This window comes from Stigmatopora nigra, chromosome 9, assembly GCF_051989575.1.
Source record: "Stigmatopora nigra isolate UIUO_SnigA chromosome 9, RoL_Snig_1.1, whole genome shotgun sequence".
In the NCBI taxonomy this organism is placed as follows: Eukaryota; Metazoa; Chordata; class Actinopteri; order Syngnathiformes; family Syngnathidae; genus Stigmatopora; species Stigmatopora nigra.
Genome location: NC_135516.1, coordinates 2,552,548 through 2,624,636, shown reverse-complemented (window position 1 = coordinate 2,624,636; position 72,089 = coordinate 2,552,548). Strand labels below are relative to the sequence as shown.

The 72,089-nt window shown below is 40.0% G+C and overlaps 3 protein-coding genes across 4 annotated transcripts in view; all 3 read left to right on the top strand.

Annotated features, from left to right (window-relative positions):
- Nucleotides 1–11,009, top strand: part of LOC144201907 (uncharacterized) — a 13,888-nt gene extending 2,879 nt beyond the window's left edge. For both annotated transcript variants that reach the window (XM_077724740.1, XM_077724741.1), the window contains exons 3-7: nt 3,508–3,600; nt 3,687–3,782; nt 5,310–5,420; nt 6,945–7,074; nt 8,921–11,009. In XM_077724740.1, coding sequence (XP_077580866.1) covers nt 3,508–3,600; nt 3,687–3,782; nt 5,310–5,420; nt 6,945–7,074; nt 8,921–10,782 — 2,292 coding nt within the window. In that variant the 3' untranslated portion in view covers nt 10,783–11,009. The remainder of the gene's footprint in view (nt 1–3,507; nt 3,601–3,686; nt 3,783–5,309; nt 5,421–6,944; nt 7,075–8,920) is intronic.
- Nucleotides 11,010–15,581: 4,572 nt separating this feature from the next.
- col6a1 (collagen, type VI, alpha 1) lies at nt 15,582–46,020 on the top strand. Its single transcript, XM_077724270.1, has 35 exons — nt 15,582–15,917; nt 16,918–17,047; nt 17,131–17,331; nt 18,981–19,140; nt 20,131–20,244; nt 20,331–20,351; nt 20,610–20,630; nt 20,727–20,771; nt 21,314–21,367; nt 21,478–21,522; nt 21,725–21,751; nt 21,859–21,885; nt 21,984–22,028; nt 23,607–23,660; nt 24,841–24,903; nt 24,983–25,045; nt 25,123–25,176; nt 25,254–25,289; nt 25,363–25,425; nt 26,962–27,024; nt 28,645–28,707; nt 31,173–31,235; nt 31,328–31,378; nt 31,458–31,493; nt 31,614–31,676; nt 33,055–33,120; nt 36,234–36,269; nt 36,586–36,622; nt 39,334–39,342; nt 41,067–41,200; nt 41,514–41,620; nt 42,423–42,609; nt 42,686–42,857; nt 43,935–43,964; nt 44,432–46,020. The coding sequence occupies exons 1-35, from the start codon at nt 15,833–15,835 to the stop codon at nt 45,034–45,036; spliced, it is 3,030 nt and encodes a 1,009-aa protein (XP_077580396.1). The 5' UTR covers nt 15,582–15,832; the 3' UTR covers nt 45,037–46,020.
- A 13,350-nt stretch (nt 46,021–59,370) lies between these two features.
- col6a2 (collagen, type VI, alpha 2) overlaps nt 59,371–72,089 on the top strand; it is a 21,494-nt gene continuing 8,775 nt past the window's right edge. The window contains exons 1-13 of the mRNA XM_077724140.1: nt 59,371–59,535; nt 67,113–67,198; nt 67,377–67,477; nt 68,387–68,530; nt 70,458–70,820; nt 70,915–70,935; nt 71,006–71,071; nt 71,163–71,261; nt 71,355–71,381; nt 71,469–71,495; nt 71,605–71,649; nt 71,763–71,816; nt 71,886–71,948. Of these exons, the coding sequence (XP_077580266.1) occupies nt 67,123–67,198; nt 67,377–67,477; nt 68,387–68,530; nt 70,458–70,820; nt 70,915–70,935; nt 71,006–71,071; nt 71,163–71,261; nt 71,355–71,381; nt 71,469–71,495; nt 71,605–71,649; nt 71,763–71,816; nt 71,886–71,948 (1,086 nt within the window). The 5' untranslated portion in view covers nt 59,371–59,535; nt 67,113–67,122. The remainder of the gene's footprint in view (nt 59,536–67,112; nt 67,199–67,376; nt 67,478–68,386; nt 68,531–70,457; nt 70,821–70,914; nt 70,936–71,005; nt 71,072–71,162; nt 71,262–71,354; nt 71,382–71,468; nt 71,496–71,604; nt 71,650–71,762; nt 71,817–71,885; nt 71,949–72,089) is intronic.

The following is a 72,089-nucleotide window of genomic DNA, read 5'->3' as shown; positions in this document are numbered from 1 at the left end:
GCTGTAGATCTGGGCGGGATTCTGCAGTTTAAACAGTATTTGGCCTCAAAAAATATTTTCAAGCTTTCTTTTCTCTTCCATGATTTAGTCCATGAATACATTAATTCACCAATGCCAAACCACAAATGATGTATCCACTAGGTTCTTTTGTTTTTTTTCCAATTCAGTTCATTCATTCATTTTCCATAACATTTATTCTCACCAGTAGTGATGGGTAGATGGGGTTGTATAGGGCATCGTGTATCTTTTCAATACAGTGAAATGCTGCATTGACACTGTTGCTGAATACTGACACCCGGTGGACATGGAAGTCAATCTGCAGGAAACAGTCTATGGACTCAACTGATACTGATTTATTGACCTATTGTATCCAATACATTTACATATTTGCATTCACATTTTCTTGTTCCATTTACGTAATTTAATTTTAAAAAAATCATATATTCTCCCCAGCGTGTCCGAGGTCTTACCCGTTTCCTCCTCCCAGTGAGAGATGCCCTCGATACCTCCCGAAGGAGACTGTCAGGGGGCATCCTGATCAGCCAACTGATTTGGCTCCTCTCGATCCGAAGGAGAAGCGGCTCTAATCCGAGCCCCTCACGGATGACCGAGCTTCTCATCTTATCTCTAATGGCGAGCCCGGACATCCTGCAAAGGAAACTAATTTCAGCCACTTGTATCTAGGATCTCGTCCTTTCGGTCAGGACCCACCTGTCGTGACCATAGATGAGGATGGGAATGTAGATCGACCGGTAAATGGAGAGCCTCGACGGATTGGTGTAGAGTCTGCATCACCACAGACGCCACCCCGATCCTTTCTTCCCGATACTTAAACTCCTCCACCTGGGGGAGAACCTCATCCCTGACCCGGAGAGGACATGACACCTTTTTCTGAATGAGGACCATGGTCTCAGTTTTGGAGGACCAGAATCTGAAACTGGTCATAGAGTAACAGGGGTTCCGGAACCCCATACACCTGGGATACCCCCCAAACCACGTAACGTAACCTGGGCCTTGCAATTCTGAAAAAACATCCACCTTCACCAAGGTTCTCTGCCCTCTAGTTCGCTGAGCAAGTTCTATTTTCCAACGAGTGCCACAGCCCAAGGTCGAATGGGGCTTGCAAATGACGGTCATTGTTCGCTGCCCGCCAATTTTCTTTTCTCTGTGCTGATTTGAGTCCCATCTTCTGCCATTTTCTGTGATCATCCTCACCACCGTTGTATTAGTCGTAAAGTTTACATAGATGTTCTCATGGTGCGTGGGTCTGCAGTCGTGTGTTGAGAGTGAGTAAAGTAGTGAACTCAGCACACAGCCTCGGTGTGGGCAAAAGAGAGGTGGTGACCCAGCTTCACGTACTCAGGTTGGTTTACCAAAAGGTTATTACTCCAGGATGTGTTCTTGTGCAATTCAATAACGTTTTATGAAATTCAGTTCTTATATTATTACATTTTTTACACAAATACACATTCACTTTTACTGCAAATGAATATCGGCTATCGGCTTTCTCTAACTACTAACTATCGCTATTGGTCCTGAAAATCCCATAATGGTCGATCACTACACGTAGCTAGAGTCAATTTAAAAAAATTCAACCACCCTACAAGGCATGTTTTGGGTATGCGGAAGGAAACGAGTACCTGGAGAAAATCCATGCGAGCTCGGGGAGAACATCCCAAAAAGTTATTTTTCCACCCAAAATGTTGTGTGAGGCAGGTTTGCCATGACACACACCGACACGTTTGACTGAGCAGTGCAAAGATTAAGTTGCTCCCCCAGATAATCTTAAAAGAACTGAACGTTATCTATATTAATGCTTATGACGCATGGTATATGGATGTGTGTGTGTGTGTGTGTGTGGTTATGTTAGGATTCTCTTGCTGTGTTTGTCCAAACTGTGCATCGTAGAGAGTTGAATTTTATGGTGACCAGAAATAGCCAATCACTCCTAATAAACGAGTGATTGGATTTCTTTACTTTTTCTAAGTGTGTAAACTCCAGGTTTGAGCATTTGCTAGGATTATCGACAAGTATGCGTGACCTGAAATTTGTTAACTTCCTGCTCTTTTGTGGTAGTTTTAAGTATTACACTCTTCGGGTGTCGGATCTTATTAGACAGGTGATTGAATTTTGTCACCTTCTCTGTGTAAACTCGACTTTTATTTGTTACCGCTGAAAGCAAAGTTATGTATGACTCGTTTTTACATTATGTGCCCTAAACGCGCCACGTAGCTGATTTGTCCACCAGTGAGTTTCTAGGTACCGCTCGTAACACTTTTTTCCTTTTTGTGTCGTGACAGGAGTTCTAAAACATCCACCCAAACATAAATCACGCTTTATCCATTCTCTAATCCTTATAAACTGTGATATACGGATGGATGTGTGTGTGCACCTAGAAACTTGCTGGCTGAAATTATTCCCAAAATTACGTTTGTAAATTATGTTGAAAGGCGTCCTACCTTACAACTAAATTTGGTCAGCGTTTCTAGCACGTGTTTCGCCATGTCTGCCCGTCGTGAAAGGAAAAAAAAAAGTGCTTCGGGCAGCAGGGATAGATAAATCATGCTTTATTAGGACTATAGTAGAATAGATAAAGGGTGATTCGTGGATGGGTGGGTGTTTTAAGTCAACATTCTCGCGCTACGTTTGTCCAAACCGTACATCGTAGAGGGTTGAATTTTTTTATGGTGGCCAGAAACGGCTGTCGGATCCCATTAAACGAGTGATTTAATGTCCTTACCTTCTAAGTGGGTAAACTCAAGCTTTGAGCATTTACAAGGATTATCAATGAGTAACCCTGACCAGAAATATGTTAATTTGATGCTTTCTTGTGGTAGTTTTAAGCATTACATGCTGCATACCGTTTTCAGTGCACACTGCAGTGCTTCCGCTTAGTAATTTCCGCTTGAAGTTATTTGCATGAACTGTGAAACAGCACCGCTATTGTGAGTTTTTATTTTCATCACATTTTCACTTTGGTTTTTACAATGTTTTAACAAAAATAACACCCAAACATTGCTTAAAGAGGTTATATTTGTCATCCTTTCTTTTGAAATTGACCGCCAGTGTTCCTTACTTTTTCCTAAAAAGCATACTCCTGCGTCTGTGTACTTGTAAATAATTGAATACAAGTTTGCGGTGCTATGTGAACAACTGAAACTTTCCTTTCTCACCTAACCCATTTTTCAAAAGATTTTTTTTATAGCACAACAAGTCTTTTGGTTTTAAACAAGTGTCTTGCTTGTTTTTAATTAATATGCATCTTGAATTGTGGGCTTTAAATTAATGCAGCAAAGAACTGCTGCTTTGGTTCAGCAACTGCACCAACTAGTTATAAGTTGCCACAAGTCAAATGAAAGTATACCATGGGTTACATGAGCTAAAGGTTTGGAATTGTTAGGAATGTTTTAAAGATACTTAAACTTATGTTTCCAGTTGTGGAAGCACGTGGTAAACATTTTTGCTAAAATGTATAACATGATATAATGTTACATTTCCACCCAATAGACCACTCTTGAATTGTTGCGTTCTGAGCAACCAGATGATCTCAAAGCTGTTGAAACTCACCTCAACAGGATCCGATCGTCTTGCATTGAGGAGGTGGGTGTTGACGGTTTTGTTTCCAGGTATATCACATTGAAAGCAAACTTCCTTTACTTACTACCATGCCTCCTTCTGCATTCTAGACAAATGATCCTGTCATTGAGGCACCAGAGGCCAACTTTATGAAGCTCGTACAAGGCCTTATTGAAGATACTGATGGCCGAGAACATTTCCTCAAGGTAGAGTGAATTCCATACATGTTGCAGGAATTTATACACATTGGCCAATTTTGTTAGATGGTTACAATTTTTTGGAGCACGTCACAATGATGGATGACACAAATATCTCAAATGTGTCTGCTGATACTTAAAATATCATTCTAAATTGGGAGTTTATCAATTGTAGTTCATGAAAACAGATGCAATAAAAAGCATTACATCCAAATATCTGCAACACGTAAAATAACATTAAAATAAGAGATACTAAATACGTAGTACATAAAGTATCTGAGAGAGGAAGGGAGAGACAATAACAGGGTTTGTTGCTGTGTTGCATCCTCTTGCCCGCTGTTGCCTACACCATAAAATCTTTTTGTTCATGTTTCTCGGTAAATGGATCATATGTTAAATAATAATTGAACTTTTTATTAATATTTTTTCCAGAAAATTCTATTTCATTTCAAATATCAGTCATTCAGATTACATATTTTGGCTTTAGTCCTCTTATTTTGAGGATCTAGCTATCCATAATTGTTTTTGTTTCTCACAAAAAACTTTTTTTTTGTTTCATTTCCTGTCTCTTAGAAATGGAAACAAATACATTCATCTTTAAGATCAAAGCTTTTTCACCCATTTGTGAAAATGACGTGATAAATTAAAGATTTTTCTTTATTAATTATTGGTTGTTCAGATCAGCAATTTCAGTCAAATATATCATGTAGAGATAGGGGTTCTGATTTAAATTGGACTGTTCATGCTGGGAAACCATCAAACATGATTGAAGTTGAGATGCTTTGTAAAGAAGAATGGTCAAAAATACCTTCAACCAGAATCCAGACCCTCATTGCAAGCTATAGGAAGCATTTAGATACTGTTATTTCTGCAAAAGCTCGATCTACCAAACATTGATGATTTTTTTCTGTTGGGGTCTCCTTATTTATGCACCTGCCTACTTTTGTTTGCAAGTGTTGCATTGACTCACATATAAGCCACATTTGTCAGACAAAAGAATGACTGACATGCACAAAACGATTTTGCATTTACAAAGACTGGCATATTAACTTCCTTATGATATTGACCCTGATAATGTGCTTTTGATTCAACAGCATCTCGGAAATACGACGTGCAATGATTATCCCTTCAAAGTAACACACTTGTACTCCCTATTAAAACCATGATTATGGAGGTGAAAATTGTGAATCAGGCGGTGGCTTATACTTGATATATTGTTAAATTCAACAATCTTAAAGCAATTTTAAGGGTGCGGGCAATCCACGGGGTTGGCTTCTATGCGAGTAAATTCGGTAGTTATTGCAGACTTTCTGTGAATTCTCTGAACTTCAATTCAGTTCTCAAATATCACTGTTTGCCTGCTATATGACATATTTAATTAAAATTGCTGACCCAAAAACCAATGATTTATAAAGGAAAATATTTAAAATTGTCAGGGGTGCCCAAACTTTTTTATACGACTTTATTTGTTTAATCCACATATAGTTCAATCTTTTTCCAAGTGTCATGGTGAGAACAATTCCTTTCATCCCACAGAATACTTTTCCAGTAGAGTATGGCCCTGACTTTGACACAGCACTAGAGACGCTCGTTTGTGAATTCTTCACCCGACTCGAGGAGCTGCTTCCAGTGCCAGATTTCAAACAGGTCTGCCATCAAGATGACAGAAGTAAAAAAAATCAACATTTCATACTGGTTATTTCATACATGGCTTCATGCTGTGTTCTCACCAAAGTTAAATCGCTGTGCCTTTCTTGTGCTATGCTCGTTGCCAAAATTAACTAGGTGCCCAAACAGGACTTACGCTGTCAAAAATCAAACTCCAGAAGCTAAACAACCTCTGGTTCACTTATTGTAGAAATAAGTACTATAACGGCTTTTCCCACCTCATAATATGACAACTTTAGTCTCACCGTATTACGACAAAAGCAGTTTTGCGTTCACACTGACCTCGCGTTACCAAAACTCCCAGCCCCTGAAACCAAAAACTTTCCAGTGTAAGAATAAGCAATGTAACAACCTTAATCTTGTAATGTTGTTTTTTCTCGTAACATTTTGAATTTAATCTTGTGATATCACAACAAAAGTATTTGTTCTTGCAGTAAAATGTTTATTTTCTAATATTTTGAACGGAAAATTATATTGTTTTACCTCATACCTGGCAATATGATTTGTATCATGATTCATACATTAATTATCTGAAATGGCTCAGATTAATCCTAATACTAAGTTTTAAGGCAATTAGAGTAATTTTTGGGAGAGAGGAGAAATCACGAGTGCTCAAATTAAAAGAACATTTTCCAATACGTAAATTTAAAGAAAATATAAAAACACAACATTGTCTTTTACTTTTTACATTGCACAATAGAAAGGGGAAAATGGCATTTTTTATTGGTTTCCCTTTACTTTTCAATGTAGGTATTCGTTATAAAAGAGGCAGGGAAGAGGAGTGGGAGTGAAAGTGGGAGTTAGAGAGGGAGTGAGAGCGTGAGAGTAAGGGTGTGAAAGAGGCGAGTGTCAGAGTGAGAGGGTCTGTGAGGTCTTCACCCCATATCAAGTCTGATTGCGAGAAATAGACTATGAAAGACTGCTCATTATGGCCAACAAGCTCTCAAGTGGGGAAAACAGACTTAAAAAATAAAAACTCCGGATAACAAAATTGTCAGAAACACAAAGTTTAAAAAATAATTGAAAAAAGAACCATCAAAATAAGATGGCAGGTAAAATTATTAGCTTAAGCATTCTGGGTATATGAACACCTTTAAAAAATTACATTTTTAGACTTAATTCTTCTAATATTGTGACTTAAATCTCGTAATTTTATGATTTTTGGCTATTTTTCTCGTGCTTGGCTTTTTGTTGTCTGAATATCTTGGCGCTGTTCCATATCCAGCATCTGAAGTTCCCTAAATGAGGATACATATTTTCTTAATTTCTTTATCGTTGCTGTAATCTGCTGCAAAAATATCTTGTGGTTAAGAAAATTCATCACGCAACATAGCGGAGCGAAGTCTATTCGATCACAACTGCAAAATTGCATTGTGCTAAACGTGGCTGGTCTGAACATGACGCAGCGTTCATACTAGCCAAATTTTGTTCTGTTTGCTCTGTAATGACTAGTATTATATGAAACATTATTGTTATTAAACTATTTTATTTTTTATTTTTTAGACTGCTTCTTGGCTCAGTGCTGCCCCCTCGGTCCTTGAGGAGTACATACAGTGTGTCTCAACTGGGGAAGACATCAAATTTCTCCTCCAAAACAAAGAGTGTCATGGAAAATTGGGCAAAAATACTGTTGGTATGATCTCTGTTCATTGTCAGTAAACTTTAAAAGGTGCTATGAAATGGTGATCGTCGAAAAAATGAAAATGAATTCCCTAATTTATAATAATGATAATTTTACATATAGAAAATTAATATGGCATTCAAATGTAGTTAGTTTTTTTTAATTTACCATTTCATAGTTTTATTCCAAGTTTTTATTTTCCCTAAATTAATTTTTGTTCTAATGACAAAATGATCGGGGGAAAAAATTAGAAGAAAAATATCTTTACTGTAAAAATCTGTAGGCTCATGCGTGCAATTGGTTATTTATTCGAATTTTGGTTAGCTCATACTACACGATAATGGCGGCCGTAGGTAGCGTGCTGAATGCTCGCAATTCAAAAGTAAATAAACATCACTAAACATCATCTTCTTTCTCACACGCTTAACAGTGTACAGTGTTCCCTCGGTCATCGCGGTTAATGGGGACCGGGACCACCCGTGGTAAGTGAATTTCCGCGGAGTAGGGATCCCCCTTCAAAAATGCTTAATTTGAATTTAATTCCATTTTTTTTACCCCCCTGTATACAGTACACCATATATAATATGGGTAGAAAGAGTGAAATTCATGTTATAACAAAAAACACTGTAAAATATGTTGTCTCAATGTAATATATATATATATTTATTTTAATTCAAAAAAAAATCTGCGAAGCTCTGAGTCCGCGTTAGCGGAAGCGCGAAGTAGCGAGGGAACACTGTATATTGCAAACCACAAACTCAACCGTCCTCTACAACAACCAGCATACCTTGAAACACAAGGGAGAAATAATCACAAAAGTGATTTGTTGTTGCTTTCTCAATGCAGCTTTACTGATATGAGAAAATCTCCCGTGGTTCAAGCTATGTGCATCAAGGCATCAATAATCGAATAACGATATACATCCAACCCACCCTGGTGGTATGGGAGTCAAGGCATCAATAATTGAATATTGATATACATCCAATCCAAACTAGTTGCAACTCCCCACGATAATATCGTAAATAAATTAAACACTTAGCATTTTACAATCACATATAGGCAATCATTTATGAGACGATGAATTGGCCACAAACATTTGTTACTGCGACAGGCCTCTTCATAGTTATTCCACACAAAACAATCCATCAGGCAACATCTACTTTTTATCAGCATTTCTGGTTGTGGCATCACAAGCAGAAAAGATAATCATGTTGATGGAATGAGAGGTCACACAGCAACAAGAGAATGCAAAAACTATGGAGAGCCTAGCAGAAATTTGCAAAGCATTCTGGGAGTGACATCTTCTGTTGAGAGATTTTTCTAGTGGGTCGAGCCAAGGCCACTGAAAAAGGAAGCGTAAATCGGATCAAAATTTCCTTATTAGGTATTTTCTGTCACCTTTTTGGATGGTCTTTGATCATTTTATGATCACTCCCTGCAGTATTTCATAGCACCTTTTAAGATTCTGTACATACAGTGGTGGTCAAAAGTTAACATACACATGTAATGAGCATAGTGTTGGTTCTCTTGAATTTCCATTTAATTCTAAGTCATCAGCTGTAGTCACTCATGATCACTCACAATAAGAGGCTTTGAAGCTCATGTCATTGACCAACTTTTTAAGTCTCCAAATTTGCTCATTCATTTGCTGTATTTATATTTTTGTATTTGGTCACATTTTCAGTTTAGATTGTTTTTTGTTACTAAGAAATAAATGTTTCAATCATTCTATCAGAGAAAAAATATTTGTAGAAAAAACTGGAAACTCAAGACAGCCAATGGCGTTTTCTTTACTACAAGTGTATGTAAACTTTTGACAACCATTGTACAAAGTTTAATTTTTTTTTCCTTCCTCCAGCTCCTTTTCAGTCAGATGATCTTCTTATCCCGTCCCTTTCTCTACCACCCTCGTTGGAAGTGGCAATCGCGTCCCACGCAAGTGCTTGTGATGATGACCACAATGTTCCTCAGATAGTCATGTTTGATGAAGAACTGTCCACAAATCCTTCCACATCGAACAACTTCCCAGACTCCCCGAAAAGACCTGATGTCTCCTCATCTTGTCACAGACAGCTAGTGACGCACAAATGCTCTGAATGTGGCAAATGCTTTAAACATCACTCCGTCCTGGTGGAGCATCAGCGAGTCCACAGCGGCCTGCAACCTTACAACTGCTCCGAATGCGGGAGAGCTTTTCGAACGGCCACGCTGCTGGCGGGCCACAGGCTACGGAAATGCAAAAACGCTGCATACCTGTGCATAAAATGCGGTAACAGCTTTCCGTCATCACTGGACAAATTCCGACACCACTGCCCAAAACAAGGACGTAGCTATAATTGCGAGCACTGCAAAAAGACATTCCAAAAGTCCAGCAGCCTCAAAGAACACCTCCTCACACATGTCCGGAGCCGTCTTTTCAAGTGCAGTCACTGCGGCGCTGGTTTTTCCGGCATCGGCGATTTAAAGTATCATCAGCAGGTTGATCACGAGAAGCCTTACCAATGTAAACAATGTGGAAAAAGCTTCATCTCCTCAAAGTGTCTTTTGAAACATCAACAACGCCACAATGAGGTCAGCGAGTTGGAAACCACTAAATTGCTGAATGGAGGTAAACACAGGAAATGTGGCGCCACTCATCGGGTTTCATCTTTGCCCTCAAGGAAAATGACTGTCAAATCGGCCTACACCCGGGGACGGGTTACTCACAACTGTCCGCTCTGCGGAAGGAGTTTCAAGTATCGCTTTGAGTTTCTAGAACACCAGAGATTCCACACCGCTGTCAAGCCATACAAATGCTCACAGTGTGGCAAAGCTTTCCGCACGGAAGCTCACTTGTCTGGCCACAGGAAGAGGAAATGCAAGAACGCTGCCCACATTTGCACCAAGTGTGGCTGTCAATTTAGATCCGTGCACGAATGCGTTCGACACCAGTGTGTCCAGCTTCTGACGAAATATGAGTGTTCTCACTGTGGAAAGACCTTCAAGATGGCCCATCTACTAAGGAACCATCAGATGAATGAACATCAGCTTCCATACAGCCCCAACCATCGCTTCAGATGCCGATACTGCGACGAAACGTTCCCTGGGATCAGTGAGCTTAAGTATCATCAACGGGTTGACCATGAGAAACCGTACCAGTGCCAGGAGTGCGGCAAATGCTTTTTGTCCGAAAAGTGCTTGTCCAATCACGAGTTGCGTCATAACGACGAGAGGCCGGAGAGCTGCCCGGTCTGTGGCCGCGGCTTCCGCAACCGCTATGACCTGAAGCAGCACATGCGGACTCATACAGGGGAGCGACCCTACCAATGTATGCATTGTTCACAGTGCTTCTCTACAGCCGGAGGCCTACGGAGTCACACTCGAGTCCACACCGGCGAGAAGCCTCACGTGTGCCCGGATTGTGGCAAAGCTTTCTCCCAGATGGGCGCGATGCGCACCCACCGGCTCACTCACACTGGTGAAAGGCCATTCAAGTGCACGGTGTGCGGCAAAGGCTTCACAATGGCGCACAAGGTGACGGTGCACATGCGTGTCCACACTGGAGAACGCCCTTATGTGTGCTCTCAGTGCGGGAAGGCCTTCTCTGATGGTAGCGTACTTAAGCAGCACATGCTCAACCACTCAGGGGTTCGGCCTTTCCACTGCCAGATCTGTCCCAAGACTTACACCTGCCTCAACCACCTGAGGCGACACCTCAAAAGTCACTCCAACATGAACTGACTGATTCTGACAGGGAAAAAGCAAAACTTTCTTAAAGTAAATTCTTTTAAATTTGCACAAATTGTGATGCCACCGTTAGTGTTTTACCCAAGAATGCCTATAATTTTTCTGGGACACTCAATTCCAGGTCTATATTTGGGGGAGTTTTTGGATATTGTGGGAGAACTGTAATGAAAGGTAAAACTGTATTGTTTAAAGACTTCAAATTAAAATGACTCAAGTCACAATTGGGTGGGAATTTTTCTTATTTTTTGTGAGAATAAATTGCACAGGACTATGTCACTCTAGTCAAAATTGCACAATGGTGTCGGTGACGTTTTTTTTTTTTTTTGGTTTAGACCAAAATATACATTTTACATTTTAACGATAGTAATAAAATCGAGAACAGCAGGCTAAATAGGTGTCATTCACTGTAACATTTTAAGTGGCTTATATTCTGAATCGCAGCCTACACTAGAGGGCAGTAGCTATGTTTTGATAATTACATTGCCGATTTACATCAGCTGGAATCGAGATGATTTCAAGATGTTTATCCTTGATTGACTTCCTTATTTTTAAATCTTCACTGATGGAAAAGTCTGTGATCGCTTGGTGCAATATCATAAGTTCATCTGCCCCATTTCCTGTTATTCCATTTTGGCATATAACAGAGTCTTGATTTGACTCCGGCTTCCTGTAGTTCCATCTGTGGCATCTGCCAGTAGATTAAACTGAAGATAATCAATCACTTGTCACCATTATTGCGTCGAATTGCATGAAAATGCGGCTTTCAAAGGAATTGTATCTGCCACTATTAATCTCTTACATATGTTTTTTATGGGGAAACTGACGTTACCATTTTCCCCCGCCTATTTCTTTCATTCATATGTTCCACATAATACTAGTTACTTTTAAGTCATTATCTCATAATTTTCTAACTTAACTACTGTTTATAATATAAGTTGTACTGCGTTTAGCCTACTTCATTTTCTTGTACCATAGTCCTAGGTGTTCTAGTTCTGTCTGGTTAATATCGGCTTCTTGAGGAAACTCTTTCTCCACTAAATACAATATTCCGAAGCTCCATTCGTTTGTTTTAAAATTTTGGCCTACACGTTTTTTGTTCTGGACATCTAAGGGAGCCTCTTGTCCATAGTTCGCTTAGAGTAATGGTGATAACATAAGTGATGCCATTGTGTAATCTTAAAACTGTCTGCCTTCCTTGTAGTTGTAGATCCCATTTTATCTTTGAGCTCCATTTACGTAATAACTTTTAATGTCTTTAAAGACAATTTACTGGTATAAGAGAAACGCTGCATGGAGTCACTCTGGAATACAGGCATCACATTTTATACATTATGCCATGAAACTAAGCTGATTTATTGTGAGGACTGGCTCGTAAACACTGATCATTACCAGATGTCCTTGCATCTGCTCACTGGGAGCAACTGTGTGTCTCTAAGAAAAGTGAGCTCAGTGGAAAAAATGAGTCCACGACACTCCCACCATGCATATATGTCCACAGGAACTATGAAACATCAAGTTAACTCTTCCAAGTTTTCTACTCTTGAGGAATGCTTGTTCTGAAAGTATCATGATCGGCCTCGGGTGTGTAACGAGGGCAGAACACCGGATGCGTGAAGCAGTGAGAGGTGAAGGAACTTCACTTAACTTAGACTTTTAATACTAAAACTAGGACAATATTATCAAAATCAGAACTAAACGGGGAGGACGCACTCTGATGAAGAGGCAAAACATGACTTACTTGGAAGGGGAAACACAAGTTACACAATTCAATATTCCCATGCCCAGAAATACCGTAAAACAGGGTTTAAATACACACGCAAAGGCTGATTACCAATCACGCACAGCTACCTGTGAAGTTGCTTAAAAAAGGAGTCTTAATAATATGTGCATTTCTAGAGAACATCCTGTCTATAATCTCTGTCTTAATATTATGCTTTTCCATGACGCCTATAATCTCTTCTCAACACGTCTCAGTGTTCAACTGTTGTACTTTTCCATGATGTTTATAATCTCAACTACCGTACTTTTCCATGACATCATGCTGAAACTTAATAAAAGCAACATTCACCTTGGGAAGATAAGAGAGTTCCACGGAGCCGAGCGCGAGTTATCATCTCACGCCTCTAACCTCTCTTCCGCCGGCCGGTTGCTTTAAAATATAACACAGTGTCTGCCTCGTTTTTTCCTTTGTGCATGGTTGGTAATTATGTTGATCTGTAACTTCAGACCCAACACTACCTAAAATAGAAAGGGAACCACGGAGGTACACAAGCCGAAAAGCGCGCACACACACCTCCACCTAAAACATCCAGGGTGCCGTTATGTCTTCCAACTAGGCTGCTAAAATTAACCGATTAATTAATTGACGGCTTTTCCGATTGGGCTGATCGATAGATCATTTTTGGACATTTCAATTGGTAAAAATGTTCTCATTGAGGCTTTTAATGACAAATATTCTCAGTGTATTTTTGCAATTGTTTTAATCAGAAATATTAAATCTATCTGCTTTTTATTTACAAAGGAAAACGAGTGATTATTGCGTTTTTCAAATTCACATTTTAGTTAGATATGTTAGATTTTTTTTAAATTCCCAGTTAATCATTTTGTTATAGATCGAAAACAATTTGAGCTTTTTTTCTTAGTAGGGGAAAACATTTTAATCATTTGTTTATTTAAAAAATAAGCAATAGATTTGTGAATTTTGCTAAAATATTTTTACATAATTATTTTTACATTTCAAAAAATGTTGTTTGAACTAAAAACAATACAAATAAAAAAAAATACAATTTTGGTTGTAAAAATTGCAATTATTGATTTAAAAGGGGGAAAAACAGGAAATATTCCCAATTCATCAATAATCTTCATTTGAATTTGATCACAACACAGAAAGTCGACACTCTTTATTTAGTTTCTCAGGCCCCACAAAATGATGTGGTGGGCCAGATTTGGCCCCTGGGCCACCACTTTGGTTCTTGTCCGCGGAGAGGGGACGGCGAAGTGGCCGAGCGACTCACCCAAAACAGACAATTTCGCAGGATGTCTTGACTGAGGAGCAAGAAGGCTGATTGCCACCCTCGGCCTCCTAAAGACGTGACAATAAGCAGTCATTCCAGAATTGAAGAACTTTTGCAATGTTATGTAAACCTTTGACCACAACTGTATATACATAGAGTAGATATGGGATAGTATCTGTTCCAATCACTCTATCAGAGAAAAATCTGAGTTGCAGAAATAACTGCAAACTCAAAAGAACCATGACCTTATGTTCTTCACAATTGTATGTAAACTTTTGACCATAACTGTATATATGTGTATAAGTCAAAAAAAATTCTTGTGTTCTTCTGTATTCTCACCCTTTTGCTACGGTGAGAGTGAAATTTCCCAATCACGGGATGAATAAAGTTATCCAATCTAAATTTGTGCTTTTATTGACTTTTTACTCAGGAGTAAAGGTATGTAACAGTATATCCAGAATCTTGCTATGTCCTGACAAATGGAGTAAACTTTTGGTAATAAATCAAAAAATGAAAATCTTATCTGATCACATGCATGAAGGTACACTGAAGTGAGACATTCAATCAAGGCATTTTGTGAAAATATGTAACATAGAGAGAAGACATGTTTTTTTTTCCAGCTAATAATTTGGAAAACAAAATTATCATGCCCTGTCTCGATACACTACATTTTTCTTCTCCAAAATTATGAAGGTTATGGTAAAATGTTTGCATCTGGTGTATGTTGTGGGAGACAAGTTCAATGTTTAATAAAATTATTGAAACAAATGTTCCCACAATTACAAGAAAGCAGTGAAACATTTTAAATGTATACAATATTATAACTTAATGTGAGATTCAATTTTATTATTTGTGGGGGTGCAAAACAGAAAAACAAGTTTTTCCTTTTGGTTTTATTTTCGTTGAGGATTATCAATTTCATGCAAAGTTAAACAAAAAATATTCCTAATGCATTCACATTATTAGTCGGCCCGGTGGATGAGAGGTTAGCGCAACATCCTCACAGTGGGGGACCTGGGTTCGAATTCAGGTATGTCCATCTGTATTAGTTTGCTTGTTCTCCCGGGGCCTGCGTGGGTTTTCTATGGGTTCTCCGGTGTCCTCCCACATTCCAAAGGCATGCATGGTAGGCTGATTGGACACTTTAAATTGCTCCTAAGGTATAAGTGTGAGCATGAAAGGTTGATTGTCTCCTTGTGCCCTGCGATTGGCTGGCCACCAATTCAGGCTGCCCCCCACCTCTGGCCGAAATTCAGCTGGGATAGGCTCCAGGACCCCCTGAAACCCGAATAAGGTTAAAACGGTTCAGAAAATTAGATCAGATGAGTGAGACTATGGCCTCCAATCCTGGAATGACCCACATAGTGCACTAGATGGCACTGTGATTCTTACTTCTGCACTGATAAAGGGGGCCACGAATTCCTTCCTCCCTTTCTCTTTGAATGTTCATTCTGTAACTGGCCTGGAAAAATGAACCAGATGTATATATACAACTCTTTAAAAAAATTGAAAAATAAAATAAACCCTATTTGGTTGCCCATCCACCCATTTTTCTCCCGCTTTTCCCCATGCAGAATATAAATTCTGAATAATAATGACGTATTCACTGAATTTGTTAATTCCCAAACACTGGGTGGAAATCTTTCTCAATCAGAAAACAAGTAGGCAATCGTTGGCTTGCCCCTGTTTTTCTCTGTTTGTCCCTTTCAAAGAAGCAGGCGTCTATTGGATTGCTGTGTGATAAAGTTTAGCCTACATGCATCCTCGCCAGATGTAACTCCTCACGCACGGAAAATAGGCGCGTGCATGCCCCTCCTTCCGCGTCGTGCGCGTCGTCCTCATCTGAGCGCTCTGGTTCTTGCCTGGACCGACGGCGCAGGGGCGGCGAATCACTAAAAGTATTACCAAATTTAGCCATATAATAACCAGTTTTTGGAGGTTCGGGTCGCCTCTGCGTTTGTTTTTATAGGGGTTTTTTTTTGTGTGAGTATTTTGCTTTTACTTTTTGGCTTTATTTTTGCTGTTAAACCATGGAGACGTTGAGAGGTCTCCTTGTTCTGCTGTGTGTCCTCCTTGCGAGAGCGCAAACGCAGATTCAAAGACCCAAGTCTGCGGGTAAGTTTCAGATTCGAACTTAACTTGATTAACTGTTTCTGTTGAAGACGGTATATAATATTTAAAGTGTTTTCTATATCTTTCAATATGACGAGGATTGTGCATGCCTCTATAAAGCAAGGGTAGGGAACCTATGGCTCTGTGGCTTTTAATGGGTCCAAATGGCTTTGAGCTAAAATCTGGAAAACCGGTGTTGAGAGAGCTGATTCCCGAACGCGCTAAATAGGAACGTCACCTCTGGCATTGATTTTTATTTCATCATAGTCTTCTGCATCCATTCTCTCGTTGATACTAATTGAACTTATTGATATTCATTGATTAGGAACAGCATAGCAATGTTGTCAAAATAATTCTGAAACTTTTTGTACTTTAAAAGTGGTAAAATTATAAAAGAAAATTGTACATTTGCATGTATTTTGACTTTTAAATTGTGAGTATGGCTCTCAAGGGAACACATTTGAAAATAGGAATCGTTTATGACTTTCAAAAAGGTTCCCGACCCATGCTCTAAGTCTAAGGTGTCATTTTCTGCAAGTGATGGTCCAGATATTGTCGCATGTAAGAATTATGACAAAAGAAAATCAACAGCAAAGGCAAATTTCTACAGAGCGTATGGAATTGAAAATTCAACTGAACTTGTGACATGTAGGCCCAAAGTCCTACAGCCTCTAAATGAAATGTGATAATTAAATGACCAATAATGGTCATACGGAAAAAAGATGGCTTTCCATAATTGTTCATGGAGTTCCACAACCTCAGCACTCAATACTGAGAGGCTTGTTGGAATCTGTTTGCAATCCCCCAAGTAAAACATGATGAAAACTTGCAGTGGTCCATCAAAGGCCTCTAACACAGATTGGATAAATACTTCTGCAGGATGCATTTTGAATCTTTGTCTGAAATACTGAGTTTACAACTGGGATGTATGGTGTTCAAAAAAACATTACCTATCATTGCCTGTTTTTATTTATTTTATTTTATTTTTTTATTGTATGAACAGAATGCCCTGTTGACCTTTTCTTTGTGCTGGATACGTCTGAGAGTGTGGCCCTCAGACAGAAACCTCCCAACTTTTACATTGACCAGATCAAAGAATTCACCAAGCGCTTCATAGATGAACTTCAGGAGTTGTAAGCACACATAGGTTCACTTCGGCTGGCATTTGATGGCTTGTTGACCTAGAACCTCGCCTATATCTTTACTCCCCCTATAGGCGTCATCGTTGTGACCGCTACCTGACATGGAACTCGGGAGCGCTGCACTACAGTGATGATGTCATCCTGGTTCGCGAGCTGAGTGACATGAAAACAGATCGCCAGGCCCTGAAGAATGATATTGACACCATCAAATACATTGGCAAAGGGACCTACACCGACTGCGCTATAAAGAGGGGTCTTGCTGAGCTGCTCGTAGCGTAATAATAATCATATATTAATATTTATGAATTAACTTATTGTGGCTGCCTGCCATTGATGTTCATTTGCTCTCACGCCGCCGAGTCCAAATTGATAATAAAAGTAATTCAAACTCACTGCAGAGGGATTAAAAGAGCCACATGATTGGACATCAATGGCACTGAACGAATTAAGGTTGGGCCTCGTGTGGTGTGAGGCTCAATCGAAAACTTTAATAGCATAACTGTTTGATTACACTGGTCAACAAGAAATCTTACGCCACAGAAAAAAGAATCATCTCCCAATGCTTCAGGTGTGCTTAACTCAAACCTACTTTAAAATCATAACAGTTGGAATAATCAATTCTATTATAGATAAACAAAAGAAAATTACTACTTAGTACACTACTCTTCGTAATGTAACAATTGATGTTTCATCACAAGATGCTTAATAAGTTTTTGTGCCTGTAGTGGTTTTTCATTTAGCAAGATTTATGCTACTACACGTGTCAAAGTGGCGGCCCGCGGGCCAAATCTGGCCCGTCGCATCATTTTGTGCGGCCCGAGAAAGGAAAAAATGAGTTTCTACTTTAGGATCAAATTCAAATGATGATAGATGTACATTACATCTCCTGATTTTCCCCTTTTTAAAATCACTCATTGCAATTTTTCAATCCATTTTTTCTTTTGTGTTTTTAGTTCAAAAAGCATTTTGTAAAATCTAAAAATAAATATACAAATATTTTCCGTTTTCCACTTTGAAAAAATATCTTGTTTCCATTTGAAATTTAAAAAAAACACGATTAAAAGAAATTTTCGAATATTAAGAAAAAAATCTCAATTAAACATTGCTTTAGATCTATAAAAACGGACTATTTAGGGCTTTGATCCAGTTCTTTTAATCCAATTTTAAAAAATGAAAAAAATCAAGATATTAGATATAAAATGGTCCAGCTCACATAAAATGGAGTTGACGTTAATGCGGCCCGCAAACCAACCCGAGTTTGACACCCCTGGGCTACCAGGTTTAAGTGAAATTTGCCACAGTTTGATTTTTTAAAAATGTTAAATTTTACTTGTATTTTGTGCTTACATCCGATATGTAAGCATTTAAAATACTTTTTATGATTATGCTTTGAATGAGGTCGTGAATGTTCAACTTTCAGTGCCATTGAAACCATTTTAAGAACGGCAGCTCACTAGTTAACATTTGACATTAGCAAAATCTTACCTTAAGAGAAAATTTATATATGCTTGTTTATTTTGGTGACATTTAAGAAAGGAGTGTCACCGGAAATCCTGACTCCTTAGTCCCAAAATTATTTTTTCATCTTTGGGAAGAGAAAGAACCACATTCGTACTGATATGCTCCTGGGGTACCGAATGTCCCATTTAGGTGTTTTATAGGTGCATTACTCCACCATTTTGGATGTCTGCTTGTTGATTCTTTTCACTTTTTCTGTAAAGTTTCATAGCAGTTGCCATCTCAAAATCGTCACATTAATTAATGTAGTATCCAATAGTTTGTCGGATTATTCTCACTTAATAACGGTCTTTAGGACATGGTTGGTCGATTGTCCTTTAGCAAGTACAATTTGTGAAAGGCAATTGAAAATTTTAGCCGATGAAGCCATTTACAGTGATTTGCATATGCATGTTTCTACACACAGGGGTTCCCACTACCATGAGAACAAATACATTGTAGTGGTGACTGATGGCCACCCCATTACTGGGTACAAGGAGCCTTGTGGCGGAGTACAGGAAGCCGCAAACGAAGCAAGGCTGCATGGTGTCAAAGTGTTCGCTGTCGCCATCTCACCTGATCAGGAGGTATACATACCTTTTTTCTATTCAATATTCACTTTGCTAAATTGCTTATCAGATTACGTAAATACAATACATGAACGTAAATACAATACATGAACCCAGTGTACATGAACACAGCTTTGGTCTTTTTTTCACTACAATGAAGACATTATTAACTCTTATTTTTTCCACGTTATTAAAGAGTTGGTTCTCAGAGAAATGACTTAAGAAGTGCGGTGTACTAGTGTTTAATTCTCATACCTCTGTGTGGAATTTGCATGTTCTCCCGCTGTCTGTGTAATAATTTGTGAATATTAGGTTAATTGATAATTATTGATCATAGTACTGTATGTGTAGATGTGATTGCCATTGGTTGTTTGTCTTTATTTGCCCTTTGTCTTACTGGACACCAGTCTAGGATACATGCCACTTCTGCTCAAAGTCAGAACTTGTCTACACACCAAATAAAAACAAGTGGTAGACCATTTCATTGAAAGGCAGCCACCTTGCCAAAATTAAATTTAAAACGTTTGTTTTTTTTTTATTGTTTTTTTTAACAATGCAGTACTAGTGATGCCCCAATGCGGATTTTTTCACTTCCGATCATTTTTTTTTTCAAAGTATGTTTTGCCGATACCGATCCCTGGGCAGGATTTTTTATCCAGTAAAAACATGGGGCAAGGAATATTTATACGTAAAATTAAAAAATGAACAAATTGATTTGAGTGACCAATTTAAAGAAAACAACTTTGAAATGTTCAGATTCATAATGCTAAACAATGTAACTAATACGAAAGGATTTTTCATCCAAACGCTCAAAAAGTATCGATGTGAGTGTAAGAATGAGTAACTTTTTTAATATTATCAATGAATATTTAATTTAAACTCAATAACAATTATTACTTATCTAAAGTACTTGATGTGAATTATTTATGAGTAACAATGACAACAAAAATAGTCCAACCTCATTAGATGGGTGTTTGTAACAGTTGTAAGTAATGCTTGTCTTAATAGGATACCAGGCTTTCCATCATCGCCACAGACCAGAATTACAGGCAGAACTTCACTGCAGCAGATGATTCCAGAGGCACCAAGATCGGAACTATTCGAACCATCATACATATGATTGTACGTGTTAACTTCTCTTACTTGTCTCTTTATTAATCTTCACAATGCTGTTTTTAAACCTGACACATTTTGCTCTCTGTTTTCAGACAAACGAAACCAAGGATGTGGTAGGTATAATAATATGTATAGTATTTCAAACTCAAGTTCAATGATTCAACATATTTCGCTGCCAGGGTCACATTGCATCGACTTGATCAGTAAAATGTTTGAACACACTTTCTCATGCTATTGAAAGATAAAGTGTTTGCCAATTTTAGAACTATAGCACTGCAAATGCTTGCTGTATCAATTTATAGTTGTATGCTATTTAGTATATATACTTTTTAAAAACGTTCTAAACCTGATTTATATTTCTTTCTTTCCAGTGCTGTTCATTTGACTGCAATGTAAGTGCTCAATGTTTCTCGTTTTTAGCAATTCTTAGAGAAAATCTAATAAAATTACACTGCTGAGTGATCACTGGTCATCTTGCTTTTCTGCAGGCGCAAGGTGGCCCGAAAGGACCCGATGGAGAAACTGGTAGTATGGTATGATAATAAAAGCTTTTGCTGTTGAATTTTCTTTGTGAAAAAAAGTTAATTTGACTCAATAACTCATTCATCCCCATTAATACCCAATGACACACAATCCATTTTAAACTGGAACGGCTGGCATTAAATGATCATGCTGTGAGCTGCCTACCCCTTCCAGACCAAAAGGAATGGATTTCTATTGTTGTCCTGGTGCCTTTAAAACATTAGGAAACTTGGTGATGCCTTTCCTTAGTTTCACATTTGTCTGTAATCCTTACAAAGTGTGATTTAATGATGGATGCGTGGGTTTGTGTGTTTGGGTATGTTAGGATTTTCTCGCTACGTTTGTCCAAACTGCAACGTAGAGAGTTGAAATGTTTTATGGTGATAAGAAACAACTGTCAGATCATGGTTGAATTTCTTCACCTTTTCTAAGTGTGTAAACTCATTCTTTTTTTGTTAAAGCTGAAAGCAAAGTTGTTGTATGAATCGTAGTTTTTACATGATGTCCCCAAATGCACTGCGTGGCTGATTGGTCGTATATTTTCTATATATAGGGAGAAATAGGTAGACCAGGAATGCCAGGAGAGAAAGGAGATATTGGTGCCATGGTAGGTAATTTTTGACACTAAATCTTCTACTACATTGAGATTTTACATCTTCCCTGAATCAATTAATAGCAAGAAATCTTCACAATCACCACTTTGCCACTCTGTTACAGGGGAGTGTTGGAGATCCCGGTCCTGTTGGATACAGTGGAATGAAGGTAAAAACGCCACCAAATTCTACTCACAATATGGTGTTATAGTGGAATTCAGTGCAGATTTTTGGCCTTGCCAATCTCTTATTGTATTCTGTAGATGTCATTTACATGTTTGTAAGCGTGACATTAAATACATTTACAAAAAAAAAAAATGTCATCAACCTTCAAATTGATGGCCTTATAAAGTGTGTGTTGCTTTTTGCAGGGAGACCGAGGTGGGAGAGGATTGAAGGTAAAAGTCACCCAAATGCAAAAAGAGGAATATTCTTGTAGAATTACCATGCAGCACGATGTTTGGGAATAATACAGTAACTGGCCAATGCCAAATGTTTTGCGCAGGGAGAAAGAGGACATAAAGGCTACAAGGTGAGTTTAATTTTGATGTCTGACATTATGCATTCATTTGTAGTTGAGTTTCTCTGATCATGCCATTTCCATGTTCTTTGTCTGTGCCTCCTTGACAGGGAGAAAAAGGCCTAAGCGGGAACGATGGCACTGATGGACGCAAAGTAAGTTACAAACAGTTGCAACCTGTTCTAAACCTAAAATAATGTTTAATTGTCCAGTAAAATTGATTACAATTAAAACTCATTGCTGCCTATTGTACATTCCAGATCAAAGTAGCTGGAATGTTTTAATATTATTCTTATTGTTATTGTTAGCATTATTATAATTATCTTTATGATCGTCATTATAAGTATCGTTGTCGTTGTCATTATCATTATTAATGTTATTATTATTACAATTCTCATGATTATTATTATTGTTAGCATTATTATCATTATCTTTATGATCGTCATTATAATTATCGCTGTCATTATCATTATTAATATTATTATTATTATTATCATTCTCATGATTATTGTTATTGTTATTTTATTATTATCATCATCATTATTATTATCTTTATTATTATTGTTGTCATTCTTCTTCTTATTATTATTGTTATCATTCTTCTTCTTCTTATTATTGTTATTTTTATTATTATTATTTTATATTAAATGCCTGTTGTTGCTCATTTGCATCATACATAAAATTATTGTATCTGGACTATGAGTAAAATCATCTCATCCCATTTTCGGAACCGATTTATCCTCACTACGGTCACGTGGGGTGCTGGAGCCTACTCCAGTTGATTTCGGGCCAGAGGCAGAGGATGCCCTGAATCGGTGGCCAGCCGATCGCAGGGTAGAAGGAGACGGACAGCGGTGCACATTCACGCCCATACCTTGGGGCAATTTTAGAGTGTCCAATCAGCCTACTATGCATGTTTTTTGGAATGTGGGAGGAAATAGGAGTACCCGGATGAAACCCATGCAGGTCTGGGGAGAACATGCAAACTGCACACAGGTGGGCGTGACCTGGATTTAAACTCAGGAGCCCAGAGCTGTGATGCTGACACGCTAACCACTCGTTCCGCCAGACTAGTCACTTATTATATTATTTATAGTTAGGATGAGCCTACAACCTATAATTCCTCCCAGAACCCAATACAGGCAAAGTTGGCTAGTTGAATACTCTGATTTGGCCCTGGGTATGAGTGTGAGCGTGAATGGTTGTCTGTCTCACTGTGCCATGCGATTGGCTGCCCACAGATTCAAAGTGTCCCCCGCTCTTAATCCAAAAATGGTCAATACTAAAGTGACAAATAAACGGGGGAGCATGCGCACTGACAAAGAAAAAAAAACATGACTTATCTCAAGGGGAGTATTACCTCATTTACCTTGTGTGTCCCTTTGAGGTAAGTCATGTTTTTGCCTTTTTGTCAGTGTGCATGGTCTCCCGTTTATTTGTCACGTTTGTATTGACCATTTTTGCATTAAAATCCTGAGTTGTGCAAATCCTGAGTTGTCCTGCCTCTCATCTTGGGTTCTGTCCTTGCTGCAAAACTCGAGGCAGAGTGCCCTACGGCTGGCTGACTGGCTACCAGTCTAGAATGTAGTCTGCCTTTTGCCCGAAGTCAGCTGGGTTAGGCTCCTGCAACCTCTGCAACCCTTTATAGGATGCATGGTATGGAAGATGAATGAATGATTTAGTCATTATGTTTGTTGCACTGTATCGTCACTGTTTTTTCTTTCACTTCCAAGGGTGAAGCTGGTTTCCCCGGTCTTCCTGGGTGTAAAGGATCTCCTGGCTCAGATGTGAGTTCAAAATTTTAGTCAGTCCTATGACAGACATATGTGTACCATATTATATTATCAAACATTATCAAATGAATTTAGGATTAACTTTAAGCACACTCAATACTACCAATAGAAAGAAATGCAATTCATTGGTATGTCTTGTCTTGGTATGGCAGAAAAATGTATCAAGGTTTTATCAAAACAACAAACAAAAAAGAACAAACAACAAAAAACGATTAAATTAAGAAATTTACCAAATGTCCTTATAACATTATGACCACTGCTACTTGTACTGTGAATGTAATATTTTCTTCTGTATTTGAAAGTTTACAGTTTAAACGCTCATCAGATTTGTGATATATATATATATATATATATATATGTATATATATATATATATATATATATATATATATATATATATATATATATATATATATATATATATATATATATATATATATATATATATATATATATATATATATATATATATATATATATATATATATATATATATATATATATATATATATATATATATATATATATATATATATATATATATATATATATATATATATATATATATATATATATATATATATATATATATATCTTCTCCCCTAAAAAGTGATAAATCTTAGGTGTCAAATTGCAAATAGCTGTACATTGGAGTGAGCAGTGTCCCTTAAAAAAGCTTAAACAAGATTGTTTCCTCCGATAAAAGTATTGCCTATGAATTTAAATCGCCTTCATCCACGTGGCACTGGCCTTGTATACTATGCATATATCAACAATCGCTTTATATGGGAATTTTCTCCTTGTCTTTTTTTAGCACCGGTTCAAGGTCTGCACAAAATCTCAAGTGCACACAGTATTTATTTATTCTAATTTATTTTAATCATCCATGTTAGGTTTATGGAACCAAACATGATAACTACTCCAATCTGGCTGTGTATCAGGCGTATTATTTAGAAATTAGCCGTTAAATAGTACAATTTTGCAATATTCCTTTAGCGGCCTTGACTAATATCAGATTTCAAATCTGGAGGGCCTATGGCTGGCTCTTTAATCATTAGAAGGTTTACATTCTTGCTGTCACATTGTTTAAATGAGGCTAAGTAGACATACTGTTCATAAAAAAACATTTCAAAACCTGTTGAGGTTTCAGCTGTAGTTGTGTTTTTTCTTCCAGGGTCTTCAGGGTGAATCTGGGCCGAAGGGGGACCCTGGTCCTTATGGGCCAAAAGGAGAAAAAGTAGGACAATATATTGAAAATGATGTGATTCATGCTTTGAAAAAATGTTGTGTACTAAGTCTTCTTCTGTTTATTCAAGGGAGATAGTGGAAGAGAGGGAGAGCCAGGAAGACCTGGAAACTACGGGCCTTTAGGTCCAAAGGTAAACCAGCAGATAGAGACCTTAAAAAAATATACTAAGGTCGTGCAATGTTCTGACAATAACGGGTCTTTTGGCAGGGTGATCGGGGACCCCGTGGTTCTAATGGGGACAAAGGAGAGCGAGGTGACGACGTAAGGAAAAGCCATGAATTCCCTGGAAACTTTGGTTCCAAAATGCTTCGTGCTCATCCTTTGTTTTTTTGTTTCAGGGTGCACCTGGACCAGACGGACCTCGTGGCAGCATAGTAATTCATGTTAATTATGATCACTTTCAGGTTCTTTGGATACTCTTACATTATTGTTGGTTTTGTCTTGTAGGGAACAGTTGGAGAGAAGGGTGAACAAGGTTCCCGTGGAAATAGAGGAACAAGAGGAGAGCCAGTAAGTTAAGATGATGACATGTAAGGGTTGAAATGTAAAATGTGAAAGTGGGGCTTCTCATCCACATAGAGGAGAAAAAAAACTTTTATTAGTCCCACATTACACTCTTTACAAAGCGTGTAAAAAAGGATTATAGGCCAGATGCGAAACTACATGTTTGCAAAAATGATGTCAGACCTTTTCAGGTTCAACAATTAGGCATTTGGTGCCATGCTCATGAGCGAGTAACTGCCTACAAAAACTCCTCCCGAGGGTATAAATTAGATCTGATCTGGTGTCAAATACACCCCTTAAATCCCAGAATTCCTCTTTTTAATTTCATTATCAATTTACCTATATTGTAGTAGCCTAAACAAGAATGAATACAACAGTACTGTTCTTGGTTCTATTTTACTTTCGGTTAATTACTTATGTCGTTTTAGTTTTTTGTCTGGCACAAGCCTTCTTATTAAAACAATTATTTGATTTAAAATCTAAAAATGATATATTTTTTTTACCCTTCAGGTCACCTTTTTTTCTAATTACTTCATTATTTCATTGTACAGTAATACCTTGACATACATGTGCCCCAACATAAAAGAAATTTGAGATACGAGGAACATTCTGAGCAAATACTTGCCTTGATATACGAGCGTACGAGACAGCCAGGTGGCCGAATCCGCGAGTAGCTGCTTACGATAACAGCGCACCGTCTTTCTCGCCGCATCTCCCCCGCGTAAAGAAATCTAGGAGCACTGGCCGTACAGGTTGCATTTTTTTTTACCAGTGATAGCGTGACCAAGTCGATAATCTGCAAAAAAGACAGCAGAATCTATATGGCCTTGAAAGCAAAAAGCAACTGAAAATGACAGACGCCCTTCAAAGCCAGTTGTGACTAGTTCGATAATATATATTTTTTAAAAATAGTCTTCCCTCGATTTTCGCAAATTCCAATACGGTTTGTTACTTTGTGAGCAGGTTGTGAATTAGAACCAATAAAAACATGTTTTTCCATTGTAATATCCTATTTTGGGGTGTTTTTTTTCAAAGGGTAGGAACAAATGAATTGGTATTTAGTTCATTTTTATTGGAAAAGTTGATTTGAGATACGACTAAATCGACAAATGAGCTCGGTTCCGAAACGCATCAAGCTCGTATTTCAAGGTATTACTGTATGTCAATATTTGAACTTTAAACTATAGTTAAAATGTTAAGTGTTTTTCCTATTTTTGAAGAAAACTAAAGCCTCAGTTAATATAAATGTAGTTGTCCAGGATTTTCACATTTTTGTTTTAAAAGAAAAAATGATTAATAACAGTGATTTGAGCTCTCTATTTTAATGTGAATTTAATGTAGTGAACAAAGACGTATTGTTAAAAAAATATTTCATTGTGTTAATGTTCTGGTTTGGGATCCAGATGTTCCAGGCTCACTGAAGTCTCATTTCAATTGAATATATTTGTTCATGTACTTTATATCTTGAAGCATGCTGTTTTAATGTGCATTTTATGAGCTGTTGCATTTTTTTATTTGTATTTTTGCTCATTTCCTTGTTAGGGAGAACCAGGACCTCGTGGAGAGCAAGGACGAGAGGGCTCAGCTGGCCCCAACGGAGACCCTGTAAGTTCAGCGCTCCTTCAAATAGAATCATACATACAGTGGCACATTGGTTTTTGTCAGATGTTTTACCTAGCAACTCTATGAAACACTCAGAACTCAGTTTAATAGGTTTTCATTTCCAATCAGAAAAAAATGCATGTTTACAGAAAATCCACATTGAGTGGGTGTAGACGGGATAACACATTTTAACATCATTGAGCCTGGCTCTAGCCCCAGTGTACTGCCGAATCATGCAGATGCGTTCTTTTCCCTAATTGAGTGTTCAACCCCTCTTGGGAATGTCTACACTCATTCTTTCCCTTCTGACTCAGTTCTTCTCTTAAACTCTTTCAGCCAAAGCCTCAGTGTGGTCCTTAATAAGGCTCTAGGCAATGTATCAAAAAAATACTCTAAATGGTTACTTGCGCTGGCCTCCGTGATGTCAGCCTTTTCAAAGGATCCTTTGTGTGCCTCTTCTTTCCTGATCAGTAGTAAAGTGAGCATAATAAACTATTGTACAAAATAGGGAAAACCATTATCATCTTGTGCTGCTATTTCAATTAGTCACAATGTTCACGCACTGTAGCAAATTGCATAAGATGATTAAACATTTTTGATTTATGAATCTTTCAAACGCTGATGCTCTTGAAATTAATCACTTATAAAGTAGTTTACAGTAAGATTATTTTAATTTATAATTATTTCTAATGTCCAAATAGAAGAACACAATCAGAGAGTCATAAGAAAACTAAAACAAAACTATATTTAGTCACACCCACCTTTATATAAACCACTTTGTCTTAGGTAGAGTTGGGCATAAATTATTAGACAGCTGTAATCAACAGAGTATTAAAAATCAATTAAAATGAATTTTCCTCTCTAAAAGCTTCATTGGTTTAGATAACAACATACATCCTCGCATTTTCATTTGCATCATATTTAGTGTTTTTTTTTCTCTTAACAACCAAATCCTATCCTTAAATAAATCACTGCTGTTGTCCATTTTGGATTATCTATACCTAAAAACAAATAAATAATTCTACATAATAAACTGAGTACAATCTGAAATATTGGCTAGATAGCATTTCCCATGTTCCAGCTGGAAGCAGCTGCTGTTGTTAGCACTCCAAGTGAACAAGACTTCTTGAAAATTTGGTATTTCCTACTCATGCTCGTGGGTCAAAATGACCATCACTTACGAAAAAGTTTTGATTTAAACATGGGAAGCAATTCATTCGTATCGTAATAAGTTTAACGGTGGTGCTAGATTTTATCCCAACCAACCACGGGCAACACCTTGAGCAGGGCACAAGGAAACGAACAACCATTCATACTTATGAAGAATTTAGACTGTTCAACCAGCCTAGCATGCACATAGGAACGAGGATTGAAACTTGATCTCAGAACTGTGAAGCTATCACACCGCCTACATTTCTCTAATATGAATGTAAAATGTAGGTTAATCAATAAAATGAACCAGATGTAGTGTTTGTTTATTTTATTACTTTCTGAAGCATGTCGTATTGCTTAGGCTTCAGTTGTGCTAAAACATTAAATGCCCCCTAACAAACTATTCCAGAGGGACAAATGTTGAGTGTTCTCTTAAAGACTAAAGATGATTAACATTTTGATCTTCTGTAGGGTGAGGCTGGCAGGGATGGTTCTCCCGGATACAGAGGAGATGAAGGCCCCCCTGGACCAGAGGTATTCACACATACATTATTGCATACATTTTATGTTAAAGTGTAAAAATACTTGCAGCTACCCTATTTAAAAAAACAGCTATGGTTTGACATATTTATAGTATTAAAAATTGGAAACCTTCACGTGGTCTCTCCTGAGAGGCTGCTCGCCGCGGCCTGCGAATTCCAACAAATACCACTCAGAGCTGCCAACAAGGAACGTGGCACCCTACGTTTTTCATCCAGCCGGAGACATTTGACTGCCCCTCACCTCCGACTACCCCCCGGATGAAATAATCCGCGTTCCAGTGGCAACTCTAGCGCTATCTGAGGGCAATCCTCAGGCGCTTGTAGTGCAACAACAACAACAACAACAACAACAACAACCTTCACACATTTGAAGTGATGAATGTGTCCTGAATGTCGTGTCGTGCTGACTCAAGTTTAGAATCCTGATGGCTATGGGAAAAAAACTTGCCCTTAAGTATATTTGTCCGTGCTTTGTGAGACCTGTAGCATCTGCCAGAGGGCACCTGGTGGAACAAGTTGTCACCAGGTTGATATTGGTTCCTGACAATGTTCCTGTCGACCTTCCAGGTGGCGCTAGGTCCGGTCAGGAACATTTTAACGCAGGCCTGTTAGGGGTGGGGCAATTATTAAACCTGTATAATATCTTTCCAATCAAATGTTATCTCTGGGAGTTAGTAACAGTCTAGTGAATTTGGCATGTTTCCAAAATCATATATCATTATAATTAACCCTGCCCAAAGGCTAGCCCTTATTGGTAAAACTCACCATTTTGATAACTTTAGATCTCCCATGTCTCATGAACACACCCACTAATTTTGAGGCCCATTGGGGAAAGTCCCGAAGACAAATTCGCTATTTGGTTTGGGACTTGGGTGCCAGGACTTGAGCAGTTTGGAGCAAAGTATCAACTCGCTAAATTCCGTAGCTCTCCATTAAGAAAAATGGCATAAAATGCAGTTTTTAAAATTAGAGGGGGCGCAGTTGAGCAATTTTGATTACGATTTTCTCCAAACACCACCCTTTGTTAATTTTTCACAGACATCTAGTGATCTGCCAAATTTGGTCAACATTTGAGTATGTTAAGTGCTCCAAATAGGCGACATTGAATTGAATTGAATCATTTTATTTATTCATTCATCTTCCATAATGACCATCCTTGAAAAGGTTGCGAGGGTTGCTCCTAACCCAGCTTTCTTTGGGGGAAAGGCAGATAGATGGATAATCAATCATAAATAATAGATAAAAAAGGTAAAAAGATAAGTAATAGTCAATATAGATAAGTAGTCACATGACTAAGTGATCACATAAATAAGAAGGTAAAAAGTTACTTAAGTGGTTATCAGTAAGTCTTGATTAGGTCCTCCTAGATACAGAATTCAAGTTGAGTATGGTGATGGCCCTAGGGAATAAACTGTCCTTGAGTCCGTTTGTCATGGCTCTTATGGCCCTTTTTTTCTCGATATTTTTTTTCCGACAGTTTTCGACTGTCCACTTTAGGGCAGCAGGTTGAAGAGTGGAAGCCTATTGTCTATTCGGATACTCTCTGCCTTTCCTAGGCACTGAGATTTGTAGATGCTGGACAGAGTTGGTAGTCGGCAGTTGATGATCTTTTTCGGTGTGTTGATCACCCTCTGCTGTCATTTTCTGTCTGCTTCTGTGCTGCGTGAGTGCCACACTGGCACAGCTTAGATCATGTTCTCAATGGCTGACCGGTAGAAGGTCACCAGCAGGTTGGTTTTTATTTGCACTTTCCTGAGTATTCTTAGGAAATGTAGCCTTGGCTATGCCTTCTTGACGTGTGCTGTGGCTTTTGCCGGACAAGTGAGATAAGCAGAGATGTGGACCTCACGAATTTGAAAGGCTCCACTTGCTCCACACATTCGGCGTTGATATACAGGGAGGGCGGAGCGGCATTGTTCTGTCGGAAGTCCAGGATGAGTTCTCTGGTTTTGGAGACGTCCAGTCCCAAGTTGTTGAGAGTACACCACTCGCTGAGTTTAAGGACCTCATCTCTGTAGGCCGTCACATTCTCCCTTGTGATCATCCTCACCCCCGTTATATCGTCCGTAAATTTCACAATGATATTCTTAGGGTGTTTGGGTCTGCAGTCATGTGTATAGTATGAGTAGAGTGGTAGACTCCACACACAGCCTTGGGGCGGGCCGGTGCTGAGCGTTCAGGTGGATGAGAGGTGGCAACCCTGCTTCACATACTGGGGTCAGTTGACCAGAAAGTCTTGAAAGTCTCTCACAAACAAGAATACCAGTGAGATTATGCAGTGTGGACAATTCAAAGTTATTGTCTAATTATACAGTAAAACCATTGTACTACATTGACCTTTTCACAGAGTGTTCTCTCAAACACAGGGAACCAGTGTTACACCATCTGTCTGCTTTCAATTAGCATGTATGTCATATTTCATATGTTTCGGATCCTCTCATTCCTTGTTCTTCCTAGGGACCCAAAGGCCCAAGAGGAATCAAAGGATCTGCTGGAGACAGGGGACCAATGGGAGCCAGAGTGAGTGACAACGATTGAGAGGAGTTGCTGATATCTGCCTTTAATCAACATTTATATATGATAGACAATCTGTAAATTATGTACATCCTCAGGGTGAAGACGGTGTGGCAGGAAACGGTACTGCAGGTTGCCCAGGCTTCCAGGTGTGTATTTATCACAGTTCAAACTGTTTATGCTGTATTGGCTTTCCATTTATAGCATTTCAACACATCTGTTTCTCAGGGTTACCCAGGCCCTCGTGGAGATGCGGGTGAATCTGTAAGTTTCCATAGATTTACTTTAAATTAAGTGTCAAGTTTAGTAATACATTTAGTCAGAATGTAAATGAGGAAGTTTACCTGTTATTCCACTTGTAATGGTATTTCTTGGAAACATTAGGGTGGCAAGGGAACCCCTGGACCCAAAGGAGATGATGGAGAAGCTGGTGATCCAGGCCTAGATGTAAGTCCAATATGTCTACTATTGGGATTTGCCATTTGAATTTTCTGTCAAAATGCTGTGAGTCACACAGTGTGACTTAAATATATGGTTTATTCAAACATTTTATTATTTATGCCTCAATTTTGTCTCTTTTGCTTTGATAAAGTCAGGTCTGTGGTCTTTTGATTCACGTCTTTCAATGTTCTGTGCTGTAAGAGACTCAAACACGTTCCTGTCTTTGTTTGTCCATCCATCTTGCACATTCAATCTCCTTCTGGATTACAGTTGGAAATAATTCCTAATGCAGAACTGAACGTTGTGTGTGAATGTGTGCCATTGGGGAAGGGAACTTTGAGCGAATGCAGCTGTGTTTTTGTCGTCGTCAAGGATACCAGGAAATGAGAATGGAGGATGAAACTACATTACTCTTTGCGTGGGTGTGCGTGTGTGTGTATGTGCATGTGTGTGTGTATCTGCATATAGCTATGAGTCAGTGAGAGAGAGCGCGAATGTCCATACAGACGTACTTTAAGAGTTTAAGCCTTAACACATTAACCACCGGTTAAATTTTTACTTATTTCCAAAATAAGTGTCTTATAACATAAACGTTTCTGCATTTTTTTTTTTTTCAGAGCTCACAGGCACTTTGTCACACTGAAAAGCACATCATTTTGTAATGTTAGGCATTTACACTCTGAGATCAGTTTTAACTTCAAAATTCAGATTTGGCATTTGCATCAAAAACTGTTTAAACGCATGATTCCTTTATGCTTTCTATCTGCATAAACACCACAAATCTGGTAGATTTATTTAATTAAAGAAAATAAGCATACTTGGGCAAACAGATTTATGTAAGTGACAGCACTGGGTTTAAGTTTGATTTATTTAACAAAGGGACAATACATATTAATGAACATATACATGTAAGATTATTACCAAAAGCTAATTTAATTGTTAGTCCCTTGTGCAGGTTGAAAATAAAATCAATAAGCCAATACAGGACAAAAGACTAAAAAGGAGCATAGAAATGATGAGACATGAGACATTCACATGTAGCACAGGTCTGGTCTAGGCAGCGTTGTGATCACACTGTTGTTCATCCAGCAGCCATGCTTTAAGATGATTGGCAAAGGGGTTCAGAGACGGGAGTTCACATATGGTTATTAGTATTGAGTTCCAGGTATGTCAGGCACAAACAGAGGTGGTTACTGAGCTGTTGGAATTTCATTCATTCATGCATCCTCGAAAAGGTTGCTGGATTCTAAACCCAGCTGACTTTGGGCGAAAGGCACACATGTTTTTAATTGTTCAAACCTACCACCTATGTTCACAAAGTAACAAATACCCCTGAAAACTAATTTAGAATAATTTTAATGTTGTTGTTTTTTATCTTTAACAGAACAATCAACCTGGACCTCCAGGAGCTAAAGGATCCAAAGGTCACAGAGGACCTGAAGGAAGACCGGTAAGCATGCTACAGGCTGATATTTGACTGTGCAAGCTGAGGAAATGAATGATTTGTTGTCTACCCACACGTAATAGATCCTTCCTTATTAGTCCTTAAACAGGGAGTTTTCTGATAAGGACAAAAGTACTTAACCTGACACGCCAGATTGATTGGTCGATTAAGTGTCTACTACGAATAGATTACTTGTATCAATCCAGATAAGATCAAATTAAGCCCTGATTCATGGGAAGAATCTTCAAAAATGATACACCTGTTGATTGGACAAAGGCCCTTCGTCACTCAAGTTTATTAACCATTTACACTCGCAAATATAAACATTCTTGTCCAAAAACCTCCATATGATGTTCTTTGCTGCTCCTTATAGGACAAAATTAAGTCAATTTCAGAGAAATTCGTTAACAAATAAAGTATTTATTTATTTATTTATTTATTTCTCATGAAGGTGAATGTCCTTATGCAGAAAAAAGACAAATTAATGCATTATTTTATTTTTTCATGATAAAACAACAAATAACAAAGGTTGTACTTCCTCACAAGTGACTGACAAAGTAAATATGCTAGGGCATTCCACATTACATTCTGAATGCAGAAAGTTTGTCATCCTAATGTTCCATTGTCAGAACGATGCCAGAGTAACCGTCAAAATCAAAGCCAAACAAGGTATTGTATCGACATTCCTCTTGGGCTTTTATGTAGGATTGCCCATAACAGCGTGTTGATTCAAAATACAGCTTTACATGGAAGCAGTCCATGATACTAAAAGAAAAAAAACAGCATGTTCCAAACAGTGCTCTGACGTTTGGTTGCCGGTCTTTTGGTCCCTCTTGGTCGCCGGTCAAATGGTGAGAGTTTACTGTTGAAACCAGCTCTCAAAATTATTTTCATGAGAGAGTTTAATGTCTAAGTACTGTTTAATTTCTACAAGAGAGAGCTTAATGTCTGAGTGCTGTTTAATAACTAAGTACTGTTGATAACAGTAGATATTTAGATATTAAACTCTCACATGAATATAATTTTGAGAGCTGGTTTCAACAGTACTTAGATATTAAACATTACTTAGATATTAAACAGTACTTACATATTAAACAGTACTTAGATATTAAATAGTACTTAGATATTAAACAGTACTTAGATATTAAAGTACTTAGATATTAAACAGTACTTAGATATTAAACAGTACTTAGATATGAAACAGTACTTAGATATTAAACAGTACTTAGATATTAAACTTTCTCTCTTAGATATTAAACTCTTTCTCATGACTATAATTTTGAGAGCTGGTTTCACCAGTAAACTCTCTGTCACCATTTGACCGGCGACCAAAAGACCGGCAACCAAACGTCCGGTCACAGTTCCAAACATTGCAAGTAGAATGAAGGAAATTGAATTTTTTAGGGGTGCACCAAAATGCAAGTCTTAATTATGATAAATATGAACTTAAGTTTTTTGTCCTGTATTATGCTCTTTATGTACCAATGTTGTATTTATTGTTGTTGAAGTAACATTCACGAAGAAACATGCTACATGTAAATACCATCAATAAGATTAGATTCTAACTTAACCTTAATATTACGATAAAACCCATACTTCTCAAAGATTACAAGGCAGAAACACATTTTCTGTCTTTTTTATCCCAATGTCATTAATTTAATAAAGAGTAATGTTGTAATTAACAGATTTTCCATGCATTAAGTGCAATGATGCAATTTCCCAGCAGGAAACAATTAGAATGTTGCAAGGCAGACAGGAAACACTTAAGTCTGGTTCTACTTTGTTGTTTGAGGCCCTGTTTGATTTTTTTTTCCCCTGGTGGCCGTTTTTTGTTTTAGCAGCAGATAAACTTTGTAGGTAGAACACACAAAAAGTGACCAAAAAATCTCATTTGAATGTAACATTTAGAGCCAATGTAGTAGTTATAAGAATTCTTATCAGCTGCAGTGTTTTCTTTGCTGTCTTGCTTGTTTCCATTGACACCGAGTGAAGAAGCTAAGCACAGCTCCTCTAACCACTAACATAACTCAAAGCCACATACTTTGAATCATTTTGAATCGAGAAGAATTGCACGAATCTGCAACCCTCCCACAAGTGAACAATATGGAAAACCAAAAGTATATATATATATATATATATATATATATATATATATATATATATATATATATATATATATATATATATATATATATATATATATATATATATATATATATATATATATATATATATATATATATATATATATATATATATATATATATATATATATATATATATATATATATATATATATATATATATATATATATATATATATATATATATATATATATATATATATATATATATATATATATATATATATATATATATATATATATATATATATATATATATATATATATATATATATATATATATATATATATATATATATATATATATATATATATATATATATATATATATATATATATATATATATATATATATATATATATATATATATATATATATATATATATATATATATATATATATATATATATATATATATATATATATATATATATATATATATATATATATATATATATATATATATATATATATATATATATATAGATGCCCTTCCAAAAATAAAGTAAAACCTTCAGTTTCCAAACACTTACTTTTTATGCATTACAAACGTCTGACTTTTGTGTCTTGAACACACAACCCAGACTCAGCATCATGTGTTCATGTCTGTCTGAGATCTTGAGAACACATGCATCCAAGACACTTTTGAGAAAGGAAGGGGAAAAACGGTTTAAACCCAATTTTTCGTTTGTTAAAACAAAGCAGATGTTTTGTTTCTGCAACTACATGAGAGAAAAAGCTGTCATGGTGATGAACGATTGGAGGGTTCACATGCTGCTGAAGCATATCCCAAAAGTATACTTGCCTGTGAGTGGGGGTGGAAAAATTCCGATAGGAATTTCAATCTTAGATGAACAAGAACTATACATATTTTGCTAATTGTTTTTATTATAGTTGTATTTGTTTAATTACATCTATTTGGCAAATTATCCTGTCCCCATACCCAAATTCATTATTGTATCTCTTTCTTTTAGGGACCTCTTGGGCCTCCTGGACCAGCTGGAACTGATGTAAGTCATGAATATGTTCCCTCCCATTTATTAGCCACAAGACAGAAGACTTTGACAAAATTCCCCAATTACTGTTTAGAGTTTCACATTTGAATATAATACTCTATGTTCAGACGGTAAACAAACATTCATTGCCCGGAAAACCAAATCTCACAGCCTTTCACCCAAAGATTCTCTTTGTAAAATATTGTCATTATGTTTTCCTTTTTTTATCCCCTGTTTTGATTGAAATAGTTTGTGGAGCGAGTTAAAATGCTATATAACGTAGCGGAGAGCAATGCTATAAAGTAACTTGCACTCCACCCCCTCTCCTCAGGAATGTGAAATTCTGGATATCATCATGAAGCTCTGCTGTAAGTTATACTTGCCCACTTTTTACGCACATACACATACGGTTTACACACAGATACGAAAAGGAAACCCTGTTTTTGAACCCTTCTTTCCGTCAATGTCATTTTAGGGATGTCCCTGCTCTGATCTCATGATAGGAAAGTGGGCCCCAACTTATAGTTTTTAAAGGATGGAAATCACGTGAAAAAGTTTGGGTTTAAAAAATTGACGTATTATTTTGTTATTAATTATTTTAATTAGGACTACAATCATCAAAATCATCATGATTTATAAGGATAATGTCAGGAAAAAAAATAACATACCAACGTACAGTTGTGGTCAAAGGTTTACATACTCTTGATGTCCTGGCTCTCTTGAGTTTCCAGTTATTTCTACAACTCAGATTTTTCTCTGATAGAGTGATTAGAACAGATACTTCTTTGTCACAAGAAGCATTCATGAAGTTTGGGTCTATTATGACTTTATTATGGGTTAACAGAAAAAGTGATCAAATCTGCTGGGTCAAAAATATACATCCAACAACATAAATTAGCAATTTTGGTGACTTAGAAAGTTGTGTCAGTGAAATTGGCTTCATAGCATGCTCTCTTAACTTCTTGTGAGTGATTATGAGTGACTATAGCTGGTGACTTCTCTCAGGCCATTTAAATAGTACTCATTAGATGCAAACACCCACAAACGCTACAATGGGAAGGTGAAAGGGGCTCAGCATGGATCTGAAAAAGCAAATCCTTGACTTGAACAAGTCAGGAAAGTCACTTGGAGCCAACAAGGTCCCAAGAGCAACAGTGCAAACAATTGGATTGGATAACTTTGTTCCATCCCATATTTGGAAAATTACATTGTGGCAGTAGCAAGAGGGTGATTAGACAGAACAGCAAAGCAAAAGCACAAGGTACAAAGCAAATCAAAGTAAATGGAATCATCTAAACATTAAGACATAAAAGCAGCAAAAACACAAAACGAGCAAGAGTGAACGGAGCAACCGCGGCTGCCGCTTAAACAGCGCCATTTTGGTTACGGTAACTAAATCGGACTCAAAAAGACGTGGTAAAGTTGGACAAAACAGTTTGTAAGTATAAAGTGCATGGCACAGTTTTGTCACTGGCACGATCAGGAAGAAAACACAAGCTATCACCTCCTGCTGAAGCAGATCTGCCAAGAATTAGAAGCTGCTGGAACACAGGTGTCAGTGTCCACAGTAAAGCTTGTTTTACATCTCCATAGACTGAGGCTGCTGTGCAATAAGGAAGCCCTTGCTCCAAAAGCGGCACCTTAAGGCTCGACTGAAGTTTGCTGCTGATCACATGGACAAAGATAAGACCTTCTGGAGGAAAGTTCTGTGGTCAGACGAAACAAAAATTGAGCTGTTTGGCCACAATACCCAGCAATATGTTTGGAGGAGGCCTTTAACCCCAAGTACACCATGCCTACCGTCAAGCACGGTGGTGGTAGTATAATGCTCTGGGGCTGTTTCGCTACCAATGGAACTGGTGCTTTACAGAGAGTAAATAGGAGAATGAAGAAGGATTACCTTCAAATTCTTCAAGATAACCTGTGGGATCTAATCCATATACATTCAATAACTTTGGATCAGAGGAAGCACACAGAGTCAGTCATGATGAGATTTACCAGACTTCAGCTGAAGGAGGGGGTCAGAGTAGCCAGCGCTGGGAGATGTGTCCATCCTCAGCCTGACCAGTTCGAATCCCTTGCTACCCCCAACAGATGAGCTAGTTTTATTAACAAAGGATCATTTGACCTAGGTACAAACTTTAGGCGGGAAAAGTGAACAAAGAAATGGACGTGTCATGGTATATGACGTGCCCCTAACTCATAGGTGTCATGGTGGAAATTTCCACAAAGCTATGCAAAATTCTATCCTACTGACTTGACTGAATAAAAGTATAAAGAATACATTTTATACTCCTCATAACCTAAAGTTATAAGCCCGAAAATTGGGTCTTGGGTGCAGTTGGGTGTTCCAACAGGACAATGGCCCCAAACACACATCAAAAGTGGTAATGGAATGGCTAAATCAGGCTAGAATTGAGATTTTCAAATGGCCTTGCCCAAGTCCCAACTTAAACCCCATTGAGAACTTGTGGACAACGTTGAAGAAACAAGTCCATGTCAGAAAGCCATCAAATTTAACCTGCTGTATGTATATTTTTGACTCATCAAATTTGATCACTTTTTTCTGTTCACCCATAATAAAGTCATTAAAGAACCAAACTTCATGAATTTTATGACAAAGAAGTATCTGTTCCAATCACACTATCAGAGAAAAATCAGAGTTGTAGAAATATCTGGAAACTCAAGAGAGCCATGACATTATGTTCTTCACAAGTTTATGTAATCTTTTGACCACAACTGTAGCTAGAAACAACTTAAGCAGAAATAAACACTCTTGGAGAACGTTAAGATAGCTGCCACAGGAAGCTAACAGTAAATAGTATCATGCAAGGTTGATTATCTTTGGCGTTTGATATTCTACATTTCACTGTGCTTTTTTTTAGCTCATTAATCGGTTCTCGGTATTGGCAGATCCTCAAAATCAGGTGTCTTGGACTCAAGTGAAAATTATGTGCTCAGTACATCCCCACATATTGGGCTAACATGCAATCAGACCCGAAACGCTTATGTTATTCTTCACACTTAATTAACAAACTTCTTATTTGTGTTTTTCCATGCTTTTTGGATCACATCACAGCTTGTTGCGGTAAGTGGAAAACCTTAAAGCGAAAGACAACACCTTTATCAACGAAAAAAAATGTTTAGTGAATCAAACAGACAAAAAACATTTTCTAATTCGGAAAAGTAAAAACCAATATTAATAAAAGCCAGTATTTCTTAAAGTATCCATTGTAAATGGTGGCTGACATTTTTGAAAAGGCAGGTATTTTTTAATTGAATTGAATGTATTGCTTTTCCAGGAAATCAAATGCGAGTTTCCCAGCTTTTCCCCCATTAGTTGAGATTTGCGCCCTTCTGAATTTCAGTTTTTGCATATTTATCACACAGATTTTCAGCCATCAAATCATTTTTTTCGTATGACGCAGAGACAACCCAAGGAAAGAGAAAATTGAGTTTCTAAATGGTGCCTTCATTCACTAAGGCAGGATAAAAAATACAAACATGTCTGGTTATCTGTGGAAAAAGTAATTGTGCCCCTTTGAGAAAATCCCAAAATAACAGTGACTAATCACAATTGTAGGAAAGCTGAGTTCAATTTCACAGGCCACACCCTTACCAGATTACCACACACAGACACACATACCACACACACATACACACACATTCATACATATATACATACATATACACACATACATATACATACATACACACACATACATATACATACATATACATACATACATATGCATACATACATATACATATACATACATATACGTACATATACGTACATATACGTACATTTACGTACATACACGTACATATACGTACATACCCATACACATACGTACATACCCGTAGATATATGTACATATACGTACATATACATACATATACATACATACATACAGATTCATACATATACATACATATACATACGTATACATACAGATTCATACATATACATACATATACATACATATACGTACATATACGTACATATACATACATATACATACATATACATACATATACATACATATACATACATACACATACATACGCACGCATACGCACGCATACGCACGCATACGCACGCATACGCACGCATACGCACGCATACGCACGCATACGCACGCATACGCACGCATACGCACGCATACGCACGCATACGCACGCATACGCACGCATACGCACGCATACGCACGCATACGCACGCATTCGCACGCATTCGCACGCATACGCACGCATTCGCACGCATTCGCACGCATTCGCACGCATTCGCACGCATTCGCACGCATTCGCACGCATACGCACGCATACGTACGCATACGTATACATACATATACAAACATATACATACCGACCGATTCAGGGTGTCCCACGCCTCTGGCCCGGAGTCAGCTGGGATAGGCTCCAAAACCCCCCGCGCCCCTAATGAGGATAAAGCGGTTCAGAAAATGAGATATCTTTCCTCCAAAATCAGTGCCGAGTTTTATATTATTTGTAATCTGTTGTCTGACTTTTCTGTCAAAAACCAGTCTGCCAACCTGATGTGACAATGGTGGATTATTGTTGAAAACGAACTTTGTCGTAACTTTATGTAAAAACTAAACTATCAAATATATTAAAATTCTGTTCCAATTAATGTTTCCACAAATTTAAGAAACTCGTATTTGAATACTTGAATACTTTAAGCATTTCTATTAGTTGTTGTCCTTTGCTTTAAGTCTTATAGTAATATCTTTACTAATACCATGGTTTAAGAAATATTGCAATTTTAATGTGATTCTTTTTCTTCATCAGAATGTAAATGTGCTGCCCTGGACTTGGCATTCATTGTGGACAGCTCAGAAAGTATTGGCTCTACCAATTTTGCTCTTGCCAAAGACTTTATCATCACTGTTGTAGACAGACTGATGAAAGACCAGCAGGTCAAGGTAATAGCGTTTTCTATTATGTTTAATTCGTAGTAATTTTGTGCATGAAGCCCAAATTATATTCATGACTGTTATGACTGGGTGGCCTCCTCAAACATTCTCAGGAATAAAACCATGGGGACGAGAATTTTTTCTATTTTAGATTATGTCTTGGCTTTAAAGACTAGCTTCCGTTTATCTCTCTCAAGACTGCCTTCTTTCTGTTTGGACATAATTTGGCAGGAAGGGTTGGGAACATTCAATTGCAGAGAACATAATGGTAAACATAAAAAAAACTGATAAACAAGCTGTTTAACCCACCCCCGTCTTTCAGTTTGCAGGTAATGAGTCCAGGGTGAGTGTTGTGCAGTACAGTGGAGCAAAAGCCCAGGAAGTTGTCCAGCTTGGAACCAACGTTGGTACTCTCACTGAGTTTAAACAGTGAGTTGTCATAGACACATGCACAGACTCAGCTCTGACTAATCTTGTGTTCCACTTTTGCTATTTGATTAATCAGTTTATGCAATGCACATCTCACCACTTTGTCTCATATGGATTCAGATTTGTGTTAAAAACGATTCAAACTTCAAACAACTGGGAGAAAAATAATGGAACTAGGTGTTGGCAATAAATAATTGGTAGAAATTATTGAGGTATATCGCCATAAATATATTTTCAATTGGGTTTTCCTGATGTAAATATATTTATGTTTATGCTGAAAAATTATCAATTACTGGTCGGCCAACCAAAATTATTTCCAATAATTTTCCTCAGCCATTTTCCGTAGCATTCGAGAAATTCGCAAAGACATGCATGCAAAAAAAAACACCTGAATGCACATTGCTCTCATTTCTCCATGCATTCAAGGTCATATGCTGTGTGTGGTCTGCACAGTGCACGCACGTGTGCACACGCCATGCATGATAAGAATGTGACTAATTATTGGTCAGACACTTACAGTTGTTTGGCTCATGCATTCCCCCACGTTGACCGCACGCTTTGAGCCGTGCACCACTAATTGCGACCGTTCTTCCATACTCAACAATTATGCAACATGTCCAAGAACAAAGCACTGGTGAGACTCCATTTTGGGATCGCGAAAACTTTAATATATTCATTTTTTGGAGCCTCAATTAAAATACATTTATTTTGCGAGACAAATATATTTCTGATACAAAAATTAATATTTTCCAGGCCCTGGTCAGAGTTATTTACTGGGCTATTTGCTTTTTTTTCTGTGCAGGGCTGTAAAAGACCTCAAATGGTTGGCTGAGGCCACTTACACAGGCGAGGCGCTTAATTTTGCTCTGGAAAACACCATCAAGCTCATGAGGCAGGAGAACCGTGTTGTTCTCGTTCTAACCGATGGACGCTCCGATATTCTCAGGGATAGGGTCCCTCTCAACGTCCTGTGTGGTAAAAACATCAGGGTAAGAATTGAACATTAAATCGTATCACATCATCCACTATCAAATGATTTTAACAAGAAAATCTGTTGGCTTGCAGGTCGGAGGTTTAGGCGTGAAGGACTACTCCGGCCGTCAGCCCAACCAAGAGCAGCTTGGAGATTTGGTGTGTAAGAGTGATCCCAAACCAGGCTTTTCCTTTGTTCTAGACAACTTTGCTGAGCTACTTGATGACACTTTCCTGCAGAACCTCACATCCACAATCTGTCAAGGTATTCCAACAGGAAAATTCCAACATGCACTCAAAATTTGTACATTGGTCATTTTGTAGTTTCTTATTATGGATGCTCCAATCCAATTGTATGCTACGATTCTGATCATCTTTGACTAAGACCTACCAATCACGAACTTGATCGTATGGTTTCTTCATTCATTCATTTTCCGATCTCCTTATCCTCACAATGGTCGCGGGGGCTGCTGGTGCTTATCCCAGCTCACTACAGGCAGCAAGCGGGGGACACCCTCAATCGGTGGCCAGCCAATCGCAGGGCACAAGGAGACGGACAATCATTCACCCTCACACTCATACCTAGGGGCAGTTTAGAGTAGGGGTCTGGAACCTATGGCTCGCGAGCAAGACATGTCTGTTTTGATGGTTGCATGCTGACCTGTGAGCTAAAATGTGGAACCCGCTGGTGAGAGAGCAGAATCCCAACTGCACCAATAAAAGCCTCGCGTTGGCACATCAAAGTGGCGCCAACACTATCTATACTACATTGACCAATAGGAGCAATGCCTTTCCGTGTTCATGACATTATTTCAAGCGCCGATACATCGACCAATAGCAGCCATGTGTTGGCACATCAGTGGTGCCAAAACTAACTCCATTGCCGCGGCATCGACCAATGAGAATCTTATTGTTTGCACATCTCTGTGTTCGCGTCATTACCTTGAATGCACTCCATTGACCAATGGGAGCTTCGCTCTGACTGGTTAAAAACACCTTAACAATGTTATTAAAATAATTCAGATACTTATTGTACTTTAAAAGTGTTTAAATGCCCAAAAAAATGAAAATATGCATTTTTACTGAATGAATGAGTAGACTGTCTTGTTTAGCGACATTAATAAAATATTTACATTCAGGTGACACAAACTTCCATACGCCAGACATTCTGTTTGAGGGTTGTAGCTCAGTCTCTGTTATTTTTTATTTTGATCAGCACAAGATTGATCATCTTCAATGATATGAAATTGCCTGCTAATGACCAATTGAGTGGAGCATCCATAGTTTTCGTTTTTGCAAACAAATTAAATTGGTGTAAAATGAATGCATTTTTCGCTTCCAGATAAGAAGTGCCCAGACTACAAATGCCCAAGTAAGTGCTTTTTTTTAACAGTCACATTCACTCTCACTGTGACACGTTGTTTTACGAAAATAAAAATGGTCCCTTTGTGGCAATTTTGATGATTCTCTGCTACTAGAGCCAACATTTTTCACCTGATGGCCTTATGTACAGTATCAAGAATGAAAACAAGTTTTCTATGCCTTTGTTCACCATTGCTTGTGATGTGTCTATTGTTTGTTTCATCAAAGAGTGGTGACCTATTTGAGTTGTTGATGGTCAATGGGTCGCACTAGACTGCAGTGGGGTCAGAAAGATTTTTATCCACTGACAAATCATGAAAAAAATAAAATTGGACTCCTCACACTGCATGAAAAACAGCAGCTATGTTTCACATAGCGGCAAAAAAATAGGAACTAACCTATAGTGTAAACATAGGATTAATGTGACTTAGAGTTATCGATTTGTGTGCTAATATAGTTTTTTTGTGTATTTTGCAGTCTCCTTCTCTCAAAATCATGACATTCTACTGATGATGGACAGTTCAGCGAGTGTAGGCCAGAAGAACTTTGAATTAAGTAAGACCTTTGTGCACCGATTGGTTGAGCGCTTTTTGAATGCTCAAAAGCAGAGAGGCGTCAATGTCCGATTGGCTCTGGGCCAGTACAGCCGTAATGCCCGCATGGACCAAGGCCTTACTACAAACATGACACTGCTGTCCTATTACATCAATGAGATGGCCTACCAAAATGATGGCACCAACGTGTTAGAGGCCATGGACTTTGCCATTAAAACTCTCCCTCGCCGCATAGACGGAAGTGGAAACAAGAAGAAGGTGGTGTTGTTCTCAGACGGCAGATCTCAGGGTATCACTGAGGCCGTGCTGGAGAAACGAGTTCGTGATTTGGCAGATGCCGAATTGGAGCTCTTTGTCATTGCCGTGGGCAGCCAAGTCAATGAGGCCAACCTGCGTACACTGGTGAGCAGGGGACAGCGCGGTGACATCAACTATGCTCAACGCCACCTCTTCCGTGTGCCCGACTACCCCTCACTGCTTCGCGGAGTCTTCCACCAAACTGTCTCCCGAAGAGTGTCCATGCCCTAAGTGCGGGACCGACAATAACAGGAAGAAACACTTAAATGTTTTAGTCCCTATGATTAGTCAATCTCATTTACTATACACTGTTAAATTTTGTAATGAATGTCACAAAGCAACTGATGATTCTCTTCAAAAGTAGTCTCGAAGGTAGACCACCAAGGGACTTTCTGTGCTGAATGATAAACTATTTTTGGAATTTATACTTAAACACATTTCTTCTATTTCATGTAATTAATCTGGATCATACCACCCCAGAAAACATTTCGACAAGTATAGTAACCAGCCACTGATGTGAACTGATACCATTGACATGATTTTCTCCATTCAAAATAAATCACTAAAAGAAAGGCCCATGATTCTTTTAACAGAATACTCCAAATGCACCGAACATGGTAATCCAAATGCACTATATTCCTCAATTGACTAATTAACAGGACTGAACAAATCTATAAGAGTGGAAAAGGGATGTGGCATCATGAGGCCTCTTGAACAAAATGCATTACCACTACACATGGAACTGATAGGAACAGCTGCCATCTTGCCTAACACAAAATTTGGGTTCACATGACTTTTTTCATAAATGTCTTTCGCAGAGCTGTCTTTACTTCTAGCCTTCGGTAATTGTTCCATAAACAATTCTCCCCTTCCAACTGGTTCAAATTACACAAACCAGCTGTACAATTTTTTTGCAGCTTGAGTGCGTCAAACACATAAATACTTCTTTGTATTTCATTAGTGAGTTAGGAAAACATCTGTCATGGTTTAAGGCTAGGGAAAAAAAAGTTACACTACCACCCACCTATAGTAGAACTGTTTAAAATGTCAGTTCCTCACTTTTATTGCCACTAACAAGCACAGAGACACGCTACAGTTATCATTACCTTTGGTGCTATCAAGCTGTGTTTCAGCTTTTTGTAAACAAAACGATGTACTTAGGATAGACAAATCAGGAATGTCATGTGTTTCTTCAATAAAGGTTGTTGACAAAGATGTCTGCTACTTGCATTCATTTACTCCTACCAGTCCACTCACACAATTGCCAACACATTTGGAAAAAAAAAGATTTAAATTTACTTATTTCAGGTTTTCATGGTGAAAGCCAAAGGCATCCAAGGTCATTTCCAACAACAGCAACAACAACAACAAAATTAATGAAGTCAAACAACACTAAAACAAAGAGTCGTATCATCTGTGACATCATATATGGGATCAATATATTTTCCTAAATTATGGCCTTTTTTTACACAAATGGCTCCCATGCATAGACCAAATAAGAAATGTGTGTTTGATTCATTTAATAAGGGACAGCACATATTAATGAACATAGTATTTATATTCAGGTTAATGAACTAATACATGTAATTACGTGAGCTTGTAGCCGAGGGCTAATTTCCAGTCTCTTGTGTATGTGGAAAACAAAGCATGACACATACTAGACACACACACATAGCACAGTTTTAAACCTTATTATGATAGCAATTTTGTCTAACAGCCAGATGATTGGTGAAGAGCTTCAGAGACGGGAGTTCACATATGTTAATTGGACTTGAGTTCCAGGTATGTGTGGCACGGATAGATAAGTTACTTTGGCTGAATGCACTCTTTTGGACTACACAGTCACCTCTAGAACCAGCCCTTGTTATATAGAACGGCATCATCGGCATACATTTGGCAGGTGACAATTGAGGGACAACAGCTTGGCAGATCATTTTGTTATGATCGCCGCCGCGTAGTGCGAGGCGATCGGAGGGGAAGTTGAACCCAGATGCAGAGTCGCCGAAGGAATGGAAAGGTGAGGCAGATCTGTAGCTCTTGTAGGTTGATTTATTGAACGGGGTAACATAACTTCAACAACTTAGCTTGACCACTCATTACAAACGAAAACAACATGCGGCGGGGCGTCATGGAAACAGCAATGACTACGAGGATTAACAGGAAACGAAACCAGAACTAAACCAGTACTACACCAGACGATCCAACGGCGTCCACAGAAAATCACAATGCTTAAATACCAAAAATAATCCAATCACGTAATTAGCCACAGGTGATAACTATCATGACGTCATGTCAGGAAAGGCGATCCAGCGACTCCTGACAGTACACCCCCTCTAAGGGACGGATTCTAGACGTCCCAAGGTCAATTACAACATGAGAAACGGGAACAAGCAGGGAGGGTGGGTGGGAGAGCTACAATTGTCCGGTGGTCTTCCACACCAACCCAAGAACAGACGGAGAGGTCGCTCCGGCGGGCGTCCGCGCCAGCCAGAAACGAGACAAGTCAGTGGCAGGTCTGGCGGGCGTCCGTGCCGGTCAGAAACAAGACGGGGCAGAGGCAAGTCTGGCGGGCGTCCGTGTCGGCCAGAAACAAGACGAGGCTGTGGTCGATCCGGTGGGCGTCCGCGCCGGCCAGAAACGAGACGAGTCAGTGGCAGGTCTGGCGGGCGTCCGCGCCGGCCAGAAACGAGACGAGGCGGTGGTCGATCCGGCGGGCGTCCGCGCCGGCCAGAAACAAGACGAGGTTGTGGTCGGTTCGGCGGGCGTCCGCGCCGGCCAGAAACGAGACGAGGCAGTGGTCGATCCGGCTGGCGTCCGCGGCGGCCAGAAACGGGACGAGGCAGTGGTCGGTCCGGCGGGCGTCCGCGTCGGCCAGAAACGAGACGAGGCTGTGGTCGATCCGGCGGGCGTCCGCGCCGGCCAGAAACGAGACGAGGCAGTGGTCGGTCCGGCGGGCGTCCGCGTCGGCCAGAAACAAGACGAGGCAGTGGTCGGTCCGGCAGGCATCCCAGCTGGTCCCTTAAGTCTTTGCCAAACTGCCTGCCTTCAGGAAATATTAGAAGTTTAGTACGGTCGGGCACCTTACCCTGTTTGCTCGAGGGGTGGACAGCCCTCTTCTCCCAGGAACCCGGATCATTGCTTCTCTGGACGTCGCCGGCCCCGTCCTCCAGGGGCACCGGCGAATTGCCACTCTCGACGTCGCCGGCTTCTTCATCCAGGGACTCCGGCGAATTACCACATTTGACGTCGCCAGTCCCTTCCTCCAGGAGCACCGGCGAATTGGCACTCTCGACGTCGCCAGCCCCTTCCTCCAGGGACTCCGGCGAATTGCCTCTCTCGACGTCACCGGCTTCTTCCTCCAGGGGCACCGGCGAATTGGCACTCTCGACGTCGCCAGCCCCTTCCTCCAGGGACTCCGGCGAATTGCTTCTCTCGACGTCGCCAGTCCCTTCTTCCAGGGACTCCGGCGAATTACCACTCTTGACCTCGCCAGCCCCTACTGCCAGGGACTCCGGCACATTACCACTCTCGACGTCACCGGCTTCCTCCTCCAGGGGCACCAGCGAATTACCACTCTCGACGTCACCGGCTTCTTCCTCCAGGGGGACCGGCGAATTGGCACTCTCGACATCGCCAGCCCCTTCCTCCAGGGACTCCGGCGAATTGCCTCTCTCGACGTCACCGGCTTCTTCCTCCAGGGGCACCGGCGAATTGGCACTCTCGACATCGCCAGCCCCTTCCTCCAGGGACTCCGGCGAATTGCCTCTCTCGATGTCGCCAGTCCCATCTTCCAGGGACTCCGGCGAAATACCACTCTCGACGTCGCCGGCCCCGTCTTCATCGAGCGCCGGAGCATCGTCGCCACTTCTGGGCGGGCAGGCGCTGTACGGGCAGGCGCTTGGGAGAGCGGTGCTTGGGAGAGCGGTGCTTGGGAGAGCGGTGCTTGGGAGAGCGGTGCTTGGGAGAGCGGTGCTTGGGAGAGCGGTGCTTGGGAGAGCGGTGCTTGGGAGAGCGGTGCTTGGGAGAGCGGTGCTAGGGAGAGCGGTGCTTGGGAGAGCGGTGCTTGGGAGAGCGGTGCTTGGGAGAGCGGTGCTTGGGAGAGCGGTGCTAGATTGGCCATCCGTCACCAGAAACCTGATCCGTGGCTTCGGTACGGGTGCGACCGGCGACCCCAAGGGCAACGGGAGTAATTTGCGTGGCCTTGGCACAGGAGCTTGGGGCACTTGAAACGGCGCGCTGGGCCGAGTAACTTCGGCCACTTGGACAGGCGTGGTCGGCCGAGTGACTTCGGGCACTTGGAACGGGGAGGGCTGCATAGTCCTTAGGAGCTGCTGGTACAGCGGGGTCGGCCGAGTAACTTCGGGCACTTGGAAAAGCGTGGTCGGCCGAGTGACTTCGGCCACTTGGATCGGGGAGGACTGCATAGTCCTTAGGAGCTGCTGGTACAGCGGGGTCGGCCGAGTAACTTCGGGCACTTGGAAAGGCGTGGTCGGCCGAGTAACTTCGGGCACTTGGAAAGGAGCTTGGAGGAACGTGGTCGGAAAAGGAGCTTGGAGGAACGTGGTCGGAAAAGGAGCTTGGAGGGACGTGGTCGGAAAAGGAGCTTGGAGGGACGTGGTCGGAAAAGGAGCTTGGAGGGACGTGGTCGGAAAAGGAGCTTGGAGGGACGTGGTCGGAAAAGGAGCTTGGAAGGACGTGGGCGGGCGCGTAACTTGGACAGTGGTTAGTGTGTCCAGGCATTGCTTTCGCTTCGCTCTACGGCGTGGCGCTCGGCGCCTCCTCTGGGAGGACTGCACAGCACCCCCGCCACCACGCCGCGCCCCACAATTGGTGGCCAGCCCACTCTGCAATTGCTGGTCGGGGTATTTGTAATAGGAATTATCGGGGGAACAATCGGGATAATCCTCCTCCAGTGGAAGGTCTCGGGGTCCGAATTGGTCAAAGAATTCATCATCGGATTCCGAAACGCCAGCGAAAAAATCAATTTCCTCAACGATGTCCTCCTCACCAGAGTCTTCAGGCTCCCTCCATGGTGAATCAATACCTCTGGGCATAGGCATAAGATAACTTGGGCGGCCTCTGGTGGTTGTACGCACCTGGGCCTCATGATGAAACGGTAAAGGCTTCCCAGGGCGGCGTGCATAGCAGTGGTGGGGCGTATGAGTACGCTGCGGCTCTAACTCTCCTCCTAGCTGTGGCTCATCTCTAGCGATGATGTTGCCTGAGAGCCCCGCACCACGGTGTGTCCATTACAAAATTCCTAAACGATTCTGAGGGGTTTCTTATACATTCCAAGCAGTCCGGTGTCTTCGAGGTGGATGGTTTGCGTCGCCGAGTGCGTCGGCGCGAGCGTGGGTGGCGCTCCGCTGGGTCCATAATGGTTGGATCGTGCTGTTACGATCGCCGCCGCGTAGTGCGAGGCGATCGGAGGGGAAGTTGAACCCAGATGCAGAGTCGCCGAAGGAATGGAAAGGTGAGGCAGATCTGTAGCTCTTGTAGGTTGATTTATTGAACGGGGTAACATAACTTCAACAACTTAGCTTGACCACTCATTACAAACGAAAACAACATGCGGCGGGGCGTCATGGAAACAGCAATGACTACGAGGATTAACAGGAAACGAAACCAGAACTAAACCAGTACTACACCAGACGATCCAACGGCGTCCACAGAAAATCACAATGCTTAAATACCAAAAATAATCCAATCACGTAATTAGCCACAGGTGATAACTATCATGACGTCATGTCAGGAGAGGCGATCCAGCGACTCCTGACACATTTCTGCAAAGACTGAAGAGCAGTGGTAACCCCAAAACCTGCTGGTGGACATAAGCGAAAAGGGATGTTTTCAAGCTGAAGAAAGCTATTGGGCATTTTTGGCCATCAAGACTCGAGAGGCAGCTAATGGCGGCTGGCCAAGTGATACATGGCTCTGGTGGTCTCCAAAGGACAGTCCAGAACAGAGCTTGCCCTCCTGACCAGCTTATTCAGTCTGTTCCTGTCCCTCTCCATGCTCCCACACCCCCATCAGACCACTGCATAAATCACTGTAGATGTCACCATTGTGTGGTAAAAAGTCCTCAGCAGTGTCCTGCACACTCCAAAGGACCGTAGTCTCCTAGGGAGAGGTGACTCTGGCCCCTTTTATACAGGCCATCTTTTGTGGACCAGTCTAGTTTGTTGTTGAGGTGAACACCCAGGTACTTAAAATTCTCCACGATTTAAATGTCTGTACCCTGGATGTTCACCTGAGTAGTCTGTTGAGGATTCCTCCGATAATCGATGACCATTTCCTTTGTCTTACTGGTGTTGATGTAGACTTGGTTTTGCCTACACCAGTCAACAAAGGCTGTGATGACTCCCCTGTACTCCAGGTCATTCCTGTCCATCACTCATCCAACAATAGCGGTGTCATCAAAGAACTTCTGGTAGTGGCAGGTGTCTGTATTATGATTGAAGTCTGGGGAAGAACTGAATCTGTTAAAGAACTGATTCAGTTCATTGGCCCACTCCCTGTCTCCGGACTCTGGGTCTCTTTCACTGTTGCCTCCATGGCCCGAAATGGTCCTGAAGCTCCTCCAGACCTCATTGCCTGGAGTTGGTTTTCTAGCTTCCTCTTGTAGATGGTATTTCCCTTCCTTATCTCCCCCCTTGGCTCCCTCTGGGCCATTTTGAGACTTTCTTTCTCCAAAGACCTAAAAGCCCTCTTCTTCTTGCTCAGGAGGGCTCTTAGATCCCCGGTGACCCACAGCTTACTGTTGGAGAAAGAACTGACCTTCTTGGAGGGTACAATGTTCTCCACAAAGAAGTTAATATAATCTGTGATGCATTGGGTCAAGATGGATCAGATGGACCAGGTTGTGGTCTGAGCAGCCCAGCGGGGGCAGGGGGATTGATCTGTATGTCTCCTTTGTGTTGGCATACGGCAGGTCCAGACTTTTTTGTTCCCTGGTGTGGCACTTCACATACTGAGTGAAAAACGCTTTAAACTGCATTTTTTTTTTTTTTTGGGTTGGCAAAGGTGGTATGCCCGGATCAGGGTTGAGGCCCTTCCTCAAGCAGAGAAGTTTAAGTATCTTGTGGTCTTCTTCACGAGTAAGGGAAGAATGGAGTGGGAGATCGACAGGCGGATCAAGGCAGGACCTGCAGTGATGCTGACTCTGCATCTCTCCATCGTGGTCAAGAAGGAGCTGAGCTGAAAGGTGAACCTCTCTCTTTAGCGGGCGATCTATGTCATGATCTATGGCCACAAGCTGTGGGTTGTGACCAAAAGAACAAGATCCGGATACAAGCAGCATAAATGACGGCCCTGTGCAGTGTCTGGACTCTCCCTTAGAGATAAAGTGAGATGCTCAGATGATCATCTGAGAGGGGCTTGGAGTGGAGCCACTGCTCCACCGGATTGAGAGGAGTCACATGAGTTGGTTTGGGCATACAATTAGAATGCCCCCTGGTAAGGTGTTCTTACCGAGGATACATTGACGGTCTCCTGGCTGGCCCAGGAACGTCTTGGGATCCTCCCAGAAGAGGTGGATAAAGTGGCTGAGGCGAGGTAGGTAGAGAGACTGGCCTTCCCTACTGAAGCTGCGGGTCCCGCGATCTGACCTGATGAAATGAGAACATTTTTGTCTTTAACAAAACAGACCTAATGTTAATTAATAACTATTTTTGTTGCTTATGTTTCTTTGTTTGTCGGATAAGCAACAAACTTAGCTACTACACTTTGTCTTATTTCCACCACTTTGTTTTCAGGTGACTTATGTTTGACACTATCTGTTTTTATTTTCTTGTTATTTTGCGTGAATGTCTGGTGCATCCTTCATCCATCCCCATTCAAATATAAAAATCTATACTAAGTCACATTAGATTATAAATCACATTTTTAGATAGATTTTTTTTATTTTGTAAAAATAACAATACTAAAATGGAGAACAACAGTTAACATGATATTCGTTTTCTTTACCACTTAACCTCACAAGGATTGCAGAGGGTTCTGCAGCCTGTCAACTATCAACTAATTGGTGACCACCCAATGGCAGGGCACAAGGAAAAAGAATACAATTCACATACTCATACTTAGGGGCAGTTTAGGGTGTTAGACCAGGCTACTGTGCACGTTTTTTGAAAGTGAGTACATACATAGAGAAAAATCCTGCGAGCCCAGGGAAAATATTCAAACATCACAAAGGAAGATCCGAACCTGGGATTAAAAGTCCAATGTATAAATCACACTGCATTTTGCTGGGATTTTGTTTTTTGATCTTAGATAAAAATAAAACATACATTATTATTTTCGCTCCCAAAAATTAGAAAATAGGTTGATATATCTGTTAATAAAATATATCAACAGTTAGTATCGAACTATAACTATAGCCATAACATGTTTACCAGACTCTCACATTTCCACTGCATTTTAAAAGGAAACTCAAATCAGTGTAAATGTGTAAGTTCTTTTTTCTATTTAGCGCCTAAATAGAAGTGTTTTCTTGGATTGACTAATGAACCTTACAGGCATCCCGAAAGTTAATTGGGAGAGGCCCAAATTACCCACTGGTTTTGGAAAAGGACAGATGGTTGAAAAAGTGTCATGACCATATCTGACCAGATGTTTAAATCAACACCTGGCTACAGGCTTACCTTTGCGCAATAGCAGTGAACATCTGAATCTCGATGGCAGAGAGAGAAGTCTATCAGAATTTTACTTGCACACAAAATAGAGAGCTGTGTACAAATGTGAAAATCTAAAATCCAAACACATGTTTTAAGTTAACTTGGCCTACTGAATAATTTCAGGGAAAAATATCAGAATGAGTTCTGTAAAAGTCTTGATATTGAGTCACTGTTTCAATCGCTGTATTCATTGGCTTTTTTTTTCCATTATGTTTTAGTGTGAGTGTGTGTGTGTCCATGATAAATGGGACTCATTTTAGTGGCTGGTATCCCGAGCATGCAATCAGATCATAAATTAGAATTTGTGTCTGATGTTTTCCTGCATTTGTGTGTGTTTGTGTGTCTCGATGTTTGTTTATATAGCACTGTTCCTTTGAAATTTGTTTTGGCCCATAGCAGTATTTTATGAGACTGTACTCCTTCCTCAAGCCGGATGGCAGCCTTTCAGATTGTTTTCGGAACTCAGCACAATCCACTGTCCACAAGCATTTGGGTGAAAATGACAGAAGTTCAGCACATGGGCTTGATGGTGCACATGTAAAGCGCATGCACGGTTAAGGGCAGCGAGGTAACGACTCTCAGCTGCTTTGCTTCAACAGAAACCACATCTGGAGAAAATGAGATCAGAGATTCCAAAGAGAAGCACAGTAAAAAGGAGTATAAGTTAGATAAGCACAAGTTTATGGTCTGCTTGGAGTAAAAGTGGGTCTTTTGCACACAGGATATCCACTGGAAAACATCTTGTCACAAAGAAGCTGTCACTTATGCAGGAGAATTTGCATGTTTTGTTTCACCATCACACACAGTATTATGGTGGATCTACATGTTTTTCTAACATGTTTCCTCTCTGCTCTGGGAGCAAGTGAGGATAATAGATATACCAGTAAGCAGTTTGCAGTTCAAAGGAATAAGGTTCTATGGAATGGGAATTGTTTCCAATTGTGGGATCCTGAAGATTTTCCCCAGCCTGAAAAGTCCCCTTGGTCCATGTGAAAGAAATAAAGAAGAAAAAAACAAAAAGTGAGAGAGCATTTGAGAGAATGAAGAAGGAAGGGAGAGTCTGCTTTAGGTTTTTGTTTGGAGAGAGCCATTCCTGCCTTATGAGTCACAGTTTTAAGAAGGACCAGACCACCCCCTTCAACACTTTCTTCCACCATCCCTCTGCTCCACTCCTCTTCTCTTTTTATGGAAAAACTTTTCCATTCCTAAGACAGAGATGAGATTCACTGGTGACCAGCTGGACTCGACTTTTTTCTCCCTTCTCGCCCATCCTCCATTTCCGTCCAAAATCCTGCCAAAAATGTTGCCTTCAATTAGATATGGATTTACAATCCACTGTGTTTTCCCAACATTGATATTTATAAAGTTGATTCCAAATCTAAGACTAACGCTAGTATTTCCATACCTGCAAGACATCTCATGTGGGCAAAATGTGCAACCACTGCACCATTCATTACTTTGTAACTTACCAGTGTCAAGTCCGTTTTTACTCTGCCACTTGCAGTGGCGGTACTACCTAGAAAATGGGAAAACATCAAGAGATTGTAAAACAAATTTGAATGAAAATCTTGAAGTACGTATATACAGAATGCGTGTAATGTATTTTATAATATGTATAATGGCATTTTTACAATGTTCTGAATATGTAAAATTTTTTGGGTGAGTCTCACCTCATCTCACCTCATTTTCTGAACCGCTTTATCCTCATTAGGGTCAAGATTTACTGAAATTTAACCAGCACATGAAAAATCCCACAAGAGAGGATAAAGCTCTGGATCATGTTCACTCTTACATCATGTGTGCATGCTGAGCCGTACCACTACCACAATCAGACCACCTCTTATAATTCATGGCCCCAGCATACACCCCCTTCAGCTGATAGACAACCCCAAAAGACAAACCATTATCATCTTGCCTTACGATACCCTCTCCGACTCCAAGACTGCTTTGAACAGAAAAAGTCGGAGACTTTCCATCATTCATACTGTGTCACTGTGGAGATGACCATCCAGGTGTACCCAAACCTTGGATGACCAGTCAGGTCGGATCATTCCTTCAGGCCCATGATGCAGCCTTCAGAATCCTCCACTGTGCACGCGACAGCAAAGCTCGTCCCAACCACAGAAGAGGCATCAAGGCTGCCAAAGCAGACTACTATTAAATTAACTTGGATTAATATATACAGACACACTCAAACATACATTTAATGTAACTTTACACAAAACTGAAATCTAATTTTGTTTTAATTTTGTTTACCTTTATTCTCCGGGTTAGCTGTCTGCCGTGCCTCCACCCTCACGTTCGCTATCGATGGGTTTGCTGTTGTATTCCCTTCAAAATATTCTGAAATGATGCACACAAATGTCCTCACAATAGGATAACGCACGGCCACTTGCCAACGAGAAGTAGTCTTGAATGAGCGATCGCTTCGCTAACGGGAGCTAATGTGACATGCTAAAGTGTTTAATTTATTAACGTTTGCTTGTTGGGGACAAGTACAACTAGTTTTGATTGGATGTATATCAGTATTTGATTGTTGATGCCTTGATCCACATGGCAAGTGTGACATATTAAAGAGTATGTCAGTGTTCGATTATTGATGCCTCATTGCACCTAGCTTGAAACACGGGAGATTTTAGTCATACCAATAAAGTTGGCAGTAAAGTTGAAGAACCAACAACGAATCACTGTTCTGATTATTTTTCTGTGTTTCAAGATAAAATGAACAAAATCAGTGACATAGTTGGAGTCCAACTCTGGAAACGGATCCAACATACTGCCGGTTACTTGGACCAGACTCTGACACCGGTCATATTGGGACCAGCCTCCGCGTATAAGGGGTTCTGGAACACCATGCTCCCGGAGTGCCGTCTACAACTGCAACATTATTCCCATCACGGAAACGTGGCTACACCCGCAAATCCCCGACGCTGCGGTATCGCTAGCTATCCAAACGCTTTTTTGAAACGATCGTTCAAAAGAATTAGCAGGGGAAAGTAAAGGAAGGGGACTTAGCGTGTTCATAAACAATGAATGGTGTTGCAACATTAGGATCATTAACATTCACTGCTCCCCGGGTTTTGAGCTATTTTCGATATGGTGCTGGCCCTACTATCAACCTAGGGAGATAACGGTTATAATTGTAATAGCTATCTATATTCCACCGGATTCTAACGTTAGCACGGCACTTAACCTCCTGCTAACGGCCATAAACAAACAGCTGCTTGACCACCCCGATGGAGTCTTTATTGTCGCCGGTGACTTCAACAAATCATGTTTAAAGACTGTTCTGCCTAAGTTTATTCAGTAAGGGAAATGTCACACCAGAGGAGACAAAACTCTAGACCATGTTTATTCTCACATCAAACATGCTTATAAAGCCAATTCCCTCTCTCACCTGGCTGAATAAGATCATCTCTGTCTGTACCTCACCCCCACATACACTCCACTACAGGCTAACAAGGCCACAAATAAAGATAATAAAAACTAACCCAACGACGCCCTTTCTCAGCTACCGGACTGTTTCCCCATACCAACTGGGAACTTTTTGAACACCACAACCTCCAGGCCTACACGGACACTATTTTCCTACATCAAAAACTGCATGGACAACGAAACTGTTAATAAACGAATACGGGATTTTTCTAACTAAAACCCCTGGATGACCAAGGAGACACAAGCACTCATCAAATGCCATAACACCACCTTCAGGTCAGGGGACAAGGTACAATACAGCGCTGCCAGAGCAATGCTGAAGACAGGCATTGAAAAGGCCAAGGCATCATATACAAAGGAAATTGACTAGCACTTCTCAGGAAATAACCCAAAGAAGATGTGGCAGGGAATACGACATATTACCAATTGCAATTACAATAATATGTCTGTTAACGCAGATGCCTCACCAGCTGTGGAACTGGACCGTTTCTTTGCCCACTTTAAGACTTCAAGACAACCCCCTCACCAACACTCTGCAGGAGTACACAGAAGTTTCAGGAACTTGAGGTGAGACTGGTAATGCGGTCTGTGAACACCAGGAAGGCTGCTGGCCCCGACGGAGTATCTGGGAAGGTTCTCAAAGCTTGTGCTGACCAGCTGGCTGGAGTTTTCACAAACATTTTCAATTGTTCCCCGCAACAATCCATCATTCTATCCTGCCTGAAATCTGCCACCATTATCCCCATCCCCAAAAAAGCCAATCATTGACAGCCTGAATGGCTTTAGGCCTGTTGCACTCACGACTGTGATCATGAAGTGCTTTGAAAAATTGGTTACCCGCCATGTCAGGAATACAATCCCTCCCTCAGTTGACCCTCACCAATTTGCTTATAGAGCAAACAGGTCCACTGAGGATTCTATCGCCACTGCTCTACATGCAGCACTTAGCCACCTGGAGCATCATGGGAATTACGCGAAGATGCTTTTCATTGACTATAACTCAGCCTTCAAAATCATAAAACCGGACATTTTTACTGACATACTCTCCCACCTTGGACTATCCTCTTCCATCTGCTGCTGGATAAAGAACTTCTTAACCAACTGACCACAAACTGTTAGACTTGGTCCTCACCTCTCTTCCTCCATTACGCTAAGCACTGGTCCCCCCTCAAGGCTGTGTACAGAGTCCTCTTCTGTACTCTCTGTACACATACAACTGTACACCAACCCACCAATCTAACTCCATCATCAAATTTGCCGATGACACCACTGTGGTCGGACTCATCTCAGGAGGGGATGAGTCGGTTTACAGAGATGAGGTCAACAAACTGTCTTTGTGGTGCTCGGTGTGTTCCATATTTAGTGAAATCAGAAACTAATCCACAGCGGACAAACTGCAAAAGTAAGTGATCCGCTCGGGGGGTGAGGCGATGTATCCATCACGGCAGAATGCCAAATTACAAGTCTGAAATTATTTTCACTTATTTGGGTCTTTTGCCGGGAAAACGCACCTTATGAAGAAGCACTACCAATTTCGTACTACGTAGTTTCTGAATATGATGACAATTAGGCTTTTGTCGAGTCAATGATGATGACAAAGCCTATGTCCGATTATTATTTTTAGGTACGCATGTTTACCTCTGTTTTTGTGTCAATTAAGCAAAAGTACTTCAATTTTTACTTAAAAAACATGCTTTAGAAAGAAAGACTTCAGATTTTAGTTTTTTTAATACAAATTTGAGCACTCTAAAATGTACTTCAGTACTACAAAGAAAAATTCTGTGAAGTTGTCCTGCCATCTATGTACCATGTACCCATTTTCATGGCTTGGCACGATGAAAATCTACTATGGTACACTCACCAAGCATTTGTTCTTCATTGCCTGCTACCACTATTGTGTGCTGAGAAGTTAATGGTCCTTTTTTCCCTTTGGCACAACACATACTTAAGTGGCCAAATCTGGCCCACTTTATCATTTTGTGTGGCCTGGCAAAGTAAATCCTGACTGCCGACTTTCTGTTTTAGGATCAAATTAAAATGAAGAGTATAAATGTATATTAAATTTCCTGATTTTCTCCCTTTTAATTCAATAATTGTAATTTTGAAATAATTTTTCTGCTTTTAGTTCAAAAATCATTTTGTAAAATCTAAAAATATATTTTTAAAAAAGATAAAATAAACATTGTTTTAGTTCCATATATAAAAATCTATTTATTAAAAACAAATCTAAATATTATATCTAAAATCGTCCGGCCCACGTAAAATCAGGTTGACGTTGAAGCGGCCCGCGAACCAACTCGAGTCTGACACCCTAGCTTTGGTCGATCTTACAATGTATATGGCGTTCGCGCCTGCACGCGTACAATGGTTCCAGCAGAACCACAGCGCCCCCATGTGGTCATTTACAAACCAGGGCGCGCGTACGGGAGGAGGGATCAGTGATTTCGGCTGGGGCAGAACCGGGATAGGAGAGTGAACGGACGGCTCTTCTGCGGGAAGTAAGCCCATGTTCAGGACTTTATTTCGATTCTCATCCCACTTTTTGTGTTCCATATTTAGTGAAATGAGAAACTAATCCACAGCGGACAAACTGCAAAAGATTTTGGAGTTGGAAAAATTTCGGGTGAGTCATTTTTTTTTCAATGTGCAAAACTTCCTTTTAATCTTTTCTGCTCTTTTTCTTCAGCTGTTTTCAACTTGCATTTATTGTTTGACGTTTTGGATGAACAGATATGGGGTTCGTGTGCTTGCAAAACAAAAGTTCATGCGCAACTTGATTAGGGGGACTTTCTGCTTAAATTCCCCCATTAACCCCCTTGCAATGGCTCCCTTATCTCTTAACACGCATAGTGGTTTTACTTGCATAGGATTTTTTTAAAAGTAGAACTTTTCCTGTCAGTCAAGAAAGACAGCGACTCCTGCATCCATTTTACTTTATGTCCGAAAGAGGGAAACGCAATGAAAAAAAACCCGAGGAGGACACATGAAAGTGTGCTGGGCATAGCATTATTTCTCCTTTGTGATTCGGGGTTTGTATCTGTATTTTAGACTTTAAATGTGAAATGTTTATGTGCTCCGCTTACTTCACTAGATTTCAAAATATACCACCTTTTCTCACATATAAGCCACCCTCGCGTGTAAACCGCGCCCTTGAAATTGCCTTAAAATCATTGAATTTTACAATTTCTGATTCCCAATTTTCACCTCCATATTCAGGGTGTAATAGGGAGTAGAAATGTGTTTACTTTGAAGCGAAAATTAAAAAAAATCATCGGATGTGGTATTTCTGAGATACGATATAAATCAAAAGCACATTATTAGGGTCAATATTATAAGGAAGGAAGTTAGTAATATATCCAGTAATGGTTGTTTTCTTACTGGAAAACAGAAAATAACCAACAAATAGTACATGTTAATTTGCTCACATCTACTGGTAAAAAAGGGTATAGCAACGCCTTAAGTGTTGTGCGCATGTAAACCGTACCCTTGATTCAGTCATCTTTTTTTGTAACGAATACGATATTTTTTTTTGGGGGGGGGGGGGGGGGCGACTTAGTGGTTGCAGCTGGGATACGCTGCAGCAGCACCCGCTACTGTAGGGAGGATAAAGCGGTTACATACTTGTATAACGACAATGTAGGTATTCAAGTCAGTTCAATGGTAATAGATAACTGTCTGATAGGATACCCTGTTAGACAATTTGGGTGAGAGACAGGGTTTCAGGTTTTTGATGAAGGTCACGACACAAAGTTACTGAAAAGGAAAGCCAGGCAGAGGCGGAAAAAAATGTGAATACAGCCTGAACTTCAAAGAACAGGCTCATTCTGTGGAATCGAGCATGGGGTTGGGATGGTGGGTTTTTTTTGCTGTCAGCTTTTTTTTTAAAATGATGATGTCAGAAGAGTAAAGGAGCCAGCAGAGGGCGTGTGCCCCAATAAAAACTGAGGATACCGGATTACCTCGGATTTCACGGACAATGTTGGCCAGACATGGCCGCAAAAATAAAACAACCCAAAAAGTAGGACCACCTTTCTTATTTCTGCCATACCTACATGTTTTTGCGTTCATAAATGTCAAGAAGTGTGCATATTGAATGTTACACAGTTACTATGTAAATGTATAAATATATTAAGTATTGTGGCAGCCCGGTGTAGGAGTGGTTTGTTCGTCGGCCTCACAACTCTGGGGTCCTGGGTTTAAATCTTGGTTGGTCCACCTGTGTGGAGTTTGGATGTTCTCGCCTGCGTTGGTTTCCTCCCGGTACTCCGATTTCCTCCCACATTCCAGAAACATGCATGATAGGCTCATTGTGTAGGGTTGTCCGTCTCCTCGTGCCCTGTGATCGGCTACCACCGATTCAAGGTGTCCCCCGCTTCTGGGATATGCTCCAGCACCCACCGCGACCCTAATGAGGATAAAAGGGTTCAGAAAATGAATGAATGAATGTTAAGTACTTTACTAACTGCTGACAATGTCTCTTCTATGCTTAATCTTAATCCAAAAATAAAAATGAGAGTGAAGATCATGATTTAGTGTACAGGTTATTGAGATCTTTATTAATACTCAAGTAAATCTTCTTTGTCAGATTCGAGATATGTCAGCAGGACGAGCTGGTGCAGGGGGTTTTGACGCACAAGAAACATGGTGATGGGGAGTTTTGACTGCTGTTTCTTCTTTGTCTGATGTGGTTTTGCACGTGGACATGACTTCGTTAAAACGATTGCCCTTGCTACGTTGTCATCAATCTCTGGGACCTTTTGTTTCAAACTGATCCATATTGAAAATGTCTTGCCGATTTCTCAACGTACTAAAACCACGTTCTTCATCTTTATTGGCTTCACTGTTTTGGGGGAAATTAAAGTTCCACTTCGCTCCTCCATGCTATCCAGCCGTCTTACACTCTCAGAGAGGACTTATTTTCGGACAAGGGCAATGGCGCCCCCCGTATTGTCGCCCACATCTTGCACTTGGAAACATTTCTGGGCAGTTCCACTCTAAACTCTGCGACCCTGAGGCTCGTCGTCGTTCTGCCCGTCCAGAGCGCTTTATTTTCAGATAACAAAGTGGGCATGTGCCACAAGGTAGCTCAGGGTTCGCATTTCTGATCAAATCCACCCTCGCCGAGGTTCCCTGTCGTCCCAGTCTTCTCAGAGAGCTCTATTTTTGAATATGAGTGAGGGACTCTGCCCGGTGCCCGCCGTTTTTCTTCTCATGAGCTGAGTTGAGTGACGATCCCTGGTGTTCTGCCATTTTTTCTTAGTGAACATTTTGGATTTGGATACTTAATGTAAAATACCGCAATAGAGTGAAGCCGCGAAAAGGTGAAAGATGACTGTATGTATTGGTTTTATCATGGATGGACAAGTTCTACCCAGAGGCTCAAGCACAATAATATTCACATATAATGTACTTACATCTAAAATTAAATCCAGTATATTTTACCGCATTTTAGACGTACCGTAAAACGGTGTGGCATTCTATTTTTCAAACTTTTCCCCGTAGTGCCGTACAATTAGAGATGCGGTAAATTTTATGGATGAAAAGAGAAACCAGGTAACATATATACATATTTATTTAACAAATGGCTAAAATACAAGGCAATTACTGGTAAGTAATTACAAATTCACTGGTGAAAATCAAGTGACACGTCGCTGTTGTAGCTGTTGTCGTCATTCACATCACCTTCCGCATCAGCGTCGAGTGTCTGAGTTCACGTTCATCGTCGCCAGCATTGGCTCGCGCTTGCTGGAGAAGTTGCAAATCAGTCTGAATCGGGGCGTTTGACCTGAAACAATGGATCTGGCAATCCTTCGAGCCGTCGAGAGTGGTTGGTGCTCGCATGTTGCCTAATTTGGTGTAGCTCTTCTTGCCGTGCAACATCCAGTTCTCATAGAACTGTCGGACTTTGGCCTTGAATCGGGCGGGGTGTACCAGCAAACTTCAGGGACCCTTATAAATTCAGTTCAGTTTCCTGGAATATGGAGTTTCTTTAATTGCTTCTTGGTGGCATCGCTAATGTGACAACAGTATGAATCCCAGGCAAGAAGGCGCTTGCCATCTGACCACCTTCTCAGGTTGAGGAAAACCTCTATTTCACCGTTTTTGTCATTCAATTAGAAGGTGCCGTTCAATTAGAGATACCGTTCAATTAGAGGATGCCGTTCCATTTTTCAATTCTTCCACCAAGGTGCCGTTTTATTATTAGAGGTGCCGCTTAAATAGAGGTTTTATTGTATATAGATATATATGTGCTGTATTTACTCGCATATAAACAGCTTTTGTCGGACAAAAAAACCATGACTGCATCGAGGGTATGGGTTATATGCGCATAAAAACATGACATGCACTTGATGATGCAAGACAACATGGCCAATATGGTCATTTATTTTTAAAAAAAGAGAAAGGATAAACAGATAAAATGCTAAACAAAATGTATTTTCACATCTATGAATATAATTAATGGAAAATTGTATTTTATTTTCAAAATAGTGTCGAGAACGTATTGATTCTCGCTTTAAAGCTCAATCCACCTTATACTAGGCTCTTATCGGCTGTCTCACAACAACCGTACATTTTCATTAATCCATTGTCTGCTTAAACTTATTTATGCTTGGGGAAGCTGTAGCTGAGTGCCTCGACATGAACCACAGCCTTCGGGGGGTTAAATTGAGGCAGGCGATGAGCCGTGTTTTCAGCAATAAGGACGTTAACGAGTTAGTTAGTGGATGTGCACCAAAATGGATGTATGACTAAATGCAACGCTCAGCAATAAACGAGGATTTCAATGAGAATGGAGCCGAGGAGGAGGCAGCCACCATCTCAACACCGGAAATCAGAAAAAACGAACTTTCTGACTTTGTATAAAAAACATCCTGAAAAAGTGTTCATGGGTCCCGACCACCTTGACGACGTTTGTCTTGTGCATTTTAGAAAAAATATTTTAAAAGTCCTCAAAGGCAATTCTTTTTATTTATTTTTTCCAAATCTCCGTCATCCAGTACCGCAGAAGCAGGTAAGAACCAGTAATGACTTATATAATGGGTGTAATATTACATTTCAAAGAAATCACAAAACGCGAATGCTCGTTGTTGATTAATATTGTTGTTTGAATTCTTCATGCTGTATCTATAAAATGTGTGTATATGTTTGTTTGCTATCTCTATTTTGCATCCCGGTAACTTTCTTTTATTCCCATGCGTTTTAACATGGGATTGTATATACTTGTTATTCATTTTGTGACATTTATAAATATTCTTATGATCATTTTCTCACATTTTTGTGTATTTCTCAAATCTTTCTTACAAAATTGGGACATGTTGACCAATTTTCAAGGGATTAGTTGGTAGATGTGTGAGGACCATTGAACGAATTTACATATAAAATACACTTCTACTTACGAAATGTTCAAGTTACAAAAAAAGGTGGCTTATATGTGAGTAAATACGCTATATATATCTCATCTCCTTTTCTGAACCGCTTTATCCTGATTAGGGTCGGGTTAGGGTTAGGGTTAGGGTTAGGGTTAGGGTTAGGGTTAGGGTTAGGGGTTAGGGTTAAGGGTTAGGGTTAGGGTTAGGGTTAGGGTTAGGGTTAGGGGTTAGGGGTTAGGGTTAGGGTTAGGACAACCATGCCCACTCACAACCATACCTAGGGTCCATTTATTGTGTCCAATCAGCCTACCATGCACGTTTTTGGAATGTGGGAGAAAACCGGAATACCTGGAGGAAAACCACGCATGCATACTCCACACAGATGGACCGACCCTGGATTTGAAACCAAGATCCCAGAGCCACATGTGAGGCAGACGCGAGAATGGGCATCCATGGTGAATGGGCCAATGGGGAGTCGAGTATATACAGTGAGCATTCAGCTGGCCAATCAGCTTGCGTTTATGGCCGTGATGCCCCGTGATGCCTCCGTGATGCTTGCGTGATGCTTCCGTGATGCTTCCGTGATCCCCCATGATGCTTTGCGCAAACGTACATTCTTTGTGTTTTAAAATTTTGTAAAATGATGAAATTACTAATTCTAATTGAATATTTTGTTTCCACACCTTGTAAGAAGATGTAATTTATAATTTTAATTTAATATCTTTAATTTTTCCCCTCCCCCCATAAAATCCGCAAAGCTCTGCACACGCGATAGCTGAAGCGCGAAGTAGCGAGGGAAAACTGTACAGGCAAAAAGGCTTCGTTCTAAATTTTATTAAGTTCATTTTGTCTTCTTGGTTTACATTATCTGTGACATTTGAGGGATTACTCTACTTGCCTGACTAAACGTGGGATCGAAACATGTCAGGTAACAAAACGACCTAAAAAACACCATTGTCTGTAATAAACGAATCATTCATTCAAAACAAAGGCTTTGTTCTTGTTTTTCAAAGCATGACGATGGTTGAACTTGTTGATTAAAGCTGGCTTTACCATGAAGCCAGCCAGCTGCGATCCGTGTAAACCCTGGCACTATCAGTTATTTTTTTAATAAGAATGCCCGGGATGGTATCCTCGTCCAAAAAAACTTGTCGATGCTGTGTCGCGGGGTAGACCTCGCTCGCCGCTCTTCAGCAAAGGGGAGGGGGCATGCCCGCCCTGTTTTCGGCTGGCTGTGGCTTAGACGAAGCTGGACGCTTCGCAAGCGTTTTCAGCAGCAATGTAAATTCCAAACAAATTGAGATTGACTCAAAGTATTCTCTCTCCACGATAACATAAGCGATGGTCAACGCAACACGGTAGAAACAAGAAAAGGCTTGGCGCCGTGTCTCACAGCTATATATAGCTTTTGGCGCACCCATTCTTCCTCTCTGGTGTTGACTTCTTTGGCACTAAAGCCTAATCATTTCCGAAGAAGAAACAGTGCCCTTACTTTCACCATTTTCCACCTAGTTTATGTACTATTGGTGTGTTATGTTGAGTTATCCCTTCATTTTGTGAAGGGCTTATCCCAGACATGGGCAAACTACGACCCGCCAGACCTTTTAATCCGGCCCGCCAGCGTTGTCCAAATATTATTATTTTTTTTATCCCAAGATGGCGCCGTCACGCGGAAGCCAGTGGCAATAGTTCTGTCCACTCTTATTTGTTTTTCGTGGTTTACAGCCCCTTTATCTTTTTTAAAATTACATTTTAATATATCTTAATACATTCCTTTTTACTTTAATTTATACTTTTTACTTTAATGATGAGTGATGAGTATGTTAATACTTTAGGCTTTTTTTCTGTTTATGTTCCATATGTACTGTTATCAGATGCAGTTTTTTATATTTATCGTATCTTGTGCTGACCCGACCCATTTGTCAAATTTTTAAAGTCAATGTGGCCCCCGGGCCGAAAAGTTTGCCCACCCCTGGCTTATCCTCACAAGGGTGCTGGATCCTATTCCAGCCAACTATGGACACCAGGTGGAGGACACCGTGAATTGGTGGCCAGCCAATCGCAGGACACAAGGAGACAAACAACCATTCACTCTCACAGTCATACCTAAGGGTAATTTGGAGTGTCCAATAAGCCTACCATGCATGTTGTTGGAATGTGGTAGGAAACCAGAGTACCCGGAGAAAACCCATGTAGGGGGGAGAACATGCAAACTCCACACAGGTGGACCAACCTGGATTTGAACCTGGGACTCCTACTGTGAGGCCGATGCGCTAACGACTTAGCCGCCAGGCTGCCCTACTGTAATGATACTTTAAATAATAAACTTTAATTATGAAAGCCAGCTCACAAAAAAAACTTAAACACAAAAACCAGGGAAAATGACAAAGTGACAACTAAGACAAAGAAACCAAACCTTACATGGAAAACAGCAAAGTATATTACACAAGGGGCATGAGGAGCACTGGATGTGAACGTAGAACAGTTACAGGTCTGAACAGAGCAGACAAGAACTGACTAATACACAGGGTTTAAACCAGGGGTGGGCAATCCGTTCCTCATGAGCCGCTCTGGGTGCAGGCTTTTGTTCCAACCGATCCAACACAGTCAGTTTAAGCATTTTTTTTCTGTTGCAATCCACTGATTGCAATTTTAGGAAACTAGATTCGTGCATTGATTGTAACTTCAATCTCATAACTGTAAGGCGATGTTGCTAGCCAGTCTTCTACCTCATCTTATTAATTGTTCGTATTGTTGATTGTTAAGTGGACTTGCTTATTAATCCAAGTTGGTTGGCTCATTTTGTGTTTTGTTGTCTTGGATGCAACAGAACGGAGAGGATGGAGGGATTAAAAGTCATTGCATTTTGTCTTGTTTTTGGAGCCCTGAGCGAAGCCGAGGTACCCGACTGTCTTCGTAAGTGAATTTTTACATAAACCCATAGCAGTTGCATGTTGTGTACTTAAAAAAAGGAACAATATTCTTTATTATATCCTTTATTAATTGCCAAGTGAAATGTACTTTCTGCCTTCTACCCACATCAAATGGTAACACAGAACTTACCTGTACCCCTTCACTCTTCATTACATTCCAGAGAAAGAAGACTGTCCTATTGATGTGTATTTCACCATTGACACATCTGAGACCATTGCCCTCCAGGAGAGCCCCCCTGGATCACTTGTGGAGAGCATTAAGGTTTCATCGCTCTCATTTCATCTCATATAATGACAATAAAAGCATTCAATTAAATTCAATTGCCTGTCTCACAACAACCACTACCCATGTTTCAATATTCTCTCTTAAAAACTGTACACCTCAGCTAAATGCTCCCATTATTAATAATTGCAATTCCACTTATTAAACGATTAAAAACCGTACAAATGCAACGCGGCACATATTTTCACATACATACACACACACACACACACATAGGGCCACCGGGGCACACTGTGGTAAATTCGACTATGGCAAGTTAGGACCTAAGAAAATCAATGTGAATATTTAGAAAAGACAAGTCCGGTGACATGTGACATAGGCGCCTTCTGCCGCCTTCTCAACAGAAGCCACTGGCGAGGGGGAAGGCGCGAAGGCGTCTGATTGGTCAGTTCCACTTCATTTAAAAATTTTCTGCAAAATTATATTGGTTGCTTCAAGATTCTAACTTGGTTAAGACAAACTCGCATTGATACAAATAGATTGAAGGAATGCCTTAAATTGTCTCATTATTTCCGTTTATTGCATGCATGCAATTATATTTAAGGAGTGAAACTAGCTTTATTGGCCTAATAATGGAAGAGTTGCAATATGCATCAAAATTATATAAATATCTGCTTTGAAAGTGGAGAGGCTTTGTCACACAAGCTGGTGGGCCCCTCTGCTTGTAGTATATACATAAATATACACTATAATTACTATTGCATTGGTGTTAATTTCATATATTTACTCAAATGATTGTTAAAACAAAAAAAACATCTAAAATAGATGTTGGAATGTTCAATTTAAATGTCCAGTGGTATATATTGTGGTAATCATTAACTCTCTAATTCTATTTAATTTAAATTATGGCTCTAAATTTGTTTATTGTGCTACATGTTTCGGTTACAGACTTTCACTGAGCAATTTGTAGATCGTTTAGAAGCAGCCGAAGTTCGAGAAGCAGTGCGAATCAGCTGGAAAATTGGTGGACTCCACTTCTCCCAGAGACAGGAAATCTTCAGCCCCCTTGCCGCCAAGAATGATTTTATCTCTGTAAGTTAAAAAAACACTCCTTTATCTTACTATAATTCATTCATTTTCCATACCGCTTATCATAATAAACATTTATCTAATTTGCTTGGAAGGTTTATTCATGTTTTAATAGTGACTACAGAAATTCCTTGGATATCTCGGATAACCCTATTTTTACAACCATAGTACATGTTTTCGTGCCTATACAGAATTACAAATACACGAGTACAATTATCCAGAAGTGTATATATTAAATTTTGCAGCTAAAAGCATATGAAGTCTGTAATGTCTTAAAATCTAAATATAATCTATATATATTTCAAAAAGTATATGCTTTAAATACCATACTCACAGTGAAAATAGTTTCTCTCTGCCTAATATAAATTTAAAAAAATAAAAAAATTAAAAAACAGGTTAGTGGGAGTTTTAGCCAAATCTCCGTGCACAGTCCAGACCTTGAAGAGCAGCCTCCTTTCAGCGAGATACAGCTTTGAGTTCAGGATGAAACAGTTTAAGAACCTTTTTGTAAAGGTTTTTGTAATCCAGGCTCTCTGGTTGCTCATCCACAAGGCAGGCAGCCAGGCTTTGTTCTTGTTTTTTAAAGCGTAAGGATGGTTGAATTTGCATATTAAGGCTGGCTTTACCAGGGAGCCAGCAGGATTCCCACACATCATGATGATCTGCATATTTAGTTCATTTTTGAATAAGAATATCCGTGAAGGCATCCTTTTCCAAAAAAGGACAGTCTTATCCATTTTATAAACTTGCTCCGGAAGATGACCAACCATTCTCTTACATTATCTGAAGGAATGCTTTCTCGATGTACCGTTTCACTGCCTTTTGGTCTGCATTGTAGATTCATTTATGATGCCTTAGATCAGTGATTTTCAACCACTGTGCCGTGGCACACTAGTGTGCCGTGAGAGATCGTCAGGTGTGCCGTGAGAAATTATCCAATATCCTTTTTTTTTTAAATTAACATTTATTAATAGTTTTCTGCAAATATGATGTCATTGTCCAGTGTCCGTGCTGTAGTAAATATACTATACAGAGTGTCATTTTGTAAAATTTTTGGTTAGTGGTGTGCCACAAATTTTTCCAATGTAAAAAATGTGCCGTGGCTCAAAAAAGGTTGGAAAACACTGCCTTAGATGACACAGGAGGGAATTTAAACTCTAATACAAAGTTCAAACAATGCTGAAAGAGGCTTAACATAGTGCGAAATGGACTCAGAATAAAAGGCACGATGCCTGTCATGGCTGTTTGTATTATTTGGTGTGCCATTCTTCTTCTGGATACGCACCCAGCCTTGAGTGCCACCCATTTCAGCGCCGCAGAAAAAGCGTTGCCCTGACTTTCACCTGCGAGTTTCAACGTGGATTTGGACATTATTTGACTTTTTTTTATCATAAGATTTTTTTTAAAGTGATGTACTGAAGCTGCCATTGTTGAAACCACGAAACCACGAAATGGTGAACCATCACAGTACTTTACATTGATCCCCAATCAATGCAAAATAAAACATGTCAAAACCCTGAATCGTTCTGGTAGCAAACTATCCCATTGGAAGAACCAGCATCAGTTTTCCAGCTGAATGCTATGAATATTTATTTGGTGCAACCAAATAAAAATTGCCACAGCTTCCTTCCAAAAGTTAATTGGATAAGGTTTCAGCACCTCTGCAACACTGTGAGGATAAGCGGTACGGAAAGTTAATGAATAATTGAAACCATTTCCTGCAGAAACATGATTGGAGTTACAGTTAATTAACATAAAAGAGCTGAAGGAAGTAGCTAGGAACAGGTAAGGCCAGCTTTGCTTCCTCCGTGACGCAATCTTAGCGAACCAAAAGAAAATGGATTGATAGATGGTCACGTAGTGAATTCCTAACAAAATACATATCTAACCCTGCTTGTTGTTGGATAATTAGACACTTTGATGTTTCCAGGGTCTCAGGAGAATCCGCTACCTTGGTAAAGGCACTTACACGGATTGTGCCATTACTAACATGACCCAAGAAATACTGCGCTCACCTTCATACCCGAGCGCCCTGAGATTTGCTGTGGTTATCACTGACGGTCATGTGACTGGAAGCCCCTGCGGTGGTATCAAAGTGGCAGCAGAACGGGCACGTGACGAAGGCATACGCATTTTTGTGGTAGCGGCATCCAAGAATATTGATGAGACAGGACTGAGGGAGATTGCCAATGCACCAGCGGCGGTCTATAGGAGGGATTTCCTGGCGGTTGATCTGAGCTCTGGAAGGGCTGTCATCCAGAGGGACACCATCGACCGCATCATTAAGACTATGGTGATTAAAACACATGACCACAAATTGAGGTACACAAAGAGAAACTGAAACACCCCTGCTAACAACACCATGTTCCATTTGTTTTTGGTCATAGATTCATCAATCCTTTGTGGAGGTAAGAAAAAGACCAATTATCAAGTTTTTCAGAATGAGATTTCAATTATTTCTCTCACCACTTCCTTTAGTGCTACAAAGTGTCGTGCCTAGAGACGGTAGGACCACATGGTCCAAAAGGCCACAGAGGACAGAAAGTGAGATTTGCAAACATAATTTTCAATTATTTGTCGTTCACAAAATTGTACACTTTTATCTTTGGTAACTGCTCTTCCTTTTTGACTTCAGGGTGCTAAAGGAGACAATGGTGATCCAGGTCCAAAAGGACAAAGAGGTCGTCCAGGTGACCCAGGTATTGAAGGACCCATTGGTCAGCCTGGAATAAAAGTAAGTCACCAATTGTATACAAGCCATTAGCAGTATGATAATGTGAATTTTTCAATATTGCTGATTTTCTGTTGTTTTTTTACCTCTGTTCAGGGAGAACCAGGGTTTAAAGGTGAAAAGGTGAGGATTAAACATATTTCTATTGTTCGAAAATTAGTAAACAATAATTGAACAGTTAAATATGGACCATGACTTGTTCATTTACAGGGAGAGCTGGGAACTCAGGGTAAAAAGGTACATATTTCATTTCATCCATGATTAGTAACAGGGTTATGTAGCCCTGTGTCAATTTAAATTGTGATCATTTGGGTTTTTTTTCATGGTATCATGTACTTCTCATTAGGGTGTAGCTGGCATTCCAGGACGGAATGGGACAGATGGACAGAAGGTGAGAATACTTTTAACTTGGATACTATTTAATTTTCAGAACCTAACAATTCTTTTTTTGCAAAAGACTAGCAAAAGAAGTTATCGTTAATGTCACATTATCTTTCCTTGTAGGGTAAAATTGGACGAATTGGTGCTCCAGGCTGCAAAGGAGATCCGGGAGACAGAGTATAACAACATTATTTCTGAATTCTGGAACAGGAGAATTTTCATCTCTCTAAAAATGTTTGGGTATAGGGTTCTGATGGTCACCCAGGAGATGTTGGTGAACGTGGTTTTCCTGGAACTGCTGGAGATAAGGTACACAACCTAATCTGCTATGATGTCATCAAAAACACGTAGTAATTGCTTTTGCTTTGCAGTTCTGTCTAATCACCCTCTTGCTACCGCCAGAATGTAATTTCCCGAATACGGGATGAATAAAGTTATCCATTCCAATCC

What these genes read in the sequence shown, in the direction of transcription:
- col6a1 (XM_077724270.1), top strand. Translation starts at nt 15,833, where the DNA reads ATGGAGACGTTGAGAGGTCTCCTTGTTCTGCTGTGTGTCCTCCTTGCG. An exon ending in GAGGACATAAAGGCTACAAG is followed by an intron (nt 21,886 to 21,983) that starts GTGAGTTTAATT and finishes CCTCCTTGACAG; the next exon opens with GGAGAAAAAGGCCTAAGCGG. An exon ending in TGAAAGACCAGCAGGTCAAG is followed by an intron (nt 41,201 to 41,513) that starts GTAATAGCGTTT and finishes CCCGTCTTTCAG; the next exon opens with TTTGCAGGTAATGAGTCCAG.